Raw genomic sequence first — 52,048 nt, 5'->3', positions numbered from 1 at the left:
TAACATAGTAAGGGACATTTGACCAAATATTTACTGACCTCTAAACTGAATTCAGCAGGTGGCTATCTCAGGAGCAGTCGATGTCTGTGCATGCACTTGTAATATGTTTGACCAATGTTCATGAAGGGTTCCAAAGGTCACTCAGATAAGTACTCAGAGGGAAGAGAGCTACTATAATAACTGGCAAGATAATGGCAGTGCCTGTCCGTAGAAAACAGATTATGGATATCATTCGTGAAATCTTCCTAAATGTACAATTTTACTCGTAATTTGCGAGTCATTTACGAACTACATTTAGTTCGTAAATGACTCGCAAATTACGAGTAAAATTGGCTCTCCCAAAAATTTCCAACTGGATTCACATGTGCCGACAAAACACCGGGTTTGTCCATAGGATGTATGTCAGGAAATACAAATGACCACCATTGGAAGCACATCACTTACTCAGAAATATGAATAGTAAATTTTCAGTATATCTTTGCAATACAAGGGGAAAACGTTCATAAATTGGCCGTTTTGAAATGCATTATATCAGCACCCTTTGTGCACAACCTTCCGGGCCCTAAAGAGAGAATCAATAGCAAATTACTAGGACTGGTAGGGCGGTTTGTACAGTAACCAGAACAGTTCATCTAGTCAAAAAAGGAGATGCCTGCTTTGACATGAAGCTTGAATGTAAAAAAAAAAAAGTCAGCTCATGCCGCAAAGCAATTGCACAAACAAGAGAAAATACTCCATCAAGCTTATCTTGCTTGGATGAACGCAACGCCAGCATTATTTGTGAAAGCTCTGTCGAGTATCAATACCGATAACAACGGTGATATGCTTCTTTGTAATCCCGAGAAACCGGCCATTAGTTGCATTAAATTGTGCCAGGTTCGCTCTTCTATTGCGTCTTTTTACTGTCACTATTTAGATTATTTCTAGTTAGTAAATTAAATACTTCTTGAAAATGCAGTCGAGTCAGTCTGCGGAAAGGAAAAGAGGGTATTTTAATAAATTACGAAGACTTTACTCGTGGAAAGTACAAGCGTAAGTTTGCTCGTATGAAACCTTGCGATCATTTTCTAACAATTTGCACACAAATTCTTTGTACTTGTGTTTAATGAGATTCAGTGAAAGTAGTAAATGAAGAACTACAGCGGCTGAGGTGAGAGAAAGTACTTTTATTTCAGTCCTTTAAATCGTCAGGCGGTTTACTACCAAAACTTGCACAATCATCATTGTATCAAATTTCATTTGAATGTACTGAGTACAAAAACAAATCTGCATTTAAAGGTAGTTTTGCGATGATACCAACAAATAGCGCAACACCTTACTAGGCAGAAACTAAAAAATGTCAATCAACACTTAACCAAAAAAATGTTTTGATATAAATTGACACAAAACTATTTTAAGACTACATAATGCATCAAATTCTGCAAACCCGAAGACCCGAATGCTGAGGTATTTGTGATGCTTGGTGCCCAAAATGTCCCTGATGTTGTTGCCTGGGAAGCTGATATACAGCAAGTTGTTAACCTAATTAAAATAATAGAAAAACAGATTGTCTGACCCTAGAGTTAATGTAAGGTCGCTTCCAGGGCTACAGTGTACTCGTGGGGGCGATTTTCCATGTGTGGCCCCTGTGGCCGGCACAACCTTCAGATGGGTCACAGCTGAGCAGGACAGAGTACAGGACCTGTGTGTAGCCTACGGGGGGGGGAGAGAGAGAGATCAATAGGCACCTTTAGAAACTGATAATGAACAGCCAGTGTCCTCTGCATGGTCAAGATGCTGGAGTGGGGGGGGGGGGGGGGGGTTGATACAGGGTCAAGAGGCTTTAACCTCATTTAAACCAGGCCACCTGTTTCAACCATGCACACCTTAACAAAGGTCTTGTGAAACATGTTAATTGTTACATGTACTCTATGTAAGGTCTCAAAGGCTGGCTGTGAAAGGCATACTTGCAGTGTGAGAGGGGGATTTAGGCACATGCTAACAAACACAAGTAATTGGAGCAACTAAATTTTTGGACATGAAAATCATATTGGATTATCAGCATATTCTTTGGGACTTTCTATGGAGAATTAAGATATCTTCAATGTTTATCAAGTTTAGCAAGCACTAGAAGTAATACCTTGAATTTTGCACATGCAATTCCTTTGCAAATTTTATAGTTAATCGAAAACAAATGAGACAAGTATACATTATGCAATATTGAATGTACATATTAGATAGGTTTAAAAACACATTTAGTGGCATGTAAATTAATGAATGCCATGTTACTAATCATCAACATAAATATCTGTTCGACACATAAGTCATTAGTAAGTGGACCTAAGGTGTGGGGTGGGGCCTACCTTTTGGATTGTGATAAAAGGGGCAGTTATTGGCACATGTGTCGGGGTGCGAGTCCCAGAAACCATCACCGCAGCAACAGAGCGGGGGAAGCTCCACCCCCTCCTTCTCCAACCTCTCCTTCATCTGGACCCGCATAGCCTCGACATACCTGCCAGGGGGCCGACATCACCCGTTTTACACATCTCATATGTAACACAGTGCTGCTGGCATGTATGAAATGGACCACCACTGAAAGCACTGATTATTGCATAGTGGACATGCTGTACATTCACCACTCAATTTATGAAAAAGTTTAATTCATTAGAAGCAACTAGCAGGTTTTCAATACAGGCCATCTGCTGCAGTACAATCGTGCAAGCCTCCAGCACTTCACACGTGATTCACTGCTGACCACAGGAGCAGCATTAACTAGATTTTTTGATGGGATGCCACTCTCAAGCCAGCAGTGATAGACACGTATAAAAACGCAGTCACTGTTCCATGGAGAATGATCTGCCCCCAGTAATATGAAGCCAGCAGTAGTCATGTAGCCAGAAACTTACCAGTGATGAACAGGGCTAAGGGTGGTTGTCACAGCATGCACAGCAACAGAAACAGTAATAATCCAACATAAAGTGGGCCTAATAAAGGCTAGGGTGTGGATGGCTATGTATTCCTGATCAAGAGTCTATAGTTGTGAACATACAGCACATGCCTTAACTTCATGTGTGTCAAAGGGCATAGCTGGAGGATCACAGCTCTGCACTGCTTAGTGTCCTGCCTGTTCTAGCACACCTGCAGTGCTTCATCAGCCGGTTACTCAAATTGCTATACTCTTCGTGAGCTGAACTGGGGGTGTGTTTATGGCAGGCAGGTTGGCCCTTTTTGGAATGCGACTCCTCTTCCGCCTTCACCTGGCAGTCTCTTTGACCTTCTCTGCCCTGGCCCTCCGTTTCACGCCTTGCCCCTCCTCCTCCTCTTCCTCCAGCCGGAGGCGCTGCAGTATCAGGAGCTCCCTCTCGGCAGCATCCCTCCTCCTCTTATCCTCCAGTCTCGTCTCCTCCTCTCTCCTCAGCAGCTCCTTCTCTGCCTTAATGCTAGAGGCAGAAAAACGCGGCAGAAGGCAGATAGCCGCCACCCATTGAATAAAGAGCTTTTAGTTTTTTGGCGAATATTTTTCACTTTACTGTTTACATTTTAAGTGAAGCAGAAGCAAAACAACAATTAAAAGACTAATTAGAATTAGTTATGTACATCAGCAGATCTGTCTCAATGCAATTGGATTTGACAATTTTAAAATTCCAATTACCAGGTATGATCCTTGCAGTGAATACAAGAAACTGACATCTGACCATAATTCTGTACCTGTTGTGTTTTCTCGGCCTTTCTGTTCTGAGCTCATTTTTGGGGGGAAATTAAAGTTCCATAAATGGCCATATGGAAAATGCTGAATCATTTCTCCCTCTCAAGCTAACCAACATGAACAATGCAAAGCAAGGCAGAAGTGGGGGAAAATAAAGAGGAAAGGGGTTGAAAATAGCGACAGCATGGCATGAACAGTCACAGTCAGAGGCGCAGAGACACCAGTGAACCAGCGTTTCTGACCATGCCCATCTGAATGTGCAAAAAGTACAGGATCGGAGATATAGCATAAAATGACCTAGTGAATAGAACCCAGGTGTGTGTGTGTGTGTATCTATGTGTATGTATGTGTGTGTGTGTGTGTGTGTGTGTGTGTGTGTGTGTAGGATGGCCACCTAGCAATCCTCTTCAGGTGTTTCCTGTGACACTGCTGCTCTTTCACCTGCTCCCGCTCGATGTCCATGAAAAGACGCCGATACATGAGGAACTGAGACTGTTTCTGCATGAATGAAGAATGCTTTAAAACTGGAGCCTCTTCTACAGTGTTATAACATACATACTTTAGACTGGTGCTCTTTAATCCATTCCTGGGGACCCAGCAGACTGTCCACATTTTTTCCCTATCTCAGCTCCCCACACACACCAGCACCAAGCCATTAAGGACACTCAGTCCCTGCTACAGGTGTACTGGCAGCTAGGCTAGAGGAAAATGTGGACCACTTGGTGAGTCCAGAGGACTGGGCTGATAAACACTGCTTTATATGCCCATAGCATAAATAAAATATGGCAGCAAATGAGGGCTGAAAGGTAGTGCTTTTAGTTTTTTTTTTTTGTTTTTTTTTTAAAGTATATGTAATTGGCATGTAATCAGGACTGTCTAACCCTATAGAGTAGTAAAAAAACTCAAAAATAATGGCTCAAAAATAAAGTAAAATAAAAAACAACCTTTTCAAATACAAGCTACTCTTGATATTCTTTGTTACTATAAGACAATATATAAGACATTGCTATCAGAGTGGTACTAATCAGAACCGCTAATTAGTATGACTGCAGGGACTCGCTACCATTCGTCCCTGTTTTGAAGACATCTGAAATGTAAATATTAACAAAATGACAAGAAATTTGACCGGTGAAAAATAATTTTCACTATGCTGTCTGGCCTATTGCAGCCTGACACTTCTCAGTGTTCTGAAGAAGAAGCTATGGCATTATTAGTGAAACATTGCTGTCTATGTACATGCTGCCATAGCCAGCTAACTGGATGGTGACTACAAGTGAAACATTCTTGCAATGCTTCAGTGAAAACTCACAAGGGTGTGTGTGTGTGTGTGTGTGTGTGTGTGTGCATGTGTGTGTGTGCATGCGCAGGGGTGCAAAAGGGGTACCTGCCACTGATATAAATCACCATTAGATGGCAATACCGCTTTGAAAGTTAAAACAACTTATCACAGTCTGTTGAAGCCTGTTGATGAGAAGTCAGTGGTGAGCATGTAGCATGTAGCTGACTACCATGGCCCTGTATGAACTACCAAAAGTAATCAGGGAGAACCAAGCGGCATGGCTCCCTTTGAGGTGAAAAATGCACTACATTCTCTCCACCTGTCGCTTTAGCTCCTCTTGGTCCGCCCCTCGCCACAGGTCCCAAGCTGATTGGTGGTCGGTTCTGCCTTGCAGGCATGTTGGATGCGGCTCTCTTAGCAGCCCTGTGCCCACCTAAACCAAATGGATGCAGAATAAAGTGCTGGGTCAGAGGGATGGTCCACCACTAAATGCCAGCACTCATGTTGTCTGTTCTCCTTTGGCTTTCATTCTTTGCCAATATCTTTTGTATTTTTTGGTGAAGTATCACTTTAAGAGATAGCTGAAAAATCCTAGTGTTTTTCCACTGAAGAATACAGTACATCACTACTCATAATAACTGGAAAAATGGCAAGTGATGCAAATGACTCTATAAAACAACCTGGCTCAAATTCTCCTACCGGGTCATTCTGAAACGTGACTTTCTTGCTACTGTGGCTCTGCATATGAAGTGGATGATCATGCTGCCCTGCTAACGGAATCTCTTCCTCCCCTCGGAGTCTGCCATCAATTTCCTCCTCCTCTTCTTCTTCTTCTTGGTCCTCCTCTGCTCTCCTGACACAGGATACAGATTTCTGCCACACACATTCAGAAGTAGTGTTAATGCTGCATTACTTTACCTCTGTGGAGGGGGGAAAAAAACATCTTGTAGACCTATCACTGATAAGCATTAAATACTCACGTCTCTTCCTGGGGATACCTTCCATTTTCCTCCCGGAAGCCCTGACAGATCCTCCCCATCTTGAACCGTCTGATGGCCAGCCAGGCGGTGCCTCACCTGCCTCATGACTTTGCTAAACTGTGAAACCAAAGCAAAATGTACAACCCACCACTGCACTTGAACTGAACACAAGCAGCATAATGCGCCTCCCTTACCTGACAGGGATATTCATTAGTGTCATCAGTGCTAGGGGCAACATCTTGAGGCTCAACCCAGCATGGACCAGGGCCACAGATGGCTAGTTCCCCTTGTAGCCAAGAAGGGAACAGACTCTTTCGAGGTGTGAGGCGCTGGGCTGCGCAGCTGGTCTGTTGGACAGCCCTGCACTCTTTCTCAGCCTAGACAAAAAGCACAACAGTGTCACACAAAGTCAATGCGCATAACATTCAAGTCAAGTTCGAATTAATTTGTAGCAAAAAGATCTGCGAATTATGAATAATTTCATTTTACCATAAAATTAAAATCAAACCTCAGTGCTCTGGAATAAATAAAAAGACCATGTTCAGAAACCTTGGAAAGAAACCGTCAGAGAGAATTCACATAGCAAGTATTTTTAGCTATAGTGTTTAGTAAACACACAGTAGTGTATCTGCTTTGCTAATGCATAAACACACTATAAATGATTCTCCCTTTGCTTAAGGACACGTGACATTATCGGATTTAACGCTTAACTTTTTTTTTTTTTTTTTTTTTTTAGCATGCAGGCTCTTATGGAGCCACAGAACCTTTTAAAAATCTTTGTCAGTACTGCAACGTTTTTCCCACATGCCATTTAGAATTTACCATTTCGTATGACCTCTGCAGCTGCCGCTGTTTTCGAATTCGGGCTTGGTGCGATACGCGTCTGCGTACCGCGTCCTGAAACTGGCGCAGGCTCGCCTCTTTCTCCCGACGGCTGTCTTCATGCAACTCCTCAGTGAGCATAGCACGGACCTGTCACAGCCATGGACAAGAAAACGCAAAACTCATGGCTGTCCCAAACACTCCCTCACGTGACTGATACGTAGAGTGTGCTCAGAGTGTATTTTGCATTGTGGTAAACAAAGTCAGACGCCAGAAGGAGTCGCTCTAAGAAAGGCGTGCAACACTAATCCAATCTACCGGGGCTTACCGCGGGGTGCAATTGGTTCACGTCCCCCGTCTCGACCCAGGCGCCCACTGCCACCACAGCCGGATTTCTCTCGGCCAAAACCTTGTTTTCTTTGGCCTTGAGTCGATTTTTTGAAATTAACGTCTTCCCTCCATCTTTCACTCGACTCGTTGGATTGTTCTCGTTCCTTTTAACGTTTCTTGACTGAAGCATTTTCAAAATTTGCCTAGCTCTGCTGGCGAACTAGTTTTCACCTGCCAACTAAGCAGACCCGAGTAATTTCAGACAGCGAGCTAGCTAACGCTAAATATTTTTCTAAAATTCATCTGCCAACAAAACAGACCTGAGTAATTTCAAACAGATAACTAGCTGAGCTATCTAGCGTTACGTAGAGCCCTGGCTAGCAATCTAGCGGTTAACTAACTTGCTAACTAACTACCCTTCTGGTACCTCCTTCCACCAACCATTTAGCTAGCTAGCATACTATACCCAGCAAAGGACAAAGCGTAACTGATAAACCCCTGAAATATGGCATCAGAAATAAGTTATTTTAAAAATGTCCATTCTAGCATTACTACCTTAACTGAATTAAAACACTGTAGTGACGCTATCAGCATCGCAACCATAAGTTCCCGCCTACTCCCAATTCCATTGGCTGACTGTAGAAAAGGTGAGATTTCATTCGTCTTCTGTGTTGTCCTTTAAAGAGGGAGTTTGCAGCGCGCCTTCTCAAATTGTTGTCCTAAGGGAAAACATTACCTGCTATATATTAGTTCCTGCGTAATTCAATATTCACTTTATATATATATACCAGTATATATATATATATATATATATATATATATATATATATATATATATATATATATATATATATATATATAAAGGGTGTGTGTGTAATTTATTCTCCCCCTAAAATTCTCTAAACTGTCATGTACATTAGGTGACGTGAATGCCGTGTAGGCCTAAAAACTATCTGTCTATCTATCTATCTATCTGTCTATCTATCTGTCTATCTGTCTATCTATCTATCTATCTATCTATCTATCTATCTATCTATCTATCTATCTATCTATCTATCTATCTATCTATCTATCTATCTATCTATCTATCTATCTACCTATCTAATCTATCTATCTATCTATCTATCTATCTATCTATCTATCTATCTATCTATCTATGATCCCGATGTGATAAGCCACCTATTTGTTATCCTCTCCAGCTTGTACAGTTATGCATGTGCATGGATCAACACGAGGGCTGGAGGCAGCCCTGGACAATGCTCGCTCTCACCGGCAGTGCCTCGCGACAAAGCGTCTACTGTTCCTTTCCTATGATTCAGCAGGCGCATTATTTCAGAGACGGAACGGCGTGAACTCCATTTACCCGGCAGCGTTACATAACGCTCGATGTGTTGCCATGAATAACGCTGCCGACCACTCGGTGCGGTTGGAGAGCCCAGTGATTTATTTCCGCTTCAATATACCACCGCCCTTTGCAATTTATGCAAACTGTACACCAACCAGCCTTTTTTTTTTTACTGCAAGGGATTAAAGCTGGAAAGGGCGAAAGTACATTCTGGTACTCAGTTGTCGTAGGACAGTGACTGTCAATATTAGAGCAAAAGGAACCTGAATTTCCTTGAAAGTGCTCAAGTAACAGTGCATGTAGTATTTTCATCCTATATTGTCCCCCACAGTTAAAAGAGAATAAACCTAAAGAACATAAAAAGATCCTATTCAGAGCTATTCTTTCCTATAATCACAGTCACTATGCAGAAAACGAATTAAACCATTTTCGAAACACAAAACTGGCTCATGAATAAATAATGTTCATTCACAAATCAAATCAAAGTCAGCACATAGAATGAAATACATCCTTTCACCTACATGATACACATCAGCATTGGTAAGACCCCCAAAAGAAATCTGTTCTCAAAACATCTTATTGAATGATGCAGAGCTACATTTGTTTTTTGTATTTTTCAAAACATTTTCTGCATTTCTCTACAGATGAAGTGAATATTGGTAAATATGGGCCTATTTCTGCTTGATGTAATTCAAATTGGCTGAAAATTATATTGTCATTGAAAAATTCCTCTGCTGTAATGAAACATATATAGAAAGGTTTCAAATACAGTATTTGAGACCAAAACAAAAGCTGTATCACCTACACTGCAGCAAGTATTTATATATCCTATTTTTTTTCAATGAAAGGAAAGGACATGAACATTGAAAAGAAATAAAAATACTGACATATACATGAAAAAAATCTTGTGAAGCAGGTATTTTGCATATTTACATATTTACATTTCTGTCTCATAAACAAAAGCAAGCACACAAAAAGGCCTTTTCTCTCTCTCTGAGCAGCACATGGGCTTGGTGCAAACGGATGAAGCGTCAGCTACTCAGGTTGTGGGCAGGTTGGTGCGCACTGCCTCGGTGGGCTGCCGCCTCGGAGGGGAGGGTGCAGGAGGAAGGGATGAGTGGGCGGGGCCACGGGTGCGAGGTGGTGAGGGGGCGGGTGGGCTCCGGCTCTGGCCCTGCCTCCGGTGGTGGTACGCAGGGGGAGAGTTGGTAGGGGTGCGGGGGTAGCGGCGCGAGGAGCGCGCAGGAGGCTCCGGTGAACGGGATGGAGGGGCCAAGGAGCTGCCGTAGCTCGGTGGGCTGCTGCCTTCAGAGGTGCATGTTTGGCACAGTGATGGCGGCTCATCGGTGGTAGGGTCCTAGGTGAGCAGACAGGCACACTTTCACTCCCACAGACATTCTGTCTTCTAGGCCTGTTCTATTTTATGTGGTTCTCTTTGCCCGTGGCACCTAGCACTTCTCAACTGCACTGTGAACAATCACTTCAATCACATATAAATATAAAATGACCCATGACCAGTATGTATTAGCACCTATGCAGTATGTATGAATGTAAAATCTAGGATCCTATGTGGACAGTTTTGACTAATATGTGCTGCTGGCTGAATCACAGGCTGAATCATGAGTTATGAGCCACACTGAGGTAGTGCTACATATGGGTATTTCTGGGCATAAGTGTGCTAAACAGGAGTCTTGATTTTATGATGGATATATTATGGTACCTCCTCTTTCAGGATGTAAAGTGACACTGGATTTCTGCACTCATGCTCGGTCATTATCGGAACCGCTTCATCTAAATATGCAAATGAAAATAGATCTATAAATCCATTTGAGATGTGACATAGGCAATAGTATATACAGTACTGATAAAATATGCAAGTATTTTATGCTATATTTGTTTTTTCTCCAGTAGAATTAGCTCTATTAAAAGACAATAAATGCTGGCATTAATATTAGCATTAAGATACTGAGCTAACTCTTAATCCCCACTAGGTTTCATTGTCAACATATTTATCCTGAGAGATGCATTCCATTAGCATGAACTTCAGCTGCTTTACCTTCAGACTTGTCCTCATGTATTATATCATGGTTCTGAGGGTCAGATCTGAGGGTCAGTATATTTGCTTTCTCCCTCTGTCTTTTCTTCCTGCAATAGGGATCATGATGAGAATAACATTATTAGATATTTGGGGGAGAAAAGGGAGACAGTTTATTGTTGCAGTTTATGCTAGTCATGCAGAAAAAGCAAACAAAAAAATTACAACCTTTTTGATGGCTTCCAGCAGGCACACACTGTTACCAAGGTTATTAAAAGAAAGATGCCCCCTGTGGATAGTATAATGTAAAGAGAGCTTCTTTCTGTAAAGACAGGATAAGCATCTTAGCAGCCCTCATTTACATTCAAGAAATAAATATTTACGGTGCTTATACTTTAACTGATGTGTTTTTACTTTAATTTGACTTGAGGCGAAATACATTTTTGCTGAAATGTGTGAATATAGTGGATGATTTGTGAATGAAAATTATGATAGATTATAATAAGCATGAAAAAACCTCAGGTTATTCTTTGTTGAATTTGATAAATAGATCCGTGTATATACTATTATTTATTTTAATTACTATATTATTATAATATACTTGTCACATCATAAGTGATATGTTAGACTTCAGTGGGATAAGTGTGAGATTTAACTGATGAAAATGTGTCAGTGGGTGAAGTATTTTACTTTTGCTTTTAGACTAATTTCCTGTCAGAATATGTCTGGCTTTTCTCGGATGCTCCTCACTCACTGTAAACTGTGAGTTTGACTGGCAGGCTCTTCATATTGCTGATGGAGTTCTCCGCCTGGCAGGCATAGATGTCGTCATCCACCATGAGCACTCGCCCGATGCTTAGGACCTTTTGGTTGGGGGACAGCATCAGGCGGGTGTCGTTGGCCAGGGGCTTGCCTCCCTTTGTCCAGCTATAGGTGGCCTTGGTGCCCGCATCGTGGGAGCAGTTCAGCGTGAAGTGCTCAGTCAGCTCCAGGACGGTGGCTGTGGCCATGGCCACGCGTAGCCTGGATATGGGCTCTACGATGAACATCCGCCAGTGAACCATTAGTTACATTCTCTGACAGCTGATGGGGGTTAAGTTCTATACCCGAGCACATAAGTGAAGACACCACAACATCCCTGTGATATCATGCTGGGTGACAGTTGTACAGTTACATATAATCCTAAAGAAATAGACCAAAAATACTACTAGTATGGTAACAAGAGCATTAAGCCTTCTATTCACATTATGCAATTAAGACCATGCTAATTGGTGGCTTCTACATCATGTTAATTACTATCTGTGTCTTGGCTCAAAGCACTACTTTAACTCTTTGTTCATGAGTCTTTCACCACAGTAGAGTAGATTGGCATACATTTCCTTTCATAGAAAGACATATACCATCTACAGTGAGGTCGATGTTGCCTTCTCCCGTGAAGATGTCATCAGTGATGGAGATCTCCACCTCGTACGTTCCCTCGTCGGAGAGCTTTAGGTTGTGGAGCAGGAGTGTGCCATTCTCGAACACCAGGACGCGGTCTCGGTACTCCGTCCGCAAGTTGCCGATGATCTCCGTGCCAATGGACTGGACCACGGTGACCGGCTTGTCCCTTTTCAGTTGCCACTTGATGACGGGTGGGTCTGAGCTGGTGCTGGAGTAACGAACGGAGAGCATCGCCTCCCCTCCCACTGCTCCCCGGACCAGAGTCCCCATGCTGGTGATGTTCACACCTTCGATGCCCCCTACGCACCGGGGGTGGTCAATTTTAGTGCTCATTTGTTGACTGTCAGAATTGTTACTTGCTCGGGATTTGGACTAAGTGGCTATGATACACACATGTTATTTTCTTGTGAAATCAGAGCTAATGATGTGAAGTGAAGCTGGGTGTTTTTACAGTCAGGCCTTTTTCATACACTCCCATCATCTGCCTCCCACATCGCATGAAGGCGGCACTTAACCCGTCTGTTTTAATAAGCGTGCTCCCGACTCCGGCTAGGTTTCTCCTCATCTCCACACGTGCTCAGCTGGATCCCTGTCACACTGCTATGCCTATTAAGCCACAATGGCACTCGCCAGATTGAACCATGAGGGGGGAGCGAATAACGGCCAGAGCTCAGCCAACACAAATGAGCTACGATATAACTGAAATGGAAACATGTATCAGTATGCTACAGCCTGGCAATAGTGGCTGGTGTCAAAGAGAGCAGGGTAACATGAATTCAATACTTTCTTTCGTATTTGCTAAGTTGGTAAAGTTAGTGCCTGAGACTTAGAGACTAATGAGGAATGCTGGCGATCATTAAATGGCATAAATGCCTTAATGAGGTTTAATGTAGTGGAGTGGCACCACCTCCCTTATTCTGCAGTGAGAAATGCAGAAAGCCAGTGTGGGGGCTGCCTGTCTCTGTGGCAACGGCTCTTGGCGCAAGAGTGGACGATCTGGGGCACGGATACAAAAGGCGGGATTGTTTGGTCTGCCCATGAATGGTGGCCTCAGAGCAAGGCGCGGGTCGGGGCGGCCAGAGAGGCAGGAGCGCACAGGGGCCTCCGCTGCTGCTGCCTGTGACAACATGGGACAACAATCCAGCGAGACCGGCTTCTGAAGCGGGCGCAGTGCAGCGACTAGCTGGGGTCTGGTCATCGCCGGGGGAACCTTCCTGCGGCTATGAATGGGAATATGAAGTGCACCGCGAGAGCCATTTCCTTTTTGGCTCCCAGCATCTCCTCATCTCAGGGCTTTATTGTCCTCTGGGGAAAAATCTTGTTTACACCAGCCAGAGACAGCATCAACACTAACAACTACACTAACTACCCTAGAAAGGTTTAAAACAAAGGGCTGAGTGTATTCTAGATGTTGAGATTATTCTGTATGGATTGTTCTAGTCTGGAAACCATAAAAAGGTCAAATGACAATAAAATTTTTTTAATTAATTTGAGATTACATTGTTTTGTTTTTATTTTCAATATTGTATTCTTAAACTGGAGATTTTTATTACTAATCAGTTACTACCACTCTGACTAAACTGACTAAAAAGAAATCATTTTGCTGACCATTTATTTGGCAAACCTCCTTGGAATCATCAACTCTGTCACAGACTTTTCATATTCCTTTGGGTAACACTTTGCCAAAACAAGTCACTAAGATCTCCTGCTGCCTCAATTCCCAATGTAAATGCTGAATAAATCCTGGCAGAGCAGTAAGCTTTAATTGATAGCGGCGGGGGAAAAAGTGAGCTGTGCTCCTCTTACCTGACGGGAAGAGGAAGAGGAGGTAGCAGAAGAGCGGTAGCGTGGGAGCGGTCAGCATCCTGGAGCACGCCTTTCTCCCGGCCTTCATCGTGGCTCTAGCGCTCGTGCTCTGCCCAAACAGTCAACATGATTTGTCCACTCTGAGCACATCCCCCCAAGTGAGAGTACTGCCGTTCCTCCTGAGGCTGGGCTATGGCAAGGCATTACACACACACACACACACACACACACACACACACACACACACACACACACACACACACACACACACACACACACACACACACACACACACACACAGAGAGCGAGTATGTGAGTTATTGTAGTTGTGTGTGTGTGTGTGTGTGTGTGTGTGTGTGTGTGTGTGTGTCTGGTCTTACACACCACATAAGTCAAACAGTCTGCACGACGTGATGTGTGTGTACCAATGCACTGCATGATTTTTTTTTGCATGTTTCTGTGTGTGGGGCTAAGAGTGGTCACCCGGGACAAAATGTGTGATGTGGCACATGATAGGATACTTTCATATTAACAAACTAATAAACTCTTCATAACCAAACTTTGGTTTTCAATTAATTGAATTGCATGGAAAAATGATCCAATGGAAAAAAAGTCAAAATTACAAGCATCACCTCCCCATTTATTAAAAACACAAAAACAAAAAACAACCAACCAAATAAACAAAACAAAACCACAGCCAGAAAAGCATGACACCACTTCTTGGCTCCTGTCTTCTTTAAGCTTAAAATCACGACAGGTATTCCAAGAATACTGTAAGCAGGAATGTGTTTGTCTTCAGGTACCATCCCGCTCATTTCCTGCCCACGCATCATTTTAAACAGTCTATCTAAACAATGGTGGCGAAAGCAATACTTGAACCTTGGTTACTGTAGAGTATACTTGCAGCTGTTTCTGAAACCTGCTGCTATCCCATCATTCATAGCTTCAGCAGCAGGGGAGGCAAGCTATGCAAAATGGGGCTGCTATGTTTTTGCTGTGATCCAGGATCAGACTCCCCACCTGTACATCATTCTGAAGTAAATTGAAAAACTGATTTGAGAACAGTTTTTAAAGACAATGCCCACCCTTATGTTGGTGTAAAATGGACTAAATGGGATAACAGAATGTATTGTTGGCAGATCTTATTTGGAATGAAAGCCTGGTCATGCAAACGAGGTTGATGGACTTCCAAAAGAATTCAATTGTTCTCAGTTAGATGGGAATGGTACACCAAGATTCTGATGATTTGTACAAATATAGTTCGTCGTTTGTGAAGCTTTATTTCATTAGCCAAGACTGGTGACTAAAAATGTTTCAAAGATGTTGTTTGGACTGAAAATGGAATGCTTGCTTTAGGGTTACTGAATCATCCTCACTTTGCACCTCTTGAAAATCTTCTGTCATCAAACCCACTTTTGCCAAGCAGGCCTGTAGTGTGGTCAAATTCAACCATTCTGCCTACACAATATTTCCTGTGATGTTCTTGGAAAAAGCTCTTCTAGTTTTACATGCACAGAGCTATCAGGGTGTTGAGTGAAGTGATGATTTTGTTAATGACTTGTCCCTTTCCGTTCCTGGTTTCATTGAAGCTGAACAGACACATTCACAAGAAAAAAAAATGATATTCATTTATTTATGCAGTTTAGGAAAAAAGGGGCAAGGCATGTCCATGCCAGCTCCTCCACTTAAAGGTTGCAATACCTGGAAGCCAGGTATATTGTTTAATGTTATTGGAATGGTGGGTTTAAGTGGATGTGTGTTCAATATTGCCCTCTTCTGGTTTTAGTGTGACTAAATGGCCTCTAAAATGATTTTGTGAAAAAATAAAAGCACAGGTGAGAGTACATGTGACCACAAAACACAACCATGAATATTCTACAAAGCCTCCCATCGGGGGCCAAACACTGAACACTTTCTTCTTCTTTCTCTTTTTCGTTTTTTGTTCTACCACCATCTGGTTGTAACAGATGGCTCAAGATGGCTCAGTTTGTATTCAAGTTTGGCAGGCTGATTTGGTTTCTTACATATAATCTGTGTAGCATTTAAGTACCATTTCAGTGCCCCTCTAGTGCCGTCACCAGGCCAAAATCACTTGCTATCCTATCTACTATACATAGTGCCCCACAGACATTACATTTCAGTTTTCATTACTGGTAAACCCCCCCCCCCCCCCCCCCCCCCCCCAAAAAAAAAAAAAAAAAAATGTTGACATGCCCAGAAATGCAGTTTTAGTTTCATCTTTGACAGTCTACAATTCTGGGCCTTTCCAATCTGCCATATAATTACAGTCTCACACCAACCCATCTCTACATGAATATATAGAGAATATCTAGGCTGTCCAGAATGTTAAAAAATAATTATTTATTTAGTTTTGGGGCTATTACGAAACTCTCATAAGAAAAACCAAGCGCAAATGCTGTTTAATCTAATTTAGGCATGTTTGATCTGTTTACGGTATTTATGTAATGTGGACTACTAAGACCAGCATTATAATATACATTTAAAAACCTGAAACAATACACTGACCCAAATTTTCAATGTTTCAAATATAAACAGGCGGTAAGGTGAGAATGTTCTACCTGGGTCCTGGATCTGGGAACACCCTCTATGGAAAAGACTGCCCCCGTGGGTTTCATAGGAGTTATTCATTACAGTGGATTAACCTACTGTAGTCACAGCCAGTAACATCTACATAACAGAAAGCAAGGTCTGGGAACAGCAGAAAGACAAAGAGGCAGGCTTATGTTACAGAATACATTTTCCAGAATACATTTTCCAGAATGCATTTTCCAGAATACATTTTCCAGAATGCATTTTCCATTTTTTTTAAAGCCTTACCAGATAAAGATGAATTTTAAGGCAATTTTTTTGATGTTATCAACATGTAATTTGTGAATATCTGATGCACACATGAATGTAGTGCTGAGCAGCTATCCGCTTGGATTATTGTTCTCTCGGATATCTATACTTTCCTTCAGATGTCCTTCACTGATCTTCATTTTACTTTGAATTTCTGATTTCACAGTCACACAAATTGGAAATGCTCCATTAACTTTAGCTATTGCCATGATTTTAGCTGAGTAATCATAGCTTATGTAGTGTCTAGTTTTTTTAAATAAACCTGATGCCTACCACTTTACATAGACAGACTACTAAAACGAGAAGTTATGTGTCATTTACGTTGACCACCAACTCAATGCAAAACTTGACTAAAGTAACAGAAACATATAGTGATCTGGATGTGTGGGATAGAGAGCTAGTTCAGGGTACAAATGAAGGTACCACTATCAAAAATCACTTTCTTGTTGAAATCAAGAGTGTTTTCTTTATTAAGACAAGATCCAATCATTACCCGAAATGGAGCAATCCTGTATATGGCGACCTCATAGAAATTCCTGCCTAGACCAAGACCACAGACCACTGGACTAAAACACGGCACATCAGCACACATGATAAACCTGACAAATGAGTTACTAAAGTTTATGAGCTAAGTTTAGCCTAATACCTTTCCTGTACGTACTTTTTGACTATGAAGCTGAAAACCCCCTGATAGTCTTAGCTTGTTATCTTTGTTAGCAGCCGTTGATGGTCTTCAGTTATGTTATAGTATATCATAAGTATATAGTGTTATAGTATACCACACAAGAGGATAATGTGATGTAAATCATGAAAAACAAAGACAGGAAGACACTGGAAACAACCTGCATGGCACCATGAAAAAGCTGGTGGCAGCATGGAAGAGCTAGCCCAGAGGTGTGGCACATGGCGCATGCAGAGTGGCGCACAGCGGCATGGCAACAGCGGCATGGCAACAGTGGATGAGATACGTGCCAGCCTGCAAGGCCCCATACAGGACAATGAAGGTTTGCCAACCAACCGCCTAGCCAGAAACCTGTGGGAGTCCAGAAATCCATGCTGAAACCTCAGAAGGGGTAGGTACCACCACTGTTGATGGCAAACCTCCTCCACAGACATTAAAATCAGACATTAGCTGTTATGACTTGAATTAGTGGTGCAGTTCGATGGCTGGTCTGATAAGGCTACAATTAGTGAGACCACTGTGCTTCAACTGGGGTTGATTTACATTTACATTTACAGCACTTCACTGATGCTTTTATCCAAAGCAATTTACAGTTATGACTATATACAACTACGATACAGCAATTAAAGATTAAGAGCCTTGCTCAGGGGTCCATCTGTGGCAACCTGGTGGTGATGGGGCTTGATGCAAGAAGGATTGTAAGGGTTGGAAGCCCTCCTCAATGTGCGTGAGCTCTCAGTGCTAAGGATACAGCTCTACCAAACAAGAACCTGCCCTGCATCCATGCCAGAGCCTGCTGAGATGCACCCAACAGAAAGTGAGGAGGCTTGCAGTTTTGGATAGTGAGCCACTCTCTTGCTGAAGCATGCCTACCCCTAACTGTCCTGAGGACATTCTAGATTTAGTGCAATGGGCTGAGCTGGGGTGGAAAATTACGGGTGATGCCATCCAGATGGGGAGACGAAAGAGACCCACCTCAACCATGAGTTCTGGTTCACCAAAATTCAGGACCTTCTGTCAGGTATGGGGGCTCTGCTTGACTTAAGACTTTGCACCACTTGGCCAGAGCGACGTTTGCCCTCTTTGGTGAACTGACGAGACCTGTGACAGCCCTCACTGCTATGGGAACAGGATCGGCTCTGTGGTGTTGACAAACAGAAGTCAGCTGCCAAAAGGAGCTCAGGTGTCATAAGCACTACCAACTGTTAGATTCTGTGAGGATGCTGGTGAGGGCAATATGGTGGAGTAGACAGGGGATGCACACAAGTTAGCAGGCTGAAAGAGCTGTGAGGAGTGTGCATTGACACCTTCTCAACACTTAACAAAGACTGCATCAACACTGACCTAATGCAACACCACACACACAGGCAGAGCTAAGGGGGGCATCCTCTTGAGGCTCCATAGGTTCCTATAGACCAAGAAAGTTAGCTTGCATATGAGAGAGAAATGCAGGGAGGTGTATAGACAGGCATGGCCCACTCTGGCTCTCACTGTATACACTCATTTTAGCAGCCTGTCACATAAAAGTGAGCGTAGGCAATGGAGATTAATGTCAGCAGCCCTTCATGTACATCTGTCAATTAAGCAGGGTCTCAGTAGTAGGTTACGTGCACCACAGCTGCACATACCTGTGCCAAAGTGGAGATGAAAGCAAGAGCAGCCAAGGGCAGGAGAGACGGGACGCGCAGCAGAGGCTGATCTGTGGACTGTGTTGCTATTGGTAACAGAGGGGAATGCATATTTCATAACTCTCCCACCCCCACCCGAGTCCCTGGACGTGTCAGTGTGAGTGGGAGCTGCGTAGGCGTCAAGTGGGCTCAGAGACTCCAATGCAACTTAAGGCCCTCATTCAGTCGCCAAGCTCAGCTCGACAAGAAAAGAGATGAGGCCGGTGTGTGCGTGTTTGTGTGTGTGTTTCTGTTTTGTTCATTCCTCATATTTTCATTTTATTTTACTTTGATTTGACCTTTGCGGCTGCGACTGTCTATTTTTGAAGCTGTCTGCCGACAAGAATTTTTTGACTCTTATAATCTGTTGGGCTATGTAGTCTTAAGAAAAAAGTTAGCTTCTGAAATAGAGTGCACAAGCCCATAGAGATGGGGGGCGTTATATCCCTGAGACAGCATCCTCATAACCATGGCCACGAGTACCCTGTCACATTCACATTGGTGTCTTGTGCAAATTGTGACCTGTTTTACAGTATTCCCTCACATACTGTACCTACGCCTTGTGTACCTTCTGCCAGCTGCTGTTAAAACCAGGTGAGATGGGTTTAAGAGCAGATGTGTTTAAGGCACAAGGGAGCACAAAATGACTGACTCGACTTCTGCTTTCTCCTGTCAATTGTGATGTGTTCACTGGTAATAGATGAGCACTGTAGCATGTACTGCCTTGTAAACAAAACAAAACAAAACAAAACAAAACAAAACAAAACAAAGCCCACACACTTTGAGGGGAAGCGCGGATGAAGATATTGAGGAAGGAGGAAGATTTCTCAATTTAAGAAAGAAAACTTTGGGAAGGTGACAAGCTCATGGGCTGTGAGTAATAAAGACATAATTCAAGCGTGATTTTCAAGTGAATTGCCAGTAAGATGTGCATTGTCGTGCCCATCGTGTGTTTTTGCCACCTAACAGCAAGAGGCACCATAGCAGCGTGTAGATTTAACACTGGCAGCCCACAACCCCAAAAGTCCCACGTGATACATTTTTAAAGTGGGACCATGTATTCAGGAGCCTGGGTCACGCCTGCCTAAGAGATTGATTCATGCCTGCCTAAAAGATTGTCACCGTCACTAGCAGTTGTCATGAGCTGACTGACAGATGCTCACCTGGCTTCTCCATACACTTTGCCTTAATGTGATGACCTCTTTAATGGCTTGACTATTTAACTATAGCTCTGATGAATTTCACAAAAATTACACATTTTTACTCACTGCCTCATTCACACTCAGTCTTCTCCATAAAAAAAAAGGAAATGCTTGTTTTCTGATTTCAATTTGTCAAGCCTGTCAAAATGTATTGAAAAACAGCCCTGACTGATCTTGTCATTTGAAAACCAGAAAGCAAGCAGTCCTTATCATGTGGATTGAAGCAGCAATTCTAAAAGAGTGGACAGAGAATAAGGGAAATCTGAGGTTGGAGAATATTATTGTGAAGTTGAAATTTCTCTAGCATCTCTATTTTTGTTTCTATTCAAAGTCCATTTCCAAAATGACACATTCGTTAGTCCAGTGATGTAACGTAGCTGACCCGAGTGCCGCAGGGCACAGGCCAGGACGCACAGACTTCCTCGATGGTGCAAGACATTTATTAACATTACGACACAGGTGGCACTCACACATAACACTTACAGTAAACATGACTCTACACTTAACATTAAACGAAGAACACATACACTTTAACAAGGGACTACACAAACTAATGTTACAGCTACAGAGATAGACATTAACACAAACGTAGCAACAATGACCAACAGTGAGCACACGCTGACATGAGTTTAAATAGACAGACAGACATTCACCATTAAACCCTGTGCAGTTGTGTGCAATCCTGGGGGGCGTGGTTACAAACAGTACAAATGTGAATCCTCTGCACGCGGCGGGCCATACCATGTGACTCGCGGGGGAAGAGCCTTCTGTGACAGGTGAACATATGAAGAAAAAACACCCAGAAGCACTGAATCCAACCCCATTTTGCTTTATTAAACAGGCAGAACAAAGTCACACTAAAAAAGGCAATGGTCTGTCTTGTAATAAATGCATACTCTCATATTATAAGAATACAGGCAGGGAGGTGAGCACAAAAAAGAAAAATCAAACTGAGAAAAAAATCAGTAAATGCATTTTAGCCTGTTCTGACAGATGCAACAGACATCATGCCTTAAACCAAAAATCTTTTGAAAATGTTTCTAAACAATCACACCAAACCCCCTAATTCTAAATTGACCTTGTGTAGAAGCTATTTAACATGCTGAGAGGCTATTGTGTGTCGCAGACTGCTGTCCAGGCTATAGTGGAAGCAAAGGAAGAGTAAAAGGTCACTGATCTGAGGTCAGGCTCCAGACCTAGTTTCTAAGTTTACACTTGTATATGTATCATACACTGAAGGTTGCTCTTCGACAAAAGAAGAAAAAGAAGAAGAAGAAGAAGAAAAAAGGACCTCTGGTTATTGCAGTGACGTGCTTACTCCGCCATGCTCAGGGAAAGCGGCACCGCCAGGGCGGCCATTTTCTCTGGCTACTTCTGGTCCCTTTGTTTCTGGAACAGGAGATTAGACTGTGATCAAAATGACTTCTTACACAGAATAATGATTACGTACAAAAAAAAAAAAAAAAAAAGGATGCACACGTATGTTCTCTTTTTGTGTTTGAGAAATAAATATATTTGTCAGAAATGAAACATAAGAAACAGTGTACACCACAGCTATGTGTAAATACACTGTATTTACACAGCTATGTGTAAATACACTTTAATAGAAGTTAATAGTATAACAGAGGTGTAAATGAGTTTCAAGAAATATCTTTTGATGTGATGTTATGGAAATCCAGACTTTGATATTTGATATTTATTACTGAGAATCCAGTCAAACACACACAGGTATTGCATTAATATTCATAAAACCACTGTATTTGTATACCGCCATTTACTTGCTGAGTCACTTTAATGCATTGTAATGCATTAGTAGTATATTTACCAAAGACATATATAATGCTTAGCTTTTAAGTCAAAGCACACTGTAGCATTATACGCATTTACCATGCATAAATAAAACAACTGAGAGGGTACTCCCATGGCATTAACTGGGTACCACTGGTATTATTGCCTAGCAACAAGTAATTAAGGCAGCATTGCTAGGATACCGTTTTAGTCACAATGAGATCTGGGGGGGGGGGGGGGGGTACTGACTTCAAGCTGAAAGCTCTGTAGACCGTATATTAAAACGGGTCCTTTAGAATCCTTGATGACAATCTCATTGAAATCTGTGTTATGAACAAATGTTTTTTCCCCCCGTTAGCCTAATGTTCACTGCAAATGGAGCAGTCAAGCACAAATGACTTGAGGCCTGAGACATCTTCAGTGAAGGAGACAAGCGTAATGATAGCGCAGCACTATCAAACAAGCACTGTATATCCTCAGCAAACCATTTTCTCGTCAAGAGTGTCAAATGCATTCCAAACATTTTAAGATGGGGAGTCTGGGAAGGAAAATGTGTAAATGAGGTGAAACCGTGAATTGAGTCTGAAAAGTGTGAAAATGATACAAATGTGAAAGTTTTTTCTTGCTTAGATGCTATTGTCTAAAATGGACTGGTGCCTAAAACCTTAATAAACACTCACATAAAGTCCACAACAGTGGCTTATTGTGCAAAAATGAAACATGTTTGGACACAATCAAATCCTCAAGAGAATAAACGTGACATAAATTGCAAATACTTTTAGGTTTTACTTTTGTTCCTCTCTCTTTCTGTGATGGATCTGACTGTGAACTATTCAACAGCTACTGAAAATGGACCATTATATATAGTGAAGCAGTATTGCATTAATGCCAAGGTATTGCTTTTATATCACCATACCAGAATGTTTTTTACATTTTTGATGGCAAACTGAACCCCTCTGAATTTAAGAAGGAAGTCTGTCATTGGATAACTGCTATAATTGCATGTGATATGTTGTTTTAACATACTCTTTCTTATACATAACTGCCCTAATGACATCATACGGTACTGTGTTGATAGTGTAGTTATTAGGACACAATTCAGCCTATCCTAATATGCATTGATAAGTCATGAAAAATGTTTTCAGATATTAGACACACAAGAAGACTGTAAGCTAAATTAACAAAGGGAATTTTGCTGGGCATGGACCAAGGTCTGAAGCTTTGCTATTGTTTTCGGTAGCTACTTAACCAAAATTACTGGCTTTATGTTTTGTTGAGGGTTGTCAGGTATTAGTATGCATTAGTGAGCATCTTTATTGTGGTACTGAAACAACAGACTGGCCTTTAGACATTTGAAAGTTGAACAAAGGTTCATAGTCATTTTGGAAGCAAAATCTTGCATAATTATGATGATGTTTGGGAGGTGAGTCATCTGTTTCAAGAGTATGATCTCATTTGTGTGAAACTGTTTTCAGAATTGTTAATGCAGTTGGAGCCACAGAAGCAAAAGACGTGTTTGGAAAATGCTGCCACTAACCCACTACTAACCTTAACTATTCACAGCATTTTTAAAATCTTATTTTAAATACTGATATGAAAAAGATTGTGATATTATGTATGTTTTTAATATTTTACCTAAAAATGATTTGATTGAGTTAATATTTGGACTAGTTCTTTCCTGTTGATTCCCTATCTAAAAGTGTGAATATCAAGGGGCTTTGGAGACCCAGGTGTCCATGAGACAAGGAGGAGTGGACAGGTGTCTCCCATTGGGGCATAATTAAGTGTTTGTAAACAAGGTGTTTGTGCCTCGGATGTGTGCCTCGAATATTGTTTTGCAGAAAGTTATCCCCAGTGCTTACAGATAATTTGACAAACAGCCTTGGACACTTCCGCTTTGAATGGCCAGTCTGTGTGGCAGAGGTGTGATAGTTCTCATAAAGCCTCATGACACAGACCCTGCTAGCAGAAGCTGGGTCGTCAAATCACATTTCTGTTGCCAGATTTCAAGTTCTCACGGGCAAGCTCAAGAAGTGCAAAGGCAGGCTTGCCCTCAAAGTCTGCTGCAGGAGAATTTTGCAAAGCTAGCATTAATAACAAATGGGCATTAAACACAAGCATTTAGCACTGCTTTTACTGGCCTGCTGCCAGTGTACTGAGTAAACAGTCACACACCTCTTCCCGTGGTTTGTCGTCCTTCATCTTCTTCCTGGTCATGTGACCTCGGAAGCCGGCCTGGATCTTAGTGGCAGCCTTGTTAGCAGCTGGGTCGTCAAGGGGGATATCCATGATGTCCTCGTCCTGTGGCTGAGCGCACCCTTCCTGCATGACAGAAGATGAGGGCAAGGGCAGCTATGTAAGGTGTTAGTGAAAGCAGCGAATGAGCATTGGCACAACCTGTCACATGACCCTGTAGAAGTGGCACGGGGATGCACAAGAGAAACCTTTTGTTAGTTTGGCCTGCTTATTGACATAACAGTGATTCATCTCTTGCTACCCCATCTGGTGAGCACATACGAGGGGTGAGAGAAATAAATTAGGCTGACATTTTGCAGTGAAATCTCGTTATTTGTTAACCACTGAAATTTACAACCTGACATTAACAAACAGATTCATCATTGCAGTATTTGTGATGTGCTTGGCCTGCTGTTATTACAGTACCACTGACAAATCTCAAATTTCTTTTCCATAAGCCGTTAAATTCCGCTGAAATCCCTTTTGGCTTTAATGAGCCAGTCGGCAGGTCGAAGTCACACTTCCGTCCCAACGGCTTTCTGTGATGCCATTTCCTTTCTCTGCACTCCCAGGCGTACATCCAGGCCCTGTCGCACGTCCCTGTGGGGGGCCCAAGTTTCCAACAGCTCATCTAATTTGGCTCACCTGCATGGTGTGCGTGCTGGCGTTTGGGGAGCACGGCCTGTGCGCAGGAGCCAGCTGAGCGGGACGGAAGCGCAGTGCTCCCCTGGGGCACCGCCACAGATATGTGGGGATAAACACTGATCTATTACACACCAAACAAGCCCTCGAGGGCCTGAGGACGGCTTTGAACCGCTAGCCTTTTCGGACGGCAGGGTCGGCATTTGCATCAAGACCATAACGAAAGGCATATATGCCTTCATGTCTCTGAGGTACACTCAGATACATGGACGGTCCATGTTTAGTTAGGAGCCGTGCATAGAAATCGTGCCTCTCTGCCCCTTGAATAGGCATCGGTACCGAGACCAATCATCATTCAAGAAACATCTTGCATGAGAGCTCCACTTGCGAGCGGGTGTCATTAGAACGGTTCCGTCAGCTTGGAACATGCAAATGACCATCTGTCTCACCAGCCACAAGCCTTATCTTTGGACTAGAGTCAGAGAGCTGGTGTCTCTGGAATGCTCTGAGCCCTCCTACAAACACTCAAGTCAGAACCCACGCAAGGGACGACTTGTGTAACACCCCTGGCTGCATGTGTTTAGCCATTGGAGAGAACAAGGAGGAAGATGACTGTTTTTTTTCCCTTTTTATCAGTGGATCTTGACTATGGAATTGTCCTCTGACAGCTGGAAAACTTTATTCCATTTCTGCCAAACAGTGACAGATGAACGGAGACAATTAAGCAGCAGTAAATATCATCATAGCAAGGGCAGTTCAGCTGGGACGTGCATTTCCCACAGCCCATGTGAAAGTGCTAGTCACACTTCTTTTACCAGACCAAATCTTCACTCAGCACAAACCTACTCACATCTCCACCCCCACACATGCACACACTCACACACACGCACGCGCGCACACATGCACACACACACGCACACACACACGCACACAGACACACAGGTCCCTATAACAAAATTTATTTCTACCATTTTAATGCAACCATTTAAAGTCAAATACAAAATCCTGAGACAAGGAGTGTTGTTCCAAGAGGCATCTGTGTTTAAACATTCTGAATGTTCCGTTCATTGTCAAAGAAGAACATGAGTATAAATTAAATTGTTCCTTTAGAGCTCCTTGCCATGCACAATAAATGACAGGGCATGGGAGTTGGACCTCTTAGGTGTAAAGACAAAGAGAAATATGTTCAGAAGAGTGCCTCTGTCAAGTGTTTGCCAGTTTAAGTCAGCACACATCACTCACTGGATGAAAATTAACCTACATTTCCATGTTTCAAAGAATACGAAAAGGAAAACAGAAAGCAAGTTTTGTACGAAAAAATAATTTGTAAAAGGACATTCCAACCTGTGGCAAACTTCCTTATACTAACATCATATAAGGTATGTTGAAAGATCTTTACTAACCAAATTCTAACCGGTGGATACTATAAATTAAAATGACAAGTGAAAATATCTCATATCTCCTTGAATAGTCTGAACTGACGTGTTCAAGTCGTTGTAATTAGCTAAACGAAACAGCAATAAAGTCAAGTCAAGTCAAGATGTGCTTTAATGTTTCATGTAGACTATTTTTTTCACTCCATGTATTTCGCCATTACCGTTATCAAAGTCGCAGTATTTTAAACTATACACGCAGTACAACAATACAAGACACCGCTTGACAGACCATTATATAACGACTCAGCAGCTGCAGGTGTATTATCTGCCACTCGTTGCTGACACCGGAATGTGTAGGTTGCATTCTGAAAGACAACATCGCTTCTGACATGCGAGTCTGTTTAGTAGCACGACGGTTAATTGATTGTAACTATCAACGAGAAACAAGAAAATTAACCTGCAAGTTAGTCGAGCTCAGAAGTACATCAAAGCTATACAAATATAACCACGAAAGTTTTAAAAAGGACTCTACCTACTTTCCGACAGTCCATAGTGGCGTAAGGAAATGAAATGTTTCTATAAATTACAGTTGTTGTCCGATAAAACAGTAGTGAGGGATATCACAGTAAAGGCGCCAATGACGCAACGATGCTTTTCTTCTCCTCTACTGAGAACGTTCCCTCCCTTGCACTCCGATTCTGTATGCAATAACGCTGTAATCTAACTGACCAATCAGCTTCTGCGACAGCCCAGGTGGCATCCCGCCGCTGAGGCTAGGACTTGGGGACCCAATTACGCTGCTCTAGCGTCTTCCTTCATACAGGCACACCCTTTCAGCATACATACCCGCTTGTTTTGGGTTATTTCTTGTAGTAGACCAAGCAGTCCATAGTCCCTCCAATAATATTAAAAACACTATTTTGCCCTCTCAAACGCTATTTACATTTATAATAGACTGTTTTATCATTAATTACTACCACTAATACAGGTAGGGACAGATAGATTGAAATGTTCGTGTGATAGAGTTTACAGATGAACCTGATCAGGGCTGTATGCCGCTGGTTATGACCACGTAACTACTGTAATCTGCGTGTTGCTCATTTCATGAGATTACAGTCTTCTTCTGCTTTCACTTCCTCATTAACGTCTAACAGTATCCCACTGTGGCGCTTAATCCCGTAGTTACACAAAAACCTTCTTTATGAACACCGATTACCACCAGCTCCAGCCCTGTGATTTGCAGCATACCTAACATGACGTCTTTTTGCGCTGTTTCTTCTTTTGTCATTGTTCAGGTTTTAAAACATAGTCCAGATTTTTTTTTTTAAATAAAAAAAAAAGAGTTTAACATGAGTGGCATAGTTAGGACACAGCATATGTGTGGCACATTGTTGCAAATTTGCAATCTGACATTTCAGTGGAAGAATGGGAAAGATGTCATATTTAGGATTAGCGAACCATCCGCAAATTGGGCAATAGTGGTGCAAATTCTGTGGGATAATGGATGGTACAGGTGGATGGCACTGGGATAATAGTGGTTTGAACTTCAGTGGTACTCTCAGTCGAGTATTAATCTAGCCTTTTCTGGTCACCCTCATTCACTGTTCTTAAGATTGAGTCACACTCATGCTTACCCTAATTTTGGTTTGAAAAACCTTAATTTGTATCTTTGTAATTAGGAGCCATCACTCGTACCAAGTTCTATTTCCCTACACATATTCCATTAATTTATTACATGACCATTAGAAGAAACTTGGCATCCACTAACCTCTGCTTGCATGGACCCTAAAGGTTGGATGTGAAACAGACCACACACCTCTCTGAACAGTCAAGCTGCAAAAAAGCAGGTTAATTATAGGCCTTTCTGTCAGATTAATTTACTTTCTATGATCAAAGGTACTATGGCACAATGCACTTTTCCAAACTGCAGTTTCAGTAATATTTCATCTTTCTCTGCTCTTTACTGCAGAGTCTGACACTACATACAGTTCAATATATGTAACAGTTCACTTTCTTAAAACTCAGTTACCAATGTTTCTTAAACAGTAAACACTCCAAGTCTCCAAGTCTGGCAAGAATAAAGCATTATATACTTCATTCAGCTCCTAATGAACTTGATAATTGCTAGAGCAGGTCATAGTACTCATACAGTGAAGTGGAACATCTAGACTGGGAACGACTTAAAGTGGAGGTGTGTGGATGTGGGTTTCATGAAGTAACAGTGAGGTGTAAGTTTCTCAGCCCCTGTTCTTCTATTTTTTAGGCAAATATCATGCAGCTAGTTCTCCTTTCACTTTTTCATGTTTCCTGCTCTTCTAGGTTCCCAACAAAAGGGTCAGAAGTTGATACATGTTGAAAACTATCTTTACATTATTTATCTGACACTTTTATCCAAGGTGATTTACAATTATGTCTGAATACAGCTTGAGCAACTGAGGGTTTGGGGTCTTGCTCAGAGGTCCAACAGCAGCAGCTTGGCAGTTGTGGGTCTTGAATTGGCAACCTTCAGATTACAAATCAAGTACCTTAACCACTGAGCTACAGATAGAATAGGTGTGCCAGTGTAACTGATGTATGTTTTTTACCTTAATCCTAACTGTTTGTATATAAAGTAAAAAACACACTTATGCATTAACATGGCATTATGATCTTAAAGACATGCCCAAGCACTCCATGAGTAGGACTTAATGGTACGCGAACATTTTCACGCATGGCTTCAAAGACACACCCACTTATATTCTATGGCCTCACAGAAATGCCCTTGTAGCTTTCAGACGTTATTGGTCATGTCATCTTTACTTTACCTTCTTCTTTTCTCCACTAGACGGCGCCACTTCACTTTGTTTCTTGGCTAGTCATTATGCCAAGTTTCATCTGAAGTCCTGGCTCCATGCTATGAGGTGGAATTTCCTTGGGAATGTCAAAGGGTCCGAACAGGCAGGGCAGGCCAGAACCCCTAAGGCCTGTGTGTGGTTTTATTCAAGTTATCATCAATGAGATCACAGGTCAGCACAGGCTTTCCCCTTTGGCTGTTGTTAATATGCACCCCACTTCATTTATACTTGAGTTCTGCATCCTGGTCCTCCCCTGGAACTCCCCATAATTCTTTGCAGTGGTGTGTTTTTTGCATTATGTGGGGTGTGTAATTAAGTTTGCTATGTGTACCATTAATGAAGACCCATCTATTTGGGGAATATTTAAATGACCATTGACCGTGCTCCTATGTTGACTAACTTATTGTAGGGTATTGTTTATTACACTGATGTTGACTGCTCCTTTGTTGACCAACAAACTCTAGTACTTATTGTTATTGTGCTAATTATTGTTGGAGATAGACCTTATATATTTTGCACTTCTAGGCATCAGTACTGATCCCTGTATATCAACAGTATTCTAGTTCATTGGTATCTTGGAGTCTAACCTACTGTACTGGCTAGGATGTATTCTATGTGTAAATGACAAAGCACTTTTGTAAGTTGCTCTGGATAAGAGCATCTGCTAAATGCTGTAAATGTAAATGTAAATCAATGTTTAACATTTGTGGCAGTACATGCCAACATTTTCCTTGGGGCAACTATCCATGTAACTGCCTATCATGGGGTGTTATAATCAGTTATTGGTTTCCATTTACAATGAAGCAATAGGGGAATAACATGCGTGGGAACAAAAACATCACAACGTAAGCTTTGGACCTACATTTTTTAACCTTGTAAGCTATTTATTATGGGCGTTTTTCCTTGATTAGATAGGATTGGAAATGTATATTCTCCCATCTGGTGGTCAATTAGCATAAGTACAAGTAAAAAGGATAATATATTGGTTTGTAATAGCAAACTATAATAAACTACATTTCTGTATGAGAGAAAGTGCTAACAAGCCAAGATGTCTTTAGACTTTTATGAGCCAGACACTAGCACTGATTCAAACTTTTATGAGTAGTTTCACTGTAACCTTTTCTTTATGGTGATGAACATATTTTCTCCTCAGCACCCAAAGACTGACACAAACAAACTGCATCCGAGAAGGAAGAGATGATCTTGTGCATAACCTCAGGGAAAATAAAACAGCAAATCTCAGAATCACTTTCTGCAAATACTGCATTGTTCAGTTTGCCTCATTTCCAGATAGTTATATGTTTCAAATACTCCTTAAATATGAAGTTGCTTTGACAAAACTATTACATTTAGGACTGAACACTTATGGCTATTAATAACATACCTGAGTGTTCCCCTTTGCCTGCTGGTGGAGTGGTTGAAGATTCTGAACAACAACGTAAAGATGATCTATTAACCATATCCCAAGAACAATTAAAAATATATCACTTCTGATTATACCAGGGCAATTCTAGTATCATAGCTTTAGGGGTGCTAGGCAACCATTAAGACCGGCACCAAGCATCAGTACCCAGAACCAGCAACCCCCCCCCCCCCCCCCTCCCTGTTAGTGTAATTTTGGACTATCAATCCCACACTTGCAAAGGAAGAACATCTCACTTTTTGGATGTTCTGTACAGCCAGCACACCACAGGCACTCAAACTAACTGGCACTATTGTACGTGCATGTTCACGCACGTGTTCAGCACAGCTACTGCATCGTTTCAGTGAGAGCAGGTCATGGGGGGGGGGGGATGTATTTTTTGTTGTTCAGCATAAAATATTCTGTTTATACCATATGGTTTTAACAAAAAAAAGAAGACCTTTTGCTCTTATTATTAGGTTTTCTGGGACTCAGGTGAGCTAGAGTCTAGACATTCCTGTGGATTACACAAAAAGTATTATACTCCAGAAAAAACAAAAATAAATGCAAATAAAAATCAGACACAACCCGGACAACTCTAGAATCCAGCCAGTGTTCATCTACCCACCTATTGCTCTCATGAGCTCGATGAAGAAGTCCAAGAAATCATGGCGTTTGCTCACAGTGCAAACGTGCTTGCCGTAGTCATCCTCCTTTACGCTGTCAATGATGAGCGTAGCGTTGCCAGGTACATAGAGCATCGAGTAGCCTGCTGTGCAGTTCCGGTAGGCTTTGTGTTTGATGAAGTTACAGAGGAGTCGGTTGGTGGGACTACGCCATTGCAGGGACAGCTGCTGGATGCTCCCATGGGCCTCGTAGTCGTACACACACCGCATGGCAAGCGCCCGCGCCGGAGGGGAGTGCAGCTGTAGTGCTGTTGCTGTTGCTGTGGGCCAGGGGGTGTGTGTGTGGAGGAGGGGGGGCTTGTTTAGCATGAAGACACTTAAAGAGTGGCAAGCTTATGGCGAGAGGGATTGTTTTTAAAAACACCGAGGCATTCCTGGAGATTTGAGGGGAGTCCTGTGGTTGAGAGTGAAGCCTACAGGTGATGAGTTGGCTGACGAATAAGACAAAGAGTGCATGCCAGCGGTGGCATGGATGCAGTCTCCCAAAGTCTTTTCAAAAGACAAATGCAGGATAAATTAAGTCTAATATGGCAAAGAAAGGAAACCAGTTTCTGAAAATGTCCTCACCACGTTCTTATCACTCACTGTATATCAGTGAGTCTTAAGTTCATTATAGTTACAAGATGCTAACTTGGCATGAAGGTTTTGCTGATTTACAATGAACTGGGTCAGAATTTAGCCCACAAAAAAATGTATCCTACTAATGAATTTCTAAAACATCAGAAATATGAAAGTTAGCCTACAAGGCACAGTGACTGACCTGAGTGCATGTAATTCACAATTCCGGGGAAAAATAAAACAGTGAACCTTTGCTTTATGTAGCACAGTCAAGCATTTCATAGTGTTTTGGTAGGTAGGAAAATGCTGGCTAAAGCAATCAATACATAGTTACCTCAAAAATGGACAATTGTTTAAAACAAATTAAGAGGAAGTAAAAAACAAGGGCTTACCTTTTAGAGCAAAACACAGCAGCATCAGTCTCAGTGTCAACTCTGTCCTGTCCATGGAATCCTTTTAACAAATGTGTATAAGACCTGTAATCAAAACCTAAATATAAATGCTGTGTATTACCACATATTTATCCTGTGTTTAATGGGCTTATTGGTGAATCAGCAGGACATTCTTTTTCCCGAACCTGCAGTGTAAAATCTGGGAGCAAGTTTTGTTTCTCAAAACCTGCCCTAACATGAGATGTTTGTATTAAAATTTGATCTGGGGATGTTCCCATTGGGTCATGTTCCAAAATGCATTATAAAATGACTCATACATTCATTGATCTGTGGGGTTTTGTCCTCTGGTCTGATAAGTGTGCCCTTGGGGATTAAAAAAGATAAGTGTTTAATAAATTCAGTCCCTGACATTTTTGAGAAGTGTGAAAGGTGTAACATTCCCCTCAATCCACCCTGTGATGCCTTGACGTGCCTTCCATGTCCGTTGTTCAAATTTCTGTCTCCCTCTTGCACACCCACTCACCCCAAGCCAACACACACCCACATACACCTTTGTGTGGAAAGACCCTGCTGACACATAGATTTAATTTCATCTCATGCTATTATATATCTCTCTATCTATCTAGGGGTTAGGAGCAGAATAATCCTGCAAATGAGGAAACCCATGAATAACTCATGGCTCCCTTTATTACTAATAATTTGAATCATATTTAACACACAAAACAATAGAAATAGATTAATACATATATTTTATGCATTTGTGACAGTTTGTAAAGTTTTCGTTACCAATACACTTTGTCTGTGATTTTTTAAAGTACATGGGCACTGCTCAAATGGGGATTGATAACAGCACCAGAAGCTCAAAGCATCATTTATTATCAGACAGAAACATTCATCAGGATTCCAAGACCAGACAGACCAACACAAGCACTACCTGGATCGACCACTAGAAAGCATACAACTCAGTGCCCCGCAAATGAATACTCAAATGCCAAGACCATAAGGGCATTCATCCAGAACTCAGCAGACTACTGGAGGACAACAGTAGAAGCCAACTTGAAGACAACTGCCAAGGTGAACATATTAAAGTGTGAAGTGTGGTAGCTATATATCAAGGAGATGCACTGTGCGCACTGCCGTTCTGCAAAGGCCTGTATCCTCTCAGCGAGATTATCAATAAGAGTCTGTATGTGTACAGATTTAGGAGGGGAACTACCATTATCCTGTATGTCCTGTACATGGATGACATGAAGCTGTACGCCAAGAAAGAAAGGGACATTGACTCAAATCCACCAGACCAGGATCTACAGCAAATATTTAGGAATATCGTTTGGGCTGGAGAAGTGTGGTTGGCTGATTTTATAAAGAGGACAGTATAAAAACTGATCAGGACAAAGGGAATCAAACTTCCATAAGGCTGTAACTTTGTGCTGGGAAACAAACTGATCAAAAAGGCTGGACATGTCATCGCAACCAATTCATTCTCTCTGAAGTCAGAACAGTGGAAAAGCTGCTACAGATCAGCGACAACTCTTTCCGCCCTCACCATGATTGTGAGGTCAGTCAGAGGAACAGCTTGAACTCCAGACTACTCCAGCCTCGCTGCAATCGGGGGCATTAAAGGAGGTCCTTCATGTCCACAGCAATCACACTGTACAATTCCCTAAGATCCACTGTCCAGGGTGAGACATGAAACATCCACGAATACATCTAAGCAATGGCCTACAAGGATGAGCTGATGAGGGAGAGAATCAGTCAAATGGGGGACCTGGTCACCATAGAAGCAGAGGGAGGTGCCATGCCAGTATAAGCCCCTCCTTGGAATGTACCACTGACAGATAGCAGAGGTGGCTGACATAAGACAATCCTACCAATGGCTGGAAAAGGCAGGACTGAAGGAAAGCATGGAGTCACTAATCATGGTAGCACAGGCACTAAGCATTAGGTCGATCGAAGCAGGATGTATCACACCAGAGAAGAGCCTAGGTTCAGACTGTGTAAAAGGACCTTCTAAGAAAATCCAGCTCCTAGTAACAGATGCTAGTAGGGAATGCATACAAAGGAAGACACAACCAAGTGGTGGGGATCATATACAGGAAAATATGCAAGGCATATGAGCTAGACACTCCCAAGTCCAAATGTGAGGAACCACAGAGAGTAGTGTCTTAAAGTTAAACATTAAAATATAAAATGAAGATGCAGACTTCAGAATTATAAGAAGTGAATAGCTGGACCTGTCCTTTATTGCAGGTTAACGTTATTGAGGCACACTTCGGAGAATGTCTAACAATCAAACAAAGAACCCACATTTTTATACATTTGTCAGAAGTGATTATGTATTCACCCCACCTTTTTAGATACTAGTGTTTGCATTTTCCACCATTACATCCAAACCATATATTTGTCAACATATGCAAACTGATATTCAACACCCATACCAGTTGTAATCTGTTACCACCACATTCCAAGAGAAGACTTCTCTTAATCTTGTCCTAAAGAAGTTTTTCTATACAGTCCTGAGCCTGGTGGAGAGGTAATATAGCTTACCCTGAGGTCCACCAAAGCCTACCTAAGATCCTTTGCTGAAGCCTGCAGAGGCCTCTACAGAGGCCTCTGCCCTGTATGCAAATCATTCTGAAAGGACACAGAATCTCTATACTCCCTTATGTTTTATGTTATTAATATGTATAATGCCCTGTTAGGCTTCTTTTCCCTGTTAACACTTTTTATAACCTCAACAGAAAAAGTAGTGTCTAAACAAACCAGACATTGTGATCGTAGACAAAATGCAGAAAACAGAAGTTATAATAGATGTGGCCAAGTGATAGAAACATCCAAAGGAAGATGATAAGTTCAAAAAATACTGTAAAGGAACTGGAAGAAGGAATGTGGAAGGTTAAAACCAAGGTTGTCCCAGTGTTGATGTAGCACTTAGGGCTGTGGATCCTAAGGTGGAGGAGTGGTTGCAACAAATCCCAGGAATGACAACATAGAGGATCAAGAGTCCAGAAGAGTGCAATCTTAGGAAGAGTAAAAATGCTGTGCCGCACGCTCAAATTCCCAGGCCGAGTGTTAGAAAAAAGATGTAGTGTAGCAAGTGGCTAAGGTACATGACTTGTAATTAGATGGTTGCTGGTTCAAGCCCCACCAGTGCCAAGTTACCACTGTTGGGCCCCTGAGCAAGGCTTTTAATCTTCAAGTTGTACTCAGGCTTAATTGTAAGTTGCTTTGGATAAAAGTGTCAGGTAAATGTAAACTGTTCATTTGAAACAGCTGTGTGTCTGGTAGTGATATATTACATTGGCTATAAGGATTTTGGACTCTGTGAATGGTTGGAATTCCTTTCTTTTCTTATGGGAATCACTGAGTCATGTTGACAACAACAACAACTACAAAGGATTAATGGGATAATGTCTACTGCATCTACCTCTAATTTATTAATTTTGAGGTCCATTTAGACTCTGTGAACAGTGGATTTCGGTGGGGAAAATGGGTAAGAAGTTTCAAACTTTATATCACTCATTTGGGGATTAGTGATGGTGCACAGAAACATGAACTGCTGCCACATTTGCATGAGTAAGATGTGCAAGATATTTTTAATGTTAGACAACACAAGGAAATATTTTGATACAGCATTGTCCAAATGAATGTATATATATTCACATATATAGAATATCTATATTTCTCTATGCACCCCTGTTTTCTTTTCCTCAGTTTGGACAGAGCACTCTCAACCATTTCACTGCGAGTTATATTGTGTATGACTATGTATGTGACGAATAAACCAAACTTGAACTTGAACTTGAATGGGGTATTTCACCCCATAAAAAACATTCCTTATGATGGGGCAGTTTTGTTTTTTTTGCCAAACTAAGCAAGAACATGACCAATCCATTGATACTCTTGTTAGCAGGCTGAAATGGTTAGCTGCAACGTGTCAATGTTCAGTGACCATAAAAATGATTTCAACTTTGATGAAATTGATAAGTGCAGTTTAAGTGCTCTGTGGCGTTACTGCAGATGAAAAAACTCACTCTTTCTACTTTACAAAACATTGCAAGGGCAATGGAAGCATATAAAGTGCAAGCTGCCAACATAGAGAAACTTATAGCCAATTATGTCAGCTAACAGCAACCCAAACATGTAAAACATTGGCACGGCCACGCAGCGTGGCCAAAATGGAGACTGAAGTTGTCTGGCCCTAAAAATACTACATTGGCTACACTGCACACTACAGACGGGCTACCACTTGTTATTGGTGTAGACAGCTTGGCCATTCTGGGCAAGCATGCAGTGTCTGGGAAAATAGTGTTGTTTCTGTGGTAAGGATGGACATTTTCCAGCCATGTGTTGGACTAAATCCAGATACTTTCTTTACAAGTGGGGCAGATGTGGTAGCACATTCTCAGGAGGATGGTGAGTATGCATTCGTCCTGACTGGTGCATGCTGAGCAATGCTAGGATGCTATGATGGCTGTCAAGATATGTGATCACATCATACCTATTCTAATAGATAACAGCCACTGCCCTAGATGTCTTGCACATAGGATCTCTGGGCTACATCAACGCTGTTTAAGCAGATGCAACAAAAACATATAAGGCCATGCTCCAAAGAAAATACAGCTCAGGTTTTGAAGGCCTAGGAAAACTGAAAGATAGTCAGTTAGAGCTGCTTGTGAATGATAATTTTACCCCAGTTGCATAGCCAATCAGAAGACTGCCATTTACTGACAGAGTATGGGAAAAAGTGTTCCTTCAGAATGTCTGAAATGAAATTCATGGGCCATGTTCTGTCAAAAAATGGTATTGGAGTGGCACAGTCTGAAGTGCAGGCACTCATGGACACATGCTAGTTTCTTGGGCCTTGTCAATTATTGTGCACATTTAATCCCAGGCTTAGCAATGATGGCAGAACCATTGCGACAGCTCACTAAAGCAGCCAGTGTGCCGCATTGGGGTGGAAGAGCAGAAAACAACTTTTAACGCATTGGCTTATTTCAGTCGAGCAGATGAGACACTGTGGATGCTAGTCCACTGTGAGAGATTTTATTCCCTTTTATTTTTAACAATTTAGAGAGAAGAACTAGCCATAGTGTGGGTGTGTGAGAAATTTCATATTTTTTCTTTATGGCAGCGAGTTTGTGATCATCACAGATCACAAGCCACTGAAACTGATTTAGTTACTAAAATCTAAACCACAGTCAAGAGTTGACAGATGGGTCTTGAGATGATAGCCTCATAAACTTGTTTATATACCAGGACCACAAAATGCAGCTGATACATTTTCCTTTCTGACAGTCGGTCCTCCACTTTCTTCTTTGTTTGATGACCACATCAATTTTGCAGTACCACAAACCTTTACTCCAGAGGAACTGGAGATGGCATCTGCAGCAGGGTATCACAAGTGTGCAACATATGATCCTGAGGGAAGGTTGTGTTGTCTTGCCCCAGGCTGCAGAGGAAAGGACTCTGCTGCTGGCCCATGAAGGACACCAGGGAATAGTCAAAATGAAACAGAGGTTTTGCACAAAGTTTGGTGGCCATGTATGGAGAGCATTGTTCCGCATGCCAGCTGGCCACCAAACCCTCATGGACAGTCCCAGATGTGTGGACAGAGCTGCTGTTGTAGATTGTGACTGTGAATACGTATGGATATTTACTCTAGATTGGTGGGTGTTGCTGTGCTTAAAAGCACTATTACTTCCAGTGTTGTGCAGCACCTGTCAGAAACACTTGCTTCTCATGGATTGCCGGAAACACTGGTCTCCAAAAATGTGATGCAGTTCACCTTCTGTGAATTCTGTGAAGGTGAACAGGATCAGTGAATTATGGTTTACTGGCAGAAAGCACATGGCGAGATGGAAAGACAGAGTATGACAGTCTGTAAAGTGGGTTATACAGCTCATGCAGAAGGGAACAATTGGCATAGAGATCTGTACACATTTCTGCTAGCCTACAGGAGCACCCCACATTCTGTTGCTGGTAGGAGTCCAGCAGAATTTTGGACATCAAATTTAAGCATCAAGATGGTGTAGATGGTTTATATTATAAAAAGTAGCCATTTAAATCATACATTCATTATATAAGGAATGTGTATGTGTGTTTTAGATTGTTTTACAAACAACTTTCCTTGTACAGAAAGGCCTGTAGTACACAGTAGTCCTTTCAGCTGACATACAAGAGAGTAACCCTGTTTCTGTTGTGGAAAGGTCTGAAACATACTGTTCAGACACATACAGAGACACAAACATACCAGCACATGCATTTCACCAAAGACATATAGGGAGGCTCTGTTGTGTTCTGATTGAGTTGCAATTCATATTGCTATTTCAAAAGACTGCATTATATTTGCTGCATTTGAACCCTATAGGAGGCTGTCTGATTGGGGTTCACAATTCACTTGCTCAGTAGCTGTCAACAGGATCCTGGGGAGTGGAATTCATAAAGCTACAATATAATATAGCCAAATGTGGTCTTGGATGAGGTCTAATTTACTCCAACCCAGCAGATTTATTTATCAACAAATAACTCGTTATTGTAAATGGAATTATATATTGTGAAAATCTTCAGAAACCACAGGCTTTTGAAATCAATGAAATTAAAGTCATCAATTGTTAAAGCTATTTAAGAAAGGCATTCTTTCTATTGACCCCATTAAGGACATTAGGTTAAGCATTTAATGAGCAAATGCTAATGAAATATTTTTGAGATTAATTGAATTTGACAGACAGTGTTCAACACCCTACTGGTAAAGGAGCAAGAGAAAAATATTATAATTAATTTCATGATCTGTCTTGTATGTCTGATGCCTAAGATTATAGAAAGGGGTTCCAGTCAGGTGTTCCTGACAGGCCCCAGCTGCTTTCTGGCTAATTTCATATCTAATGTTATTAGATTTCCTCTGAGTGTGCACCATCACTCTTGACCCTTGGTCCCTGAAAGAGAGAAATCACACACACACACACACACACACACACACACACACACACACACACACATCATTAGACATGCTTGCCTGAGCAGCAGATCATGGCCACCTGTCACCTCAGAGCTATTAACTTTTCTGGCCGCATTTTTAAAGCTTCATCTACAGCTTGATCTCCCCACCCTCATATCACACGGCAGAGTGTGTCCGTCACCTACAGCGTATAGCAGTCACTCACTCACTTCAGCACGACTGAGCTGATTTCCACCTTCTTGGCTGTAGATCGCCTTCACCACTAGAGGGCGAAATTCTCCCACATATTTTTATTCGCTCCATTTTATTCGTCACAAAGAACATTTAGCATTAGCGCTTCACTGAATTTGCTGAACTGCAATTTAGAGCAAATTTAGATAATCAGTGCTCTGAGAATGGGAAACGTTTTATTTTACTCCCTTGTTTTAATAGGTTTTTTGCATTTAGCTGATAAAACATTTATATATATATATATATATATATATATATATATATATATATATATGTGTGTGTGTGTGTGTGTGTGTGTGTGTGTGTGTGTGTGTGTGTGTGTTTATTATTGTTGTTGATGTTGATGATGATGATGATGATGATGATGATGATGATGATGATGATGATGATGATGATGATTTTGTTGCAGGGCCTATATGCAAAAAAGACTTCAGGACACATTACTACAGTGTGTCTGGATCTGTAGCAGCAGGTTATTTGCTGAATCAGTGTGCTGAAGTCAATGGCAATTAAAGCTATTTACCACTAACCCTAGCTGGAACTTATTCTTTTCTGCATTGATCTCTGCCTGCTGGATATAATAAATTATTCCCATTAGAGCTCCTTATTCCCTTCTGGAAAATATAAATAAACCAAAATTAGGTTTTTATATAATTTAACAGACTTCAGCACTATTTTACAAAACTTACTAACACCCCAAGGAGTGAGCGTAGAGGTGGGTACTACTTCTTTTTCTGACTACATAAACGTCTGATTGTCTGGTATGTGGCATAGCAATAGAGTGCTTTCTTCTCTGACCAATAACAACATGGGTCCTCATGTTTTTCTCATGAGTCTCTCCAGTAACCAAGGTCACATAGCACAGCTATGGCTCAAAGAAAGTGCAGGCCACGACTACATACTGCTAAGCAGGACTTAGGAGCCCTTGGGAAAAGCATAGGGGGTGTGGAATGACACATTAGCATACATTCCATTCACCTCTCCTGATAAAAACATGAGCAATGCTATCAAGCTTACCAGCGGAGTCCCTGAGCATGGGGTTGAAAGCACATACACCTCCAGCATGTGCCTGGCATGAGCAATATCAGACAGTACTGGGGCTGTGGCTACAGCATAGATAACAAAGCCAATGTGTGTCACAAAAGACTCCAGCTGATCAAAGTCCTGGCATTAGCATGTGTACTGTTGGAATATTCCATTTATGTTTGAAGAAATGGATATGTTGATAGGATCTTTCTATAGGTGTACTTATGAGCAAAAGGAGCTTGTTATGTTCTTACTACAAAAATGTAGGAAAGGAAGTAAGCCCCCATAGCTTACTTACAGCTGAAATTCTTGAAAAATCTGAAGCCAATTACCTATCTCCAAGAAGGCCATAGCAAGGAGCAATGTAAGCACAACAAAGAACAGACTGGAGAACTCAGTTATCTACAGTTATCTACGGTAGCTATCAGGCTCTTGCACGTCTTAAGGCAACTAACATATAGCCATTCTGGAGATCTTTGTATGGCCCATACACTGGCAGAACAGAATAACATTGAATGACAATGATATTACCATACAAAACTGCCAGGCTGAAGTTTCTAGCAACTGGTCACCATTTTCACCTTGCAAGAAATGGCACTGAGAAAGAATTTATGAATTACTTTCAAAAACCCAGTCCATTTATGGTCTGTACTTACATGAACAATTGAGGGTTAAGGGCCTTGCTCAGGGACCCAACAGTAGCAGCTTGGCACTGGTGGGGCTTAAACCCTCAACCTTCTGATAATCAGTCTAATACTCTTACGCCCTAATAATAATAATTGGGTAAATAATAATTGGGAAGAACTGGCTCCCAAATGGTTTAGCATTTAGAATTGATCAGCACAAATGAAATGGTAGGTTTCCTTGAAGTACTACGCCGTGAGTGGCTATTCTGTGCAGCCCCCACTATATGCGGGCTTAAATGAAGTGGACATCCTCGGATGCTAATGCAATTCTAAAGGCATGAACTCAGCCAAGTGCAACGCTGCACCTTGTCCTCATGTAAAGCCATTTTCCTTGGTTGCCGAGGAAAGCATTTTTAAATAATTTTTTTGTCTTGCACTCTCCTGCTACAGTAAATGCCAAGATATTATTTTTGGTTCATTAGTTAAAAATGACTTTTTATCTCACCAAATGCAGCAAATGAGTTAAAAAGTAGAATCCGCTGTGTAATGCATGTGATGATTCAGGAATGTGACTTATAGTATAAAATTAAATGAAAGCTTTTATATATTGATGAAAATGCACTTACATATAATTCATGTCAGTAATGTTTAGGGACAGCGGACACACCCAAAGACACACACAAACTACCACTCCATTAATAATTTTGAGGACAAACCCCCTCCCCTCCAAAACCCCCCCCCAAACAAGCGAAAAAAAAAGAATGAATAGTCTTGTCCTCTTCAGTGACTCCTCCCCCTCTCCTTGATGCCATTCTCCTAAGCGGTGCCTATTTTTGGACGACCCTTTTTCTGTCCGTGAAGGAGAGAGAGGCGGGCTTCTCCTTCAGGCTAAACAGGGAGGACCCTCATCCTAGGCGTAACCATGGCAATGATGTCAGTAGGACAATGGTCATGTTGCTGTCACGGGGAGCCTGCTCCACCCCCTTCGGCCGAGCACCTACATGAAGGACAATGCCCACCGTTAAACATGCCAGATTTAGGTAGGATGAGAAAAGAAGGGGTTTATTTTCACTTTTCCCTGCTCATGTGATTACAGTGCTCTCCTTCCCTATCTAACAAGGCCACTGTTTTCACACTACATTCTGTTCAGGGTTATCCCTGCAGTTATCACAGCATTCTAGATGAACTATTAAAATATGCCTACAGGAGGGTTATGCAGGGTTATGGGGAGCCACTTGATAAGGAGGTTAATACCTGCACAACACTGAATTAGGGCACTGGACCGGTATAGTAGCAGAGATTAGTGCTAAATGGTGAATTTCTTGTCTATGGATCACTAATCCATTGTTAATTATGTCTCAAGGCCACTTGGAACAGGATGACCTCTGCATGATTTCCTCCTACTGAGTCTTGTCACACCACACCACAATGCCCTAAAATAGATTAAAGCATAAAAAAACCAACAACAACACAGAATTAATTGGAGAAAAGAGTGAATGCCAAGGCCAGTAAAAGCTATTTGGTGAAGGGGCCAAAGATCATGCTCTGATTTGATATGGAGGTGACATCAGAGCACCTCTGCAGTGGCCTGAGACTGATCTTGAACATGGCTGATGGAAAAGACAAAATACAATCATCCAGGGCTGATGAGTGGAGCAGCTCGACGTCCAGCACTGTATTGAGGCTCACATCCTTGGGCCAGCGAAGCACAGGAGCATGCATACAAGCACTCACAGTGATGATGTTCCTCCAACCAGAGGGCAGTTTTGTGGCTTCACAAAAACCCCCAAAAATCCCACAGGAACCGATAAACAATAAAAAAACAGACTGGCTTAGAGGTGGTTCAGTGGTTGGGGTAAACATTGTCTTCAAAGGCACACGGTCAAAGCACCGCAAACACAATTGGATATTTTATGCACAATGCAACTGTGGTGCTGACGGATGATGTGTCTTAGTTGATTGGCCATGCAAAGGTAGAGATATAAGACTATAGGCTGATAACACAGAATAGGCTGAAAGCTAACTCAATCAATAATATTTATTATCCAATCAATAAACTAAAACGATTTCTTATGCATATTTAAATTTCAGTGTCTTGCATGTCATGTGGTGTAACCTTCAAATTGATCAGTTTTGCCTTATGCAAATACATCTTACTTGAGCTTTCTGATCCAAATGCATCTTATTTGTCATTTGTATGTGAGTTCATCACTTCCTTGGCAAGCAAATAATGCATCTAAACCAATTTGGCAGACCCTCCCACTCCAGTAGCTGGGCTATAGGGTAGTGGTAAATACCCCATGCACTTGCACATACATGTGTTTGCACGCAGCCGTGATCCCCTCCCTGTCTGGGTGGATTTGGGCCACACTGTATCTAGTGCAGCTTGCCATATGGCCATTGTGGACAGGCTGTCGTGTTCAATGCCAGTTAGTTTGTCAAGAGTGAAATTTTGATGTGCACAAACTCAAATGAGCTAAGACTCAAATGAGTGTGATTATGACCTAACAAGTCTCATCATGGTTAGGAGCTGCTCATAACGACAGGGGCCAAGGTGGTGGGCTTGAGTGTGACAAAGAGAAAACATTTGCGTGAGCCCAAGCCCCAATCAATGGAAGAGGATGTAAATGGCATCATTAAGAACTCGATGAAAGACTTAATGTCTCTATGGACCACTCCCTTCATCTGAGAGGAGTGAACTGCTTTGGAATTAAAGATGTTTATTTTGTGCATGTCTTTGCAAACAGCATCACTGTCACTAGTAAAAGAAACTGATTGGTATAGTACACAACAGCTACAAAAGGATGCTTCCAAATACTGATGAATTACTTTTGATAGGCAAGCATGAATTGGGGTTTGCAGACTGCATGGTGTAGTATGAGTAGCAGCTTTCATTTGCTTGAGTTCTGACAACTAGATTCTTCACAAATTACATTTTGTAAGGCACGTTGCCCTTTGAAAACAAAACCTCAAAGGTTGAGTTTGATAACTGATTGTTTTTTTTTCCAGCTAGTTGGTGATATACAGTACTTTCCAATATATTAAGTGTTATTTAATTGAACTGTATATGTAAATGCATTGATGCTTATGTATTATTATGTGGCATCTGGCAATAGCACGACTGTAAGCTAGCTGTTGTTAGTGGCACTGTAGGAGCTGTTTCTTCTTGTTTTGTAGTAATTCTTTTGTGAGTATGTGCCCTCTACAGGTCAAGGTTCATAAATAAGAGGAAGAATTGGCTGATTGGGAGCATACACCATTTGACCTTGTAGTTGTGATCTTCAGCTGTACTCTAGTTATTTTTGTTTATTTCTTTTGCTTTATTTCTTATTATTTTTTTCTATGTCAGCGGTAACTCTAGATGTCAAGTCTTGTTTATTGAATGTCAATTCTCATGCTTGCAACAAACAATCAAGATCCCCTGTCAACACCATTAGAAAATAATGACCGGCTAAAGGTTTTAAACTTTGATAATTGGCCATAACAATAGTCAAATGTTTGCATCTGGATCTTGGTAAAGTCATGGACATAGTGAACTATTGGAGCTCTGAGACCACACAAAGAAAGTAACAAAAGAAGTTGACAATGCATTCATGGAAATACTGAAGTCTGTGGTAGGCTTCTGTCATGCTAAATGTTATAAAATATTGGAAATACTGATAAAAGGAGTCAGGAATTGGATGAATTCGTTAGATATAATTTTTGAGTAAATGATCGACATGTTTTGCACTGTGTTTAGCTACTAAGCTGTTAAACTGATGAACAGCTTTTATTGGAAGAGGGTGAATGGAAAGATGAATAAGAAGTGTGGTAATGAGGTAAGGAACAGAGTGTTTACAGGAAAAAGAGGTTTAAACATTGAATTGGAAATATTTTTAACCTAAATCATAAAAGATTAGAGAGATTCTGTATCCTTATAAAATGGTCTGTGTACAGGCTTTTGCAAAGGACACTGGGTAAGTCCCTGCAAACCTTTGTGTAAGGCACATCATCTCTCTACCAGGCATAGGATGGTACAGAAAAACAACCTTATCTTACAGATGTAAGGTGAAGTCTTTTTTTAAAAAACAGAGAAGTCTCCTGTGTAATCTTGTGTGTACCCCTCAGACCTTCTCTGCAGGGTGCCTCAAATGCATGTTATATTTAACTTGCAATAAAGTTTGAATTCGTAACCCTAAAGCCAGGAAATTGGGAATTCAGGAACGACACTATGCAGAGAGTTAACATTGAAATGTTTTGAATAAGGTGTAACAATGGTTATCCATACACAAAATGCCTTTACTGAAAATCACAGCGCCCAAGATGAAGTTAATCCAGACGACAGTATTCCCATGGCAATTCCCGAGGGGTTAAATGATGCTGGATCAAAGACATTGCTAATTTCTTCAGCCTTATGAAGTGCGGCAGCGTACAAACCTTCACTAGAAGTTAAAGTAGTGGCATTTCAAGCAAAGAGGAAGAGGAAGAAGAATTGGCTAAAATGCAGGAAAAATTGAGGAAGCGAAAGGAAATGTTAAGCCTTACAAGTGAATTGGACGCAACCAAGTCAAAACTGGCTGTATTAAGAGAAATAATGGATAGGAATTGAGACTCATCTGGAAATTAAATGAATAAGTATTTGGAGTTAAAGAAAACAATGGTACTTTACATAGGGGAATCTGGTGAGCTAAAAGTGAGCTAAAAGTTGAAAGTGAGTTTGAGAAGGGCCAAGATATCAGTGTTGGACCTACAGCTCATGTCCTTCCTTATCAACCTGTTCAACTTCAAACCTCCACAGAGCATATGCAGCCTCTTTCTTTCTCTTCAAACAAGTCTTATTCGCTGCTAGAACTGTCCTCTCATACTAATCTCTCTGCTCAGCCTAGGCAGTGAGAGTTTTATCGTTAAACGAAGAACAGCAACAGTTGTTCTTTGGAACATTCCCATCCCCCTCTGCTCACTCAGATTTCATATTCCTTGTCTACAAACTGAGCCTCAACAAACCCAAGTGCCATTACACTGACAGCCAAGCCAAAAGCACCAAAGGGATTTGCAGTCATTTATTTCCCCTCCTGATATTATACGTCTAGGGCCCTCACAAAATAACCTGCCATTTTATAGTCTTTTACAGCAACAAATTGGCATTTGATAAACAGCAGGCGAGGTTGTCCTTACCACAGAAGGAGTTATAGGTGTTTACTAATATTTTAACCATAATATTGAGAGCAAAATAGAGCATGCAAAGGATAAACTCTATTATTTGGAGCAGTATACTTCAGGACAGTCTAAAGAGACGGTTAGGACATGTCTATTTTCGGATCCAGAAAGAGGGTGTGCAATAGCCAAGGAATTTGCCAAGCACAAGCAGTTTCCCTTAAGGAATATGGCCATATTGGGACCGATGAAGATCAGTGTGTCATGCCCATCATACCTGTGAAGGTAAAATTAAATTTAATTGAAGTCAATACAATTATGCAAACATATGCCTTTCTGGACCCTGGCAGTTATGCCTCATTTTGTACAGATAAATTAAGGCACCAACTAAATGTGGAAGGGAAAGGACAAACATTCTGCTGTATACAGTGGGCCAACAGTGAACACATCAAACCCGACTCTCTGGCTAGCCGTGGTGTGCGTGTCCATGCCCTTTGTCCTACTTCTTGTAATCATTTTATCCTTGCTCAGCTTCCATATTAGCACCATCTTTTTCAATGTTTCCTTTAGTATTAAATACCAGGAAACTGCCGTCTTAGGTTTTGTCTAATCAGAGAAATGTTTCATCAACTTCTGCGTTGCCGTTTCCCCTTTCGTGTAAACTGCATTAATATGTATTCCCTTTACCTCACGATCCTTCCTTGATAGTGTAGATATTCTAAAGCTGGCTGGCCATGTCTGTTTTTCCCATAAAATCTCTGGACCATAAAGCCATCTTTGGTTATCTGTGAAGTTGTGTGCTGTTTGACCCCTTGTAACTTCATCAGCAGGACTGGATTTGGAAACTATGTAGTTCCACTGAGAAAAGTTAGTTGCATCTCTGATTGCTGCACCTTGATTGGCGACAAACATTTTGTATATGGTATGCTCATTAGAAATGTGTTTTAATACTGACTGACTATCTGTCCAGAATATGGAATGATCCAAATGGAATGACCTGTAGACTGACAAGAGCCGCTTGTCCACTTTTGTTACCAAGACAGCAGCAGTAAGTTCCATTCTTGATATCATCATTTTTTTGATGGGTACCACATGTCCTTTCCACATTACTAATGTGACATGGACATTGTTATAATTCACAAGCCTCAAATAACTTACAGTGCTATAGCCTTGTTCATCGCTGTCTGCAAAATGATGCGGCTGCGCATACATGATCAACCCAAATCCTTCAGCCTTGAAGCATCTTTACACCTTAAAGTCAGAGATTTGATTCAGACCTGATGCACTGATTGCTCATGGATGTTCCTTGTTACCTGCACATTGCAGCCTAAATATATCTTACACAATTCCTGTAGCAAAGGTTTGGCTGATAGTGTGAAGGGCGTCAAGAAACCAAGGGAATCAATAGTTGAACAGACCATTGTGAGTGGTTGTTGTTTAGGGTGCACATTGAATGTGATTTTTGTTCTTTAATCTGCTGGAATGGAAGACAGCACTTGTCGACTGTTAGTAGCCCATTTAGAGAGACGAAAGCCTCCTCTTTGGCAATCAGTAGTGATATCATTAACAATCTGTATTGCGTTTTCCACTGAGGTCTTGTTTATTGAATGTCAATTCTGTTGGTCCTCATGTTTGCAAAAAACATAATCAAGATCCCAGTTAACACTATTAGGCAATAAATGACCGGCTAAAGGTTTGAAACTTTGATAATTGGTCATAACATACCATGGTTAGCAGAAGGGCTGATGGTTTTTAAGGGCCAAAACCTCAAGTTGACTCACTTCACACTATTTGATACTGAGTACAGGAAATTTAAATGGTAAAGGGATTTAAAGCAAAAGCAGGCAGCCTCGCAGTTAAATTGCTGGTACTGTCACTGTTAGCCACAGAGGCATCGCTAATACTCTTGATTAGCATTGAAGTCAGCAAAACTGAAAGGAAAACCAGAAGACTTGTTCCATGATTAAGCAGAGATGTTGAATGTGCAAGGGCAGAGTTCAGAGAAAGGAAGAAGAGAGAGAAGTCCTTAGTCTCATCAGAAGTCACACCCTGCAGGGGACAGAAATCTGGGGATTTAGTGCATGAAAAGAAGTTATGTGATTTCCTGGTGAGTTACCTGAAGTTACAAAAAATAAAGTTCAGTGTTTGCTCCTTTCAGTCTCCATAGCATCATTACAATTACCCAAAAGGTAACAAGTTTAAGACAGATATATTTCTTATGCAACAATGCTAACAATACACAGAGACTGAGGTATCAAGGACAGCTTTTGAAAAACAGTGGTGTATGCACTGAAATGGTGTACACACAAAGAATAATGTGATATATGAAGTACAGATGTATGTATAGCTATGGTCATGAATGGCGCAAAGATGAGGGGTCACTCAGATTTAAGCATTTTGGTGAATGGGTGATAATGTCTCAGTAAAAAAGAGATACCCAAAACAGCAACACTAGGAAACCATAAGATGTTTCCCAGTTTATCCCATAAAACTGATCAGCACCTATGAAGTCAGTGATGAAAACCATGGATTCTGTTATTATTATGACTTATTATTCACATGCTGAAACATCTGTGCTTTAACAGGAAAAAGAGCTTTTTGATATGCAAATCATACCTGATTGAGTTTACAGTTACTGATCACACATTTAAAACCAGGTTACTAATGTGTTAGTTTAGTGATTATTTAGCCAGACAGCTAACCAACATACTTAAACAAACAAACAAACAAATAAATTTTATATATATAACAACAGGCATGTATCATTATATTTACTATATATACATTATTGTTGAGCTTTATAATGTTTATGGAGATTATATGAACCAATTATCATGTTGACTTTCTCCATGGAGTGATGCTGTGTAAAAGTCAAACAATACAGCACATGTCACACCAGGGCATTTTAACAGCTGTGATTGGTGCAAAGATGTCAAGGTCCTAATTACATCAGGCCATTTTAACCGCTGTGATTGCTGCAAAGATGTCAAGGTCCTAATCACATCAGGGCATTTTAACAGCTGTGATTGGTGCAAAGGTGTCAAGGCCCAATCACATCAGAGCATTTTAACAGCTGTGATTGGTGCAAAGATGTCAACGCCCTAATGGAACCGTTATTCTCAGAATACAGTCAGGCATGTCACCGTAGCTTTGCACTGACCACACAGCATAAAGACAAAATTGTAGCAGCTAAGAGCAAAAAAACAGTATGCATGCATGCTATACTTATCATTCCCAGAGTAGGAAGAGTGCATAGCCAATAGCGATTTAAGAAAGCTACTCATTCAGACATCGCCCTGACATTCAGAGTAAGCACTGAGGAAGTGGATGTTGGAAGGGATGAAGCTCTCATGCACTGGATCAATGACTGTGACAATAGATTAGCATGCCAGCAAAGATGCCAGGGCCGTATTATGGCATTATGGCTGATTTTAAAGACATTAATTATCATTGCTGCTAGTTACCTTATTTTTTACCATTTTAATTATATGGATGTTTTAAAGCCCAGTAGCTGTCTCGTTTGTAAGAGTTATTTATTTATTTATTTTTAGATTTCTCATTTAAAATTCTTATTAAGATGCTTTTTATTTTTTATTATATGCTGTCAAAACTGTATTGATCATAAGGGTAACAATGCCACAAGGGTAACAATGCACAAAGGCTTATCTACAAAATCCTTCAATTAACATATTTGTGACTAATACATTAAAGTAATATTAACAGCTTTATGTCATAACCCATAACCCATAGTTTGTTTTACCTAAATGTGAACAAAAATGCATAAACTGGTCATCAGAAGGGCAAACCAGTTTAAGGCCAAAGAAAGTTGTGTGTTGTGTTCTACATACTTGTACTGTATTGATGCACAGAAATGTTTCAAAAGAGATTCTACCATAGCTATGAATCCTGAGTCATTAGTCTTGGGAAAGACTTATCCTTCTAATTCTAACCTAAATACTGATTATATGGCCTCAGGTTAACATATGTTTACTATAATTTCATCATATGAGTGATAATGACTTTGACATCAGTGAAAACTTAAAGACAAGGGCCAAGTCCCTGAAATGCGTAAAAAAACCACCACTACTCAATAGCAACCCTCAGTGCATCTTCCTGTTCCTAGCATCTTTTTCATTTAACCCTAGCTGTGTCTCTAATGTGAAACAAAACCTGGCCACCCTCAGTCTCAGCTCTGCTGGCTCTCTGTTCTTGCTTCCTTGTTCTATATTAATGTCTAGAGATCTGTTCGTGCAGATGTGCGCCTGGCGTGAATTATGCTCTCATGTGCCCAGATGACCTGCCTGCCTTGTCTGTTAGTTATTTGTTGTCATGAAAAAGCAATCAGATGCCCCTTCAAGGCATTCAAAGCAATGCCTGCAAGCTTTGCGCTGAGACATAAATATCTGTGATTTCCCTTAAGAGGCATTTGCAGCCAAATCCACAAAACGAGATGAAATTATTCCTTCCAAAAGGAATTACACCTAGCAGATGGTGTCCAAAATTAGCCACTTCTTTGAGACCTCTCACAAGGACACAAGGTGGCTGAGACTGTCTTCAATGTTGTAGAGCAGCTGAGTTGTTTAATTTACGAACACATGCCGAGTGTGGTAGTTGCTGGTAAAGCAAATCAAATTTTGCATACAAACCGATGCGCTGAAATGCAAAAATGTATTCCATTTCAGTTCTTGAGATGTCTTGGTCCAATGCATACAGTTACACTGAAAGTGGAAGAATCTGACTGGCTGTTGTCACCACAGTCATGTTGTCACCAAAATACCTCAAACATTTCCCACAGAGCTACTGGCCAACATGGCAAGAGTGGCTATACTCTGGTTAAACTGAAGACTTTTGAATCTTTGTCATTTCTGCAACCATGACATTCCTGTCATGCTCTCTCAATTTTGGTTGAGTCTGAGTAAGAATAAACTGTGTTTTTATACATATGAATTATGACTTCTGGTCAGGTTAACTGAGTCAAGCATATCACCCTCATATTTCAGTCATGTTTACACTTCACTTAGGCAACATGCACATTTTGTTTTTAATTTGCAACCTCAGCGCCATGATTTAAATTCATGGCTGTCATAAACATAATTTTAGAATGTCATAAACATAATGTGTGCCCGTCTCAGACTATGTATCCATGAGCTCACAGGACATCCTCATGGTCATGTTTCAAAATGCTCTAACATGAACACATATGTAACATTCACCATATCAGTTCCTTTGCAAACCTTAAGTGCTGTTTTCTTAAGGGTAGATTTTTCCAGGGGCTCTTGATTGCACAGGACTTAGAAGAGCATTTTTGAAGAAAAGGCCAAGACATAGTGTGACCGCGTGCCAGTATCATCGCTCATGGGGATTTATGCCAGAAAAGCGCAGGCAAAAGAGTCTGAGCAAAGATCAGCCATGGATGAGACTGCCTCAGGGCGAACAATAGGACAGGATGTGTTTGGTACGTTTCAGACCAGTATGAGGATTAAGAGGGAGATAAGTGCTCAGTGCACTCCAAATATTGTCAACATGAGCAGGAAACCAAGGGTGACTTTATAAAGTTCTGAATTTCTCCTGTGCACATGCTTTTCTGGGTCAATCAAGATGCGATTAAAGATCATTTTTACCTTACCCACTGATCCATCACACTTTTTCATCAATACATTTTCATAGCAGAAGAGGGCAAATTATATGCTGTCAGGAGCCTGAGAAAGTTCTCTTTAATGCACTGCTTTCTTCTATAAGACCTCTCCTTTAATGAGAATGTGTCAGGAGACACGGTGTGGTAAAGGGCACAGCAAGAAAGGTGAAGTCAGGAGTTTTTGTTCCTTAACCCTTCAAATATCCATTTCCCCCAACGGCCAGTTTACTTGTCTTTGAACCATTATTCAAAACTATAAATAAAAACCGCAAAGCCTAAAGCAGACATTGTTTCTGAAGCTTTGCAAACTTTTTCCAAAATCTACCTCTCTTAGAACAGAACACTGTAATAAAATTAACTGACTACTGAGTGAAATACTGATTTAATGATT

General features: G+C 41.2%; 3 protein-coding genes across 3 annotated transcripts; all 3 read right to left on the bottom strand.

The window, feature by feature from the left end:
• Positions 1–1,151: 1,151 nt before the first annotated feature.
• ccdc15 (coiled-coil domain containing 15) lies at positions 1,152–7,701 on the bottom strand. The gene is made up of 10 exons (XM_035527611.1): positions 7,095–7,701; positions 6,767–6,916; positions 6,139–6,321; positions 5,945–6,061; positions 5,664–5,837; positions 5,284–5,397; positions 4,080–4,183; positions 3,237–3,419; positions 2,343–2,491; positions 1,152–1,692 (listed from the first exon to the last, which is right to left on the bottom strand). The coding sequence occupies exons 1-10, from the start codon at positions 7,284–7,286 to the stop codon at positions 1,586–1,588; spliced, it is 1,473 nt and encodes a 490-aa protein (XP_035383504.1). The 5' UTR covers positions 7,287–7,701; the 3' UTR covers positions 1,152–1,585.
• Positions 7,702–8,522: 821 nt separating this feature from the next.
• On the bottom strand, positions 8,523–13,910 carry LOC113580992 (hepatocyte cell adhesion molecule). The gene is made up of 7 exons (XM_027015865.2): positions 13,726–13,910; positions 11,877–12,218; positions 11,231–11,512; positions 10,705–10,798; positions 10,498–10,586; positions 10,162–10,232; positions 8,523–9,798 (listed from the first exon to the last, which is right to left on the bottom strand). The coding sequence occupies exons 1-7, from the start codon at positions 13,811–13,813 to the stop codon at positions 9,481–9,483; spliced, it is 1,284 nt and encodes a 427-aa protein (XP_026871666.2). The 5' UTR covers positions 13,814–13,910; the 3' UTR covers positions 8,523–9,480.
• A 7,038-nt stretch (positions 13,911–20,948) lies between these two features.
• On the bottom strand, positions 20,949–26,879 carry nrgna (neurogranin (protein kinase C substrate, RC3) a). The gene is made up of 3 exons (XM_027015867.2): positions 26,713–26,879; positions 24,099–24,245; positions 20,949–21,524 (listed from the first exon to the last, which is right to left on the bottom strand). The coding sequence occupies exons 1-3, from the start codon at positions 26,725–26,727 to the stop codon at positions 21,504–21,506; spliced, it is 183 nt and encodes a 60-aa protein (XP_026871668.1). The 5' UTR covers positions 26,728–26,879; the 3' UTR covers positions 20,949–21,503.
• Between the last annotated feature and the right edge of the window lie 25,169 nt (positions 26,880–52,048).

The sequence above is a fragment of the Electrophorus electricus genome, chromosome 6, assembly GCF_013358815.1.
Source record: "Electrophorus electricus isolate fEleEle1 chromosome 6, fEleEle1.pri, whole genome shotgun sequence".
Classification (NCBI taxonomy): Eukaryota; Metazoa; Chordata; class Actinopteri; order Gymnotiformes; family Gymnotidae; genus Electrophorus; species Electrophorus electricus.
The sequence above is the reverse complement of the archived record's forward strand: the minus strand, read 5'-3'. Positions and strand labels throughout refer to the sequence as shown.

Excerpts from the sequence above, each read along its gene's own strand:
- LOC113580992 (XM_027015865.2), bottom strand. The coding sequence starts at position 13,813 with ATGAAGGCCGGGAGAAAGGCGTGCTCCAGGATGCTGACCGCTCCCACG. Across the intron at positions 11,513-11,876 it reads CATCGACCTCACTGTAGATG|AGCCCATATCCAGGCTACGC; the intron begins GTATATGTCTTT and ends TGTTCATCGTAG. Across the intron at positions 10,233-10,497 it reads ACATGAGGACAAGTCTGAAG|ATGAAGCGGTTCCGATAATG; the intron begins GTAAAGCAGCTG and ends TTGCATATTTAG.
- nrgna (XM_027015867.2), bottom strand. Across the intron at positions 21,525-24,098 it reads ACGACAAACCACGGGAAGAG|AAACAAAGGGACCAGAAGTA; the intron begins GTGTGTGACTGT and ends CTCCTGTTCCAG.
- ccdc15 (XM_035527611.1), bottom strand. The coding sequence starts at position 7,286 with ATGCTTCAGTCAAGAAACGTTAAAAGGAACGAGAACAATCCAACGAGT. Across the intron at positions 6,062-6,138 it reads CTAATGAATATCCCTGTCAG|TTTAGCAAAGTCATGAGGCA; the intron begins GTAAGGGAGGCG and ends TTGGTTTCACAG. Across the intron at positions 1,693-2,342 it reads CTTTTATCACAATCCAAAAG|GCTACACACAGGTCCTGTAC; the intron begins GTAGGCCCCACC and ends CCCCCCCCGTAG.